Source organism: Diadema antillarum, unplaced genomic scaffold (assembly GCF_040938485.1).
Source record: "Diadema antillarum isolate AM-2024a unplaced genomic scaffold, OU_Dant_1.0 scf00000077, whole genome shotgun sequence".
NCBI lineage: Eukaryota > Metazoa > Echinodermata > Echinoidea > Diadematoida > Diadematidae > Diadema > Diadema antillarum.
Window position 1 is genome coordinate 251758 of NW_027270966.1, and position 72089 is coordinate 323846.

A 72089-nucleotide genomic window follows, 5' to 3' on the forward strand; every position below is an offset into this window, starting at 1 on the left:
CGTAACTTTTTGCGCCGGAAATTAGCTGTTAAATTTGTTCAAAGGATGGATGAAAAGGACTGAATGAGTGCCTGAGAGTGAGTGTTGCAAGTTTGTTGAAGTTTATTTATGAGTAGATATGTCCAACTTCTAATTCTTACTATCATAAATCTTAAATATTTGACTCATTTAAAAAAAGGACTTTTAATGTTTTTTATTGGGTTTTTTTTGGGACACCACATTTTTCTCTCGGGCCACCAAAAATTTGAAATTTAGGATGTTGGTGGCCCCATCGGGCCATCAAACAAAAAAGTTAGTGTCGAGCCATGGATTAGGTAATCTTAATCTCTATTCAATGGCAATCATTTTCCAGACATCTGTGCCAACTGGAGAAGAAAAAGCTCTAACATGTTGGCCAATCAGCAAACCCAGCACAGCAAGGGTTAAGCTCATTTCTATCTAGGCCTAGTTTCCTGGGATCAATATTATTGACGCTGATCCAAGAAATGCTGAAGATATCAAGGATGTTGGTGAAAAACCAACATTAAAAACAACAACCAAACAAAATTTTTTCCTTGTGCATTTTCCAACACCCTTATAAGACCTCCAGAAACCATTCCATATGCAAGTGTATTTTTTGACAGATGACATTACCACATAGCAAGAGCATTTGCTAGTGTGTGCTGGTTTGCTAAACATCCGTGTATTGCCACACTACATATTGCACTCATGGGAAACATGCTTTTCTGATGAGGTTATCTTTGAATAAGTTGGCAACTCAAGACTTCAACATGGTTTTCAGCAAAGAAATAATTAGCTTCTCTATGTCTATCTCTCTATCTGTGATGTGAAACGAGTCTGGCCAGCGACTTACAGAGGCCACAGAGTAAATGCAGCAATGGCTAGTACAGTACCAGGGTAGCTGCACTGCTTCATTCAATTGGGTAATTACTTTAGAGGTGGAATCAGGATAATTCCTAGCTGACTATGAATAGTCGGATACATTCAATCCATTCATATATTTTACACGTAATATTTAAGTGCTGTTCTCAGAATTTGAGTTTCTAAATTGCGACAGCACTGAACTCCTGCTGTCATGCCTGTCCTCACTATTAATTTCTGTGACAACTCTTCAGATTAAAAATACAAATGGGAATTATCAATGACAGTTTAGTCATTTTCCAGTATGAGACAGACACAACTGCTATAAAAATTAGTAATAACTAATATAAATACTAATTTTTAAGAATAGTTGAAGCTGTATACATGTATACAAAAAAGAAAAAAGAAAAAAACAAGACATGATAGTTATTCATATCTATGGAGTTCATGTAAAGTCTGTCATACTGCAACCCACTTTGCGCTATGTAGTTAGCTTGGGACTTGCTGGAAGGAGGTAGTTTTGCATGCAGTTGTCCATCAAACATTGATGGCAAATCTTCAGCGAATTTCCGGGTCACATTCCTATTCAAATTTGATGTCTGCATCAAGCTGATCATGAACACCACTCTGATATACTTTGGCTTGATAACAGCACTGATTTATTGCAGCCTGTGAGTAAACTTTTTGTTCAGGGAGAGACTTTGTAATTCGTGAAGATCAGAATGGCATACAAGTCCTTGTTGGCTAGTCTATTTTAGTAACTGAAACTTGTTATGGAGACCTCCTGCTGTCCTGTGTTGCCGAAATGCACAGAATGCTCCTGGAGTAGCAGCTTTGTTTACACAAGGAGCCCTGTTTAGCATTTTTTATCTTGCTTCATCACACCATCCATGCAAAAATCATTCCTTCAAGCATGTACACTGTAGAGTCACCGTCGGTCGCCAAAGTAAAACTCAATCTGGTGAAGCATGACCTCTAAGGGTATGATATGCCCTTAATACCCGATTAGTGATCCTACAACATTTAGTCAGACAAAGATTTGCCTCTGGATGATAGAAAAAAAAATGCAGCAACTGGTGTTACTTTGAGTAATCTAGAATTCAGAAAAAAGAAAAGGATTTGAAGAACTAATCTGTTCAGTTAGAATTCAGCAAAGGAGAAAGAGGAGTGTACTAGTTCCTAAATTCTTTCATTCAGATAATACTATTTAAACTTCAAATGGGTACCCTTTTGTTTCATTGTTTGCAATGATTTCAATTTAATAATTTCCTTACTCATCATTTAAAAGAAATTCAAAGCGGAAGCAATATTTGTCAATGATTGGACTTATTGTGCAGCCATGTCCTGAAAGAATATAAACAACATTTTACATTGAACATATAGTGACAATTTTGAGTTTAAACATTACATAGCTCACCATAGTGGGATAATAACAGGCTAGTCTCAAAATCTCTCCAATAGCGACACCAGTCGTCTTCACTGTTGAGATTGCAACGGTCCTCGTGGAGTGCAGTTTGATTCTTATGGTGTCAACACCTGCCCAACATATAGAATAGTACCTATCTTGACGCCATCTTGAGAGTTTTCTTGCATTTGTGGCTTCTTGTCATGAATAAAATGATAAAAAAATTGTTCAATGAACTCCTCATCGCAATGCACCGAGCCGCTTCTCCACTTGATATGATATGATGGTAGTGGTGAATCCACTTGTCAAGATTTATGCACGTCACAAATTCGCTGATACAGATATTCATGCTGCTGTCCCTCCAAATCAGTCCATCATTAGAGATGTCGGACAGATTTGCACCCTTTGCGCTCTGGTGTTAGGAAAGTGTAGCATCTTTGCTAGCGACATTCAATGCAGGTAATGTAACACAACTTTCATGCCCAATACACTGTTGTACCACGTTGGTGGAGACTGTCGATGGAACACAAAAAGGATGTGAGCCAACCGTATTCAATGCAACATTCCAGAGTAACCACGTCATGCCAAGACACTCCTGAAGGATAGTGCTCAAGTTTTGGGTCAAGGGTCAATGATCAAACAGCTCACAAACTCATTAGTAATAGCAAGTGGGTACTTTTGTGATAGTGGTTCCTGTTTATTTTGTGCTTCATTCAAAGTCAAAGTCTAATAAAGGCAAACATGATGTCCATGATCTTCCTTCTTCAAGCATATCTTAGGTATATCAAAGTCTGTGTATAATGCAGACATTGAGATAGAATTGTTGGCACTAGAGCACTAACACCCCCTTTTCTTTTTACCCCAAATCTAATCAGCACATCTATGCACCTCACATACCATCCCTTGGACAAACATCATGAAATATGTGTCAATGAGACCTGAGGAATATTAGTACAAATGAACAGAGGGACAAACACTCTTAAAACATAATGCCTCAAGCATCTTTCTGGGTGGAGGTTCATACATGGAGAAAGACAATGGCTGGCAAAAGAAACACGGGTCTGCAAAAACTATTAAATTCAACTTCAGTCCATCCTTTACATCTTCATGCTTGAAAGTATAGAAAACACACCACAATAGCTACTGAAACATGAAAACCAACATCTTGAAGACAGTTCTCTTGATGTACATGCTGCATATGACCAAAAAAAAAAAAAAAAAAATAGGAAAAGATAAAAAATCATCCATTGATGTGGTTTAGTTCATATGTCATGCTACATACCGGTAATATCCTCTTTTGAATCCTACAACAGAGACCGAGCTAACCATTTGTTATTAACATTAGTCTTGAAGAAGAAATCAAACTATAATGCTATCAAACTAATCTTGGGTGGTGAGATGTACACTATAGGATGACTCACAGTTTAGCATGTCAGTATCTATGGAAGGATGGGTGACTGCAAAAAGAGGTTTTGATTTAGTAGTATCTTATGGAGCAGCAGTACTTTCAAACCCAAATCACTGCAAAGTCACAGCGTCTCCAAACAGGGAACTTAACCATACTGCCTCCTTTCCTATTTAAGACACAGATGACGCAATAACAGCTATACATCATTTCTACAGTGGGAATTGTACCAGGGAAGAAATCTTAATCATGAGAATGCAAGGATGTCAGCATAGCTTTTACGAGAAAAAAGAAAAGGAAGAAAATCACTTTTTTGGTCTTCTTTAACACTTACAACGTCATCAGGTAATCTAACAATGGGTACTATAGCGCAGTCATTTGATTTGGTTTCTGTGACATTGCTTGGTTTTGGTATTAAAGTGACGTGAATATAATCAATGTCGTTCACCCTGAATAGCACATTTACGACATGACTCTCATGTTGTAGAACGAATTCCACAAACATACGGTGCAAAGAGAGTTGTAACTGAGTTGCTTTCATGTTACAAACATGAGAATCAATCAACAATATTGGCATGTAGATGTGTGAGATATTTTCCTTTCTTGTAAATCAAGCACCCACTCATTTTTGACATATTTTAGCTTTTAAAAGAAGGTATGCAGTGAGGCTACCTTGGTACTTAATTAAAGCCTGCTGGCCACAGAAATTGTACAGCACCAACATAAAAGAAATACAAACTTTTGTGAAGGAAATACCATCAGTTTGGAAGGAAAATGTCAACAATGGCATATCTTATCCAGTGACACAAAATTTACACATGGTGGACTAAGGATGATCAGGAAGATAATATGCACTGCTTTGATTTCCTAGTGATTATTAAATAAGCTGCAATTAATATCATCTATTGCTTGCCTTGAGTGCTGATTGGTACAGTAAACCCCATAGCATTGTGTGCACAGTTCAAAGTTCCTGGCACAGAAAAGGTTAACCAGTACAGTTCAGAAAAAAACATGTCGTAGAAATACGTCAGAGCTGTAATGCCGGCATTTATTATTTTGCAATTCATTAAATCAGCAAAAAATATAAAATATTGTAAATTTCAGATACTGTGAAACAGTTTCACATTCAAAACAGCTAACTATGTGCAGCTATTGCACATGCCAATAGATAATACATCATTCATAACTTTCATGTCTTGCTATCATTTTGCACATCCATGACCTTTCTCAAAAGTTTTATGACTAAAATGCATCACTCTGTGATAAATAAGCAAATGAAGTTGGTTTACCCATGGTATGAACCCATGAGTAAGTCAAAGCACTGTTTCTACCTGTATGCAGAAAAGAATGCTAGCACTGTCGTCAATGAACAGAGTAGTATATTCTTTCTCATCCCTATCTCCCTTTCTCTACACATACATATACACACACACATATGGATATGTACGAGTATGTACATACTGTATACTCCATTATTTTCGCGAGGGTTTAAATTTTTGTGAATTCTGGGAATGACTTGTTGTGCCGTGAATTTAATTACACTTGAAAATGTTGCCATGCGCTGGATTAATAGTGCACTCACGATAGTCTCCGAGTCAATTCACAAATTTAAAACAACATCTGTCATGTCCATGACTTCCTAATTCATGAAAATATCTGCACACGAAAATAACAGCTTATACAGCATATGTTTATACAGGGCTAAACATTAGTGGTAGCCCGGTGGACCGGGGCCACTCAGAATTTATGTCAGGCCACCAAATTTCCAAAAAGTTTATCTTTTGGTGGCCCAAACAGGCAAAAATTGAAACTGAATCATATACTACCTTTTATTTCAAGCCACTACATTTCTTTTTTTTTTGGCCACAAAAATTTCAAATATGAAGATCTTAGTGGCCTAAATGGGCCACCACAGAAAAAAAGTTAGTGTCAAGCCCTGGTTCATAAGAATTGAAATTCTCCCCTCCCCCAAACAAAGATTTAAGAAAAACAGACTTCATGTTTGATTTATATATGTCTGGTATTAAAATACAGGTTTTACAATTATATAATCTGTGAACTCTCAATCACCACAAATATTAATCAAAAGATACAAAGTAACAAAACATATTTCACGTAATTATGTAATGGAAAAAACAACAACAAACAAAGCCTATCCCTCTTTACATTGTATGTCTACTTAATTTGACCTCCCTGTTCTGTGTGATGTAACTAATCTGTATATTTCACTCAGTGAAGATCTGTTATATGTTAATCTCAAGCTCCCATCTCTGCTGAAATGTAGTATAACAACTTATTGCAGTACAGGGCACTCCTGTTATAATTAACACGGTTATAGCAAAATTCTCGTTACATCAAAGCACAAATTCAGGTCCAAAAATAATCATGTATATATCTTTATGCACTTTATTGTTTGGATATTATGAAATTTCGATATGAATAAAAAAAATAAAACTGCCGGTCCCAAGGACTTCATTTTAACGGGAGCTGCCTGTACCTTGTCAGACCATATTCTCGTAAATATCTTTTGAATCTATGACAGAACCATCTTAGAATGCTACCTTGAGACATGACCAGCCCAAATGATAGTAAGTAAACAAGCCTACCAATAATCAATTCATTTCTCTGTCACGGCCAAGCATGATCCAAGTCTGACTGCATTCTGCTGGAAGTGCTCTAGTCCTTAAGGCTACATTCAAACACTCACCGTATCTTTGAACTCATCAGAGCTCCCTCTCTAATTGTACAATAAATTGCAATTTAAATACATGTAATCTCAATTGCACTGTCTAGATAAGATTTTGTCAAATCCTCCAATCATTAGAAAAGCAGCAGTCTTCAAAATTTTAACTTGGTCTACACCACATATATATTCTGAAATCAAATAAGTATATTGCTTTTCTATAAATTACAAATACATGAATACAACATACATGATAACAAATACTATTAACTGTCTTGTAGAACGCACTTTCCAATAATATACTGATTAATGCGCTTTACACAATAAATTTGTCATACAAACAAACAAATCTTATTTACTTAACATACATAATCCGGGTGATAAGCAGAATTCCTCTGGCAGTGCATTCTAAACTGTGGGTCCACGAGACAAGGAACTACCGGTATTAAAATATTAACCTGCCTTCCTTTTTACATGGTACCCGAAGCACAAATTTGATATTTTTCCTATTTGAGCAAATGCATTTTCGTATTTGTTGCTTATAATGTAAAAAGCTGGCCTTCAGCGTCAATTCAGTACCTAACCTATGACCTATAGAACCCGCAAAACTCAGTCAGCCTAATTTTTGTACAGTTGTACACATACAAATTTCTACTCAAATTTCATCAAATTGATTATGATTAACACCAATTACACATAAATAGATTGACAACAAAATGCTAAACTAATAAACAGGACTAACATGTAACAGGATTAGGATGCCACTGCCAATTCTGAAATAGATGTTTTTGCATACTTTCATGAACCTTGGTAAATTTACAATCTTCAGCTGATGCACAATACCAGGTACATTATAAGAAATAACTAAACAAAACTGCTACATTTTTTAAAATGATTTTCCATGCATCGTGAACACCTCACATTCTTAAGCTTAGTCTTGCACACTATTGCTGATTGTATGTCAGGCAGCTAACGACAAGGAGATGTTATAAATTATTTACAAATTGACTCGCATGGTAGCAAGCTACGCTATGTGCCATTAATTCATCTTGCTACTATTATAGATTGCCATTCGGTAGCTATAGCGATCTGAGAAGCTCCGGTGTACCTTGTTGGAGTTGTCGCGCATCGCAGGTGGTGCCTCCTGTGGTGGATCTGCATGGCCGCTGGTGCCGGAAGTGCTAGTCGCATGAAGACTGGGTTTGGAGGGTACCGACTGCCCTTCAGACGGGGCTTCATGGGAGGCTGATGACGGGGCTGGTGATTGGAAGAACTTTCTTTTGTCTTGTAATGGCGACGGAGAGGATGATGATGGTGACGATGATGATGGTGATGATGGTGAAGGTGGTGAAGGTGATGATGATGATGATGATGATGATGGGGAAGAAGCAAATTTTGGGGGTGGAGTTGGAGTTGTCTTCTTTGCGGATTCTGATGGAGGAAGGTACGGGCTGTTGGAGGCAGTTCGTGGAGGGAGAGAAGACAAGGGCTGGGAACGGAGCAGATAGATGTAAGTCTTGAACCTAGTAACCTGCAGAGAAAAGAAAGGAACACATTTATAATTGAACATATTGTAGTTAACACAAAAGTTAAACAATCAAGCAAAAAAAAAAAATTGTGTTCTGTGTATCCTTCCAAAAATGATTTTGTTTACACTTGTATGTCATATATAGGACAAACCTCATAGTTCCTCAAGACTGCGGTTGAATTGGACATTTTTCAATGAAAAAATGTAACCTCGCTTTAATGGGAGTCCACTGTAGTAATGTTAGGAACACTCAAAGACCCCTGTTATGGTTCATTCACACAATAAACAGTACCCGACCAAACAGGTCTATAAATGCACATTATCTGACAGTGGATTGCAAAGTGAATGCAGTATAAAAACCATTCGATAAGCTTTCCACTGACTCTGAAACACAAACCTCAAATTCCAGGTATTCATCCTTGGCCTTGTAGTCCTTTACGATCTTTGCTTTAGTCTTCTTGTCAGGTGGGTAGTTCCGGTGATCTTCAAGTTCTCTCTCCAAAGATTCCACCTTGTCATCATGGCTCACAAGTTGCCGTGCCTGCCACGAAGACAAAGGTGATGAAACTAGCAAATGGCTTTTCCAGTTTTTCAAACCAACACATACAATATATAAAAGCTGTTAATATCCCATTTTAGGTCTCACAAAAAACAAGCTGAATATTTGATAGGGATTTTTGGCGGTGAAGAATCAGGGGAGCATTTCATGAAGCATTTTGTCAGATTTCTTTTTTTTTCTGACAAACTGTTATAAGCTACAGAAATCTTTGCATCTGACTGGCTGAGAGCAAATTAGTCTTGACAAAATTGTCCGACAAAATGCTTCATGAAATGCCCCCCCCCCCCCCCCCCCCATCATTGGCAAAGCTGTCTTTCTTTTCCTCAGACAGAATCACAACGGGAATCTGTGAAGCAGACTACCACATTTGCCTGAGTATTTTGATCACCCCTGAATTTTAGTTGCTCCTCTGAGTTCTGAATCACATATATGTTCTATTCACATAACCATTGCATAGGCCACAATTAAGTAAAATGATGATTAAATAAGGACTAAACCCCTCTCAATAAAAATAAACAAACACACAAAAATTGTAATTCTATCAAATCAGAATAAAAGTAAATTGGATCTTGCCCTGTGTTCTACCCAGTTGTCGTGATAAAAGCAGCATTACAAATGATATGATTTTATTCATCTTTATCTACTTTTGGGGGGGTTTGATAACCACTGACAAGCTTCACAGAGTCTCCTGATCAAAAGCTAATAGTTGCAATACGAAAAATGATGAATGAACGATTAAAGTTTTCACAATGAGTATGACTGACAATGTCACATGACATCGTCAATTGACACCTTCACAAGTTACTTCAAGCAAGCTACGTGTATCTTACAGAGTCAAGCTTGGTGGCAGAGCTTGGGAGTAGAGGTCTCTTGAAGCCGACCTGGGAGCCTACGGCAGCGGGAAGCGGTGGGGAGGAGTGGACCGCCGCTGCCAAGTTTACAGCATGCATCCATCTCTGCATGTCTTCGGCACTTCTGCGAAACAAAACAAGGACACATCATTAGGTGCATTCACTTCCGAATTGCTGTGGTTAACAGATACCACAGTAATTTGCTGACCCAATAGTACACCTCTCTGAGGGAAGCACTGCACATACGCTTATCTCCTACATTGGAAAGATAGGGAAGTGTGTCGGGTCATGTGAAAATACACCGCTGTACAGTGGGTGGTACTTTGTGCCAAGATTCACACTCAAATGTCACATGCAAATTTCATGCAAACTTTGAGTTACCGCCCTAAATACCACAGTATTTCTTGAGGCACTTAGCGTGGTATTTTGCCGTAAATGTGAACAGCCCTATTACATCTATCTTCTCCTCTCTTTTTTTCCCTATAAAAGGCTACAAAACCTCACCAACATACTAGTACACAATAATACACACATTCATATACATTGTACAGGTTCAAACACAAAAATCAACAGCATCACAAACTTTCTTTAAAAAAAAACAAACAAAAAACATGGAAACTTACAAACACTGGATGAGATAGTCCTGCCAGTTGGCCAGACGCAGACAGAAGACATTTGGCTTCTTGTCATACTGGTTAGATTTGCTGGCAAAGGCGTGATGTAGACTCATGATGTATTTGGGCTGGTGAAAGTTGGCTTCCTTGGCAACTTCCGACTTCATAATGGTAATAAAAAATATGACAGACACACCAACCTTTACAGTTAATTGCCACTTCTCTTTTTGAGGTGATTGTGATATAATACGGTTTTTGGTACCCTGGGGTACTAAATAGGAATCAAGCATTCTGTTGAACTATCAATCATTTTTTTATTTTTTTTTAGCTCTGTACTCTGGTTACCAAAAATGGCACTATACAACTCCGTAACCAAGGGTATGACAGCATCCTTGGTTTAATGCATCTTATACAGAATAAAATCTGAACAAAACAGTGGAAGCAATACAGAATAGAAAATTAAATGAAAAACATTGAAATTTAATTTGTATTTTATGAGTAATGGGAGGATAGAGAATTCAGCCATTGGCTGCGCATTAGCCATTGGCTGAATTTGCGTAATATGAGAGGCCGTTCCGCGCGCAATCGCCATCTTTAAAAGCTGATGACTACTGTGAAAAAATATTTCGAGATAAAATAGATCTTGTATAAGCCACATTTAAGGCTGTTCAGAGTAAGGGAGGGAGCGGAGGGTGCTGAATTCTCTATCCTCCCATTACTCATAAAATACAAATTAAATTTCAATGTTTTTCATTTAATTTTCTATTTTATCTCGTAATGTACGGTAGAGAATTCAGCCATTGGCTGCGCATTAGCCATTGGCTGAATTTGCGTAATATGAGACTTCAAAGATTTTCACAGTAGTCATTTTTCACAGAATATATTGTCAGAGAAAGTTTTTGGGCAACTTTACCTATGTTTACAGGACTGAATCTTGTCCCTTCCTAGAGGTCTGTTGTCCCAGAACTGCTTGTCCAAAAGATGTTGCCTGGGATGCCGGTTTCAGGTAAAAATTCCTGAACGTGGATTCATTTTTCCACCCAGCATGCTTGAGAATGTCTGCTATTGGAAAATGATTCATCTTGGCAGATGAGGTTGCCGCCGATCTCGTTGAATGTGCTTTGAAGAGATCGGTGTCGATACCTGATGCTCTCAACACAGTTTTTATCCATCGAGCGATGGTTTGCTTTGATGCCTTCCCATGGGGTTGCTTGTAGGTGACAAATAGTGCATTCACCTCCTTCCTCAATGTGCTTGTTCTGTTAATGTATTCTTTAACATAGTGTACAACACAGAGTTTCTTATCCTCGGGAAAGGCTTTCAGTGTTACTTTCACTCCCACATTCCCAGGTTGACTCTGCTTTATCAAATCAGCCACTGCTATTTCCACACAATCTTTGGACGCCTTCACATTGTCAAGGGTTAGGTATGAAAGTGTTTGCACTCTTTGGGCAGAAGTCAACGCTAGTAAAAAACATACTTTGTGTGTCAGTTGACACAGCGAAATCTTATGAGCTGGAGTTACTTGTCTGAGGTAGCTCAGCACCTTGCCCACATCCCATATGAAGCTGTATCTCGGAGTGGGTGGTCGGAGATTAAAAATGCCCCTGAAGTACCGGCAAATCCAAGGATGTGTAGAAATGGTGTATTTCTCGTCCCGTAGAAGAACAACTGATGCTAGTGCGCTCCTTGATGTATTCAAGGTGCTGTAGCTTGCTCCATTTTTGTACATAGAATTAAAAAACGCAAACAAATTTCCCACCTTCGTATGGGTCCAACATAAGTGACGCTCATGACAAAACCTTTGCCACTTCCTAATATACACCATATACTGCTCCTTGGTGGATTTCCTCCAAGACGCTGCCATTATATCAGCAGTCTCCTCCGTCAGTCCTTGAGCTATGAAATGTTTGCTCCAACCCTGCAACATAAGAGGGAGAGATGTGTAAGTGGATGGGGTCTACCTGTAATGGGTTGGGTTAACAACTGGTGTTTTCGCAATACCCAGGGCTCCTCCAATAGCATGTTACGTAGTACGGTATACCAGGGCTGTGTTGGCCAATTTGGCACTATCAAAATTCCCCTAGCACCATCTTGTCTGATTTTTTGGAGACACTTTGCAACCAAGCTAAATGGGGGAAACGCATAAAATACTAGGGGTCCCCAGTCAATAGTGAATGCGTCTACTGCCCATGCCCCTGGATCTGGTCTCCAGGAGACGTATGTTGGGAGCTGGGCATTCAGTCTGGTGGCAAAAAGGTCTACATCTGGTAACCCATACCTCTGCACTATCTCATTGAATATTGTCTTGTCTAGCATCCATTCTATATTGTCATTGAATTTCCTTGACATCGTATCAGCTTCTGTGTTCTTAGAGCCTGCTAAGTGAGATGCTGTTATCCAAATTTGTCGTCTACTGCACCAATCCCAAATTTGCAACGCCATTTCGTTACATGCTTCAGACTTGACGCCGCCCATGTTATTCAAGTATGTCACCGCTGTGGTGTTGTCTAATCTCAACAGTATATGTGCATCTCTGACATTTGAACAGAAGCTTTTGAGTCCCAAACCGGCTGCTAGCATTTCCAGATAGTTTATTTCATTACCTGCTGCTCTTGCTAATTCTTGAGCATTCCATCTACCCCCTGTCTTGGATTGCAGGTCTGTGGCACCCCAACCTTGTCCACTAGCATCTGTTCTTATTTCTTTTGATACTTTCCCTGGGTACAGGGGTTTAGACACGAGATGTGCATGGGATGACCACCAAACTAGTTCCGCCTTGGCTCTATTTGATGGGCTCATATGTCTATCGAAATGTCCTTTCTGTTTTCTCAGGGCTCTGATTTTTTCCTTTTCCAGCTGCCTGTAATGCAAGGGGCCGTACTGAGATGCTGGTAAGGCAGCCACAATCTTCCCAATGACTTTAGCTACCTCCCGGATACTAGGTTTGTTATTAGCAAGTAAGGATCGACATGCATCTTGAATGTCATTGCTTTTACTGGCTGGGAGGGTGATTCTCATTTCAGATGTATTTAAATGGAAACCCAGAAATTCAATCTCACGGGATGGTTCAAGTACCGATTTCTCTGAGTGAATAATGAACCCTAGACTAGTCAAAAGGTCAGTGGTGGCTTGCACTGCTGAGCGAGTGTCTGCTTTATTGTTCCCAATTATCAGTGTGTCGTCCAAGTACGACAAAACTGTGTGCCCCTGTTGTCTTAGTAAGGCAAGCACTGGTTTCAGTACTTTGGTGAACAGTCTTGGGGCGGAAGATAAGCCATTTGGCAAAGCTTTGAACTGCCACAATTGGTTTCTCCATACGAAGCGGAGATATTTACGAGAGTCTAAGTGAATGGGAATTGTGTAGTATGCATCACGGAGGTCTACTGAAGCCATATAACACCCTTTTGAGAGGAGTAGAATACCAGATTGAATATTATCCATTTTAAAGTGTTGGTACTGAACACTTTTGTTGAGTTCGGACAGGTCAAGAATTAATCGAACTCCTCCGTTCTTTTTTGGTCTCGTGAAAACCTCTGAAATAAATTCCCCTTCTTCATGGGCACATTTTTCAATGACCTGTTTTTCTTCCAGAACAAGAATCTCATGGTCAATCTTGGCTGTTTCTTCAGCATTCCGCTTGTAAGAACGCAGAGGTTTTTCTCGAGAAGGGGGAAATTTTTCTGGGTCAAATTCTATTGTATAGCCTTGAACTGCTTGAATAATGTGTGAGTCTCTCGTGATATTTTCCCAAGCAGGGAAAAATGGCTTCAGACGACCTCCGACGACAGCTGGTGTTGTAACTAGATCGTTGTCTATGTTGTGTTCATAGTCACCTACCTGTTCTATTTCCTCCCCTGGCTTTGGCTCTGCCTGTGGTAGGTTGGCTGCTTGTTGCCACCCTCCCTTGCTGCTGTCGGTGTGTAAGTGTGAGGAGGATCTCGAGGTCTCCCCCTCCAAGCCTTCCCTAAAAAAGGCTGTGCAGATGAATCGGCCATGGGGTTGGAATGTGATGTTCGGCGGTCATAACCCCTCCCCAACGGGCGGGTGAACCCAGTCGACGTGTATTGACGGCGAGATGTCACATCCGGTTTCTTGTACGGCTGGAACCGTGATTGCTCTCGTGTGAAGCGTGATTTCATCATGCCTGACATTGTTTTCCTTTGTTCTTGGATCTCTTTCACTTGGCGCCCCAGGTCATCTCCAAACAAGTACTTTGTCACTTTGTGAGAGGGCTTGCACAGGTGGTGGAAATTTGAGTTCATGTCAGGCTTTATGCTGTCCTTTCTCATGCAGTTGAGGGAGAAGTTTGCATCGCAGAGAAAAGCCATAGCATCCTGCTGAGCTTCAGACAAAGTTGCTGGAAGGGTACGAGCAAACGCGTTTATCCCTTTCAAGAGGGATGATTGGATCATTTGTAGTTTCAGATCCCTGTGTCTCGTCCCCGTCGAGATGTTCTCCCAGATAGTGCTGTTCACTTTAGGGGTTTCTAGACATGTGCAGTTAGATGGGCAGGGGTAGCGAGTTGCTGCTTCGTCGAGAGATTTCTGGTCAAGTTTTTGTCCCATCATATACACAATGGTGTCCGCGACATCCTCATCTAGTGGTTCCCCTATCCCGGACGGAGCCACGAATTTCTGAGCCATTCGTGGTATCTTGAATTCTGGCCGTTTGTCTTTATCTGCCTCCTGTAGGCCTACGTCCGAAAACAAGCTGACCGCGTCATCGCGGTTTGCCGATAGGAAATCAGCCACGCTGCGATTATCCGCCAATTCTATGACGGGTGGTGAGCTGCTTCCCCTTTGTGTGTCGCAGTCGCCATATTCACTAAAACAATCCCGCGGCGTGTTGGCATGTTCTCCATGATGAGGAGTGCTCAAAGTCTCGATCATTTTTTTGAACATTGACTCGAGTTTCCCAATGCGGGACATAACCTCCGTGCTATTTTCCGCTGTAGTCACAGTCGGGTTGGGAGCGGTAGCAGCTGGTGCGGGCGGGTTCGGCTGTGCCTTCCCCGAAGCCGCGGGGCGGGATGCCTTAGGCCTCCCGCCGCTAGACAGAGTTTTGCCTGCAGCCTTCTTCTTTGCTGCCGGAGCTGGGCTGGCCTTAGGCTCACACAGCTCGGTATCTTTTTTGGCTTTTGCCTTCTCCGATTTGTCAGCTGGTTCATCCATGCTGAGAACGATAATCACGCTTGTAAGAGAGCACGAATTCAGTTCCGTATTTCCGCAGATTTCGATGATATTTTCCGATTTTTCGGTCAGATAAAAATCGCTTCGCGATCGAACATTGCGCTGGAACGAAGATGGCGATTGCGCGCGGAACGGCCTCTCATATTACGCAAATTCAGCCAATGGCTAATGCGCAGCCAATGGCTGAATTCTCTACCGTACATTACGAGATAAAACAAGACATAAAGTTACGATGACTCAAATTTTTGCTCAATGTGATAGCGTTGTCATGCTCCAGTCTGGTCATGTCATATGGAATACAAGCAAACACTGTAAGGATAGGCCAGCACATTCACGGCAAATGCAAATAGAATACAAAGTTATCCGTGTAATGACGTCACTGTACGTGAGGATAATCCCCTCGCCAAGATGAAGGTGCTAAAACATACGCTCTGGATATTGGACGTCCATACAATTTCACAGAAACGGTCATAATTTTGATGTGGTAATTGTGGGAATTGTGCATTTTGCTCACCTTGTGTAAGAAGAGCAGAAGTCCCTTCAACGTAGCAAAGTACATCTTCCAGCCCCGCTTGCCTTTAGGAGCTGAAATATCACAGGAAAGCACAATGCAAACCATTATCATCAATATTAAAGCACATCAAAATCGTACTGAAGGTGCCCTAATTTGTGGATATGAATGACAAAATTACTTAAGTACTCTTGCTTGCAGCTAACTGCACCAGAAATTATATACGTAATGTACATATAATGTGGATGTTTGTATGTACTTCTGTTTGTGTGTCTATATGAACCAGGTACACAGTTTATTATAATTCTAGTTTGATCTGATTTGATTTGAAAATAATAAATATATTCAGGTTTGACACTTTTAGGTGGAAGTTACGTAGGGTTTGCTGCAGGAGAGGTAAACTAAATACAGTGGCATTTGAAAAAGTGATTATTTTAGGCCATTTTTGTATTTCTCAACATCTAGATTCTACCTCTCACTCTCTCAACATATCTGTATACGTTTATATTGTAAAGACACAGTCAAACCTGTCTATAGCGGCCACCCAAGGGAGACAATAAAACTGGCTGTTAAAAGACAGGTGGCCACTACAGACAGGGTCTTTAATATGGTTTTTCCATCGAGGGGGATTTTCTGTATCGGCCTCATACTGCAGGTGGCTGCTATGGCAGGCTTGACTGTAATACAATGTACACATCTTATCTGAACATGTGAAAGTATTTATGGATGAGTGACAAATGACGCACAATAGACAACAGAACATGGACAAAGGACAGAAAGTGATGGCAGTTATCAAAAATGATTTACTCCCATTCTCAGCACATCCTATTAATAATTGATATTCAATTTTGCTTCTCCTCTAGCAAAGGTCATCTGAACACATCTTATCAACGCTGATGAAGGACATGATCACCATTACCAGCATGCACATTTAGCTCTAAGTCTTGTGGCACTCAAGGAAAAAGAAAAAGCATGGAAGAAAAAGTTTATTGATTGACCTTGCATTTTTTTCAAACTGAGTTTAATGTCTCTGAAACTTTCAGAAAATGGGCACTGCTGGTGTCTCGTGACTCTGTAAAGTGAAGGATTGAAACAGTAAGCCCCAACTCCTAGTGAATAAACACGGATATTCTCCAATGCTTGCTCATAAGGTAGGCCTTGTCCGTGATACATGAAGTAAAATTCATGTTTCTGTAAAGCACAAGAGTCAGTCACAGCACTCACTTAAAACATTTTTATTGACTTCAAGAGGGCTTATAAATCTATCAACATTGCAGTCATGAGGAGTGTTAAGAACAGCAATGAATTATGATTTTATATAGCACTCTCATAAATCAAATACATGTCAACAGTCAATAGTGCCTATCTGTTCACATGACTTGATGGCACATTCACCTGTCGGGGACAAGTCCCAAGTAAACTTGGGCAAGTGTCTATGGGAAATGCGTGTTGTAGCACGATTAGCCCGTCCTCAATGGGTTAAGACAGCAGTTCACTTGGCTGTCACAAGTTTACAGCCGATACTTTACAGCTTGTCTACCACAAGCTCACACTCGTAAAACACCACTGACTGCTACCAAGATCCCATACTGTAAGTCTCTTATCCTAGGACAATACTAGGCATTGCCAAAATCACTTACTTTTCTTGCCTTCAGGGTCCATTATCACTTTTCGCATGATATAGCTCTGGATGTACACAGGTGCATTGGGGTCATTCTCAACCTAGACATAAGAAAACAAGTATAGCCAGTTTAATAACAAACAAATGGTATCAAAGCAGCTTGAGCAACATGGGCTGGTCTGATTACGACAATTAGACAATTTAATCGAGGAACCAATATTCCCAGCCATCAATAATCAGGTCATTTGACAGCTCCCTCTACTGTTGTGACTACCATTCCCTTTAATAGAATTCCACTTTTTGGTCTATGTATATAATGAGCTGCAATTGATGTATGCCATGCTATGTCTTCATCACGGCAAAGCTAGTTTTCTTAGGCTGCCGTATAAACAGGAGGTCAAAAGATTTGAGTAGAATCATGAAAATTTTAAATAATCAGGAAGAGTTCCTAGAGAAGGTTGATACGCCTGTAAAGATCTGAAAGCTTGACGGGCATCCCAAAGAAAAATATAAAGAGTATAGAAAGTCAAGATCACAAGAAATGGAAGGAGAACAAAGAGGAACAACTGCAACTGTAATGCCGATGCTCTGAACTTGGTCTTCTTGTGATCGACTTGCACACCAACAAATCACCAAGACTTCCATGTGGCCATACTACACACGTATGCACAAAGAAATTATACATAACTAGAGAAGCACTCTGAGAGCGCAGACCTCCGCCAAGCATGCAAATCATTTTCACCACTGATCTTGTTCATCCGTAGAGATATCAGTGATTTCCACCTACGTACTGCAATGTGTGCTGAAAGTTGCCAGATTTCCCAATATAGAAGCCTTTCTTACGTCATAAACCCTCAGCTGCACGGCGCGCCTCATCCCAGCAGAAAAACTAGAACACGCACTTTAGTGCGCGCAGGCAAACCTCAAATACGCGCAGCCTGAACTCCCAAGTTCATTGACCCTACCTGCCAAAATGTCAAAAATCCTTCATAAATTCCCAAAAAATTCTCGGATCACTGCCAAAAGTTAATCGTTTGGTACTTGTGTCATTCTCAACCTTTCCTGCAAGTTTCATCCCAATATGTTCACTACTTTTTGAGTTATTTTGCACACGGACACACGAACTAACGAACTAACGAACAAACCAACGGTAACGAAAACATGACCTCCTCCCTTGGCGGAGGTAATAACCTTGAGATATAATGTGGAGGATGATTCATTATCTAAGGCCGCATTCAAGATGCAAATAACCTTTACAGACAATGTGCGATAGTGATAGGTCGTTGTCTTGCTAGTGCCTGCATGATTTTTGTTTTTTTACTCTTCAGGTGCTGGAACTGAAGATTTTTTATTGGCCAGTGAGGAAGACCATGGAAGGAGGAAGTGGAATATGAGAAAGCAGAAATGCCTTAATACATTCCTCTTATAAGACACAGACTCACACCCACTGGCACTTTACACCTAAAATCACATTTCACTTTGGCAGTACCTCTGTGGTGACGAGCAGATATTGGTTTTAAAGGGATGCTATAGTTTTGGTTAAGATGGGACTTCAGTTTGTTTGTTTTTTAATTTGTTTTGGTGAGATAATGAGAAACAACTTATGATATAAGAAAGAGCATACAATTCCAAGAGGAAACCAAAGTTCACTTGATAAAAATTGGTTTTGAATCGGTCGAAATATCCCAAAACAAAGTGGTTGGGGCCCTAATTTATTAAAACTGCATTGTTTTTCGATATCTCAGCCTTTTCAACACCGATTTTCATCAAATAAACTTTGAATTCCTCTTAGAATTGTATGCTCTTTCATATTTCAAAAGTGGTTTCTCATTACCTTATGAAGAAGTTAAAAACTTGAAGCCCCACCTCAATCAAAACTATACCATCTCTTTAACCTTTGATTTAAGGTGACTGAGCACAGTCTATCAATCATGCAGTAAGTTTGTGTTTATGGGCAATTGAAAGCATACTTGAGGAACTTGGTAGCTAGCAAAGCTTTTCAGACCTTCAACCTCCCTCAGAAACACTCTCCCCCATGACCCAACATATTTTTCTGCACACATTGAGTGGTTTCATTCCCACCTGCAGTAATGGATTGCTTGCAAGAGTACCATTCCGGGAGAGTTTTTTTGACCCTCTTCCGATGCTTGATATATCACTCTTATCATCATCGTCGTCGTCCGTGTTAAACTCAAGTGGGCGTGACTTGATTGCATGGTAGAGTCCCTTCAGCATGTTGCGTTGAAAGTTTTTGCCGTCGTTCATGCCGTCGAGATTTGACACGAAAGCATTCAGGGACATCTTTTTACTGATATTCTACAGTATGCAAAAAAATAGAAATCAGAGGAATCAATTTAGCAAGATTGGCAAGGCTACTGCTGAGAAATAATCAATGCTCAACATGCTACTGCTCAGATTTTATATTTTCAATTTCACAATGGGAAGCAATACAGTATTGTTTTTATATTTCTTTAATGTCACTTTGGTGAAAGCTATAATAACCTTTCTGCAACCTCTTCATTCATACTTTGCTGTGACATCTTCCACATCTGAAATGATTTCTCATGTATCAAAGCACAATTTACCTATGCATTACATCCCACTTGGTGAAATGGGAATTTCCCCAAATATATACTGTAAGAGTGAAAATTTTCACATTTTGTGCAACCAGAAACTAAAAAGAAAATATATGGAAAAGCACACAAACATTTTTGCTTGTCATATGTCCAATCTGATGAAGTCTCATTTCCGCAAAATTAAAAACATGCGAAACTCATTTCATCCGGCCAAGCGCAAAAAAATTACTTGTTGACTGCGAAAATATCCACTTTCACAGTATGTAGATTCAGTGAATGCAGAATGAGAATGATGTTGGGGGAAATTAGTTCTAAGTGAAGAATTTCAAAGTCTTGGTGAAATCCATAAGCCATCATTGCTGGATACGAAGACTACAAGAATTCTTTATAATACAGCAGGGCAGCAATAATACAGAATATCTTAAGAGATAATGGTAGCATTATTCCCTCCATTCTGAAAGAAGCAAGTCAAGTGCTATTTCAGGATGCTCCAAAAATGAAACTTGCAGAAGATCAGCAAATTCTTTACATTCAAGTTCATTCAATTTTCATGTAAAGAAGTTTCCAAAAAATTTGAGTTTGCATACAATGCCACTGTCAGATAAATACCTGTCCATGAAGATCTGTGTTTAACAGCATCACAGCACACGTCAGGGAGTGAGCCGCATCAGAGGACTCTAGCACACCAGGGTTGCAGTCGAAGAAGCGCCTTGAGAAATGCGCCAGCACCCGCTCGCGCTCCTGCGACTCGCCGACTATCGTGACACACTGGAGGAAGTCTCGGAGCGCTTCGTCCAGCCTGTCTGCCGTGAAATCAAAATACTCCAGGTACTCCTTGGCGACAAGCTTGCAGAATTCATTCCTGGAAATCACAAAAAAAAACAACAACAACATTTTGAACGTAAGACTAAAAGTAGTGTATGTTCTCTACCATTTGTAAATGCTTTTAGAATACATATGTATATAGTTTTTTGCACCTGTCTTTTTCTTTTTCTTTTTTTGATACCACTCCATGGCACTGTTCTGACAGTTATGCATATTAAAGGTTAGCCTGCACATCTGCTGTTGAATGATGATGGCTCTTTGACATGTTCATCTGGCTAGCTGCTAGGGTAGAACAAGTGCGGCAAATGGAAAGGGTGGCTGCCAAGTGATAAATGCAATACATCTCACCAGATTAGTATAACAAAATGTGATCCACCTACAATGTATGTAACTAAAGAGAGAACCCCAGAGTGATCAAAGGGGTGAAAGTACAAGTATAGAGGAAGATCCGCAACTGAGCATTTGTGACCCTGCACCTCAAAACAAACAAAAAGTCGCCAGATATGAATTTTTAGTTAAGACAATATTCTGAAAGAGCAGACCTTAAGCTTTAAAATGATGTATAACTCAAATCAAATGGACTCTCCTAACCTATCTAAATATTGGAAAGAAAGCACAAACTCAGGAAAAGTGTGATCTGAGAAAAGAGGCTCTGAAGTACAGTGTCTATTCAAGCGCTTAATCTTTACCAAACCGTGCTGGCTGTGCGATGAATGGGACAAAAAAAACAGGAAGTAAACCACCAGAGTAACAGCAATGAAGGGATTATCAGATAAAACTGAAATTAAGCATGCCTCATTAACACATTCTGTCCATAATCAATGCCAACTTTCAAAGCAGTAGCACTATCTTTTCAAACGTTATTAGAGTTGAAAGTGAAGAGTGTGGACAAGGTTTTTCAGAAATGAAAAAGGGATTCTAAAGACACACCTAATCACACTATTCTACCAAAAATGTTCGAGATAAACTGCTAAAAAAACACACTTTCCTGCCTGTTTTATGATACCAAATTTTAGCATAATGTAAAAGAAGACCCGCTCTTTTAGAAAATATGAAAAAGTCAAGTTGGGCTAGGTTGACCCATTTCACTTATTTTCAGTCCTTGCGCAAAATCAGTGTGTGCGACTTTATGTTCGTTTTGAGGTGCACGGTCACATTTGATACTTTTAAACCTTGCAAACATAGCTCAGGTGAGATACTCCACCTCCACCAAGTACTCTATTTGGCACAATACGTGCTTCAAACAGTTCCACAATTATTTCTGAGCCTTCAGTTCTGTTTACATAGATCCCATCTGAGTTTCACTCTCTCTCCCTCTCTCCACCCTTTTTTTCCTTTTTTTTCTAAGGGGGGGGGGGGGAGACACATTAAGCATGTGACTTTATTTCTCAAACTTTTGCTCATACTCCATGTTCAGATTGATCTCATACATGTAGTTGGTGTAAAATCACACAACACAACAGAAGTTTCAAGAAAATCCAAATGAGATGACAAAAAAAAATAGAAGTTTTAGGAGTGTCAAATGATTTCCCACAACAGTATTATTGCTTAGTCACACAACTGTGCATATAGAGCAGTGATGCCATGATCTACAAATTCTCTCTCTGTTCTGTAAGTGAAATATCTGGACATAATCTGTTCTGTCAGTAATCCAGTGTCTACAATTTTGACAAGTCAGTCTCAGAGAAAGATTTGTAAGCAAGCGAATGGGAGGCTCATGAAGCCATGACCTCAACTTAATTTGCACAATCATGACTCTGCTAGTTTTGCGGATCTTCAAATCTTACGGGCAGCATGCAGTTTACCTTGTTTCTACATAGAGAAAGTGGTTCATCTAGCACAGAATAGTGAATACATTCTACTGTGCCTTACAACAAGTGTAAAGAAGAAATCATGGAGTAGAATACCATTCCATGAACTCCATGGCACCTATAGGTGTATGTGGTTGCCATAAAATACTGAATGGAAACTCCCATTAATTGTTTTTAGGCAAACAATCTCTCAACAACTTAAATAAAATCAAATAGCATGAAATTCTCAAATTTTTGTCTTACCTTTTACTTAAATGTATTGATACATCTTCACGTTTAAATCCATCAAGCTCATAGAGTCGCTTCGCAAGCCTCTTAGCTGATGGTAAGTCCAAGTTCTTAGGGTTTTCATGGAGGGCACTTTCCAAACTGTCCATGTCTGGAAATTCGGCATCGTCAGTGCTTGAGCTAGCTGTGGAATTGGTGAGTACTGCGGCAGTTGGGCTTTTGCTAGAGCCGAAACTATCGCTGATTGCACTTGAGTGACCACTGACAGGTGATTCTTCAACACCGTTTAAGTCCCCACTGCCTTTTCTGGGTTCCAAATCGGAAGGATTTGTTTGAATTCCTATTGCATTTGTGGATAGCTTGGGCTTCGACATCTCCTGCGTCTCTTTGCTACTTGTGACTGTCACTGCTGTAACAGTGCTCTTGATGGGTTCAATGTTTGATGTCGTTGCTGTTACTTTCACTACTGGAGTTGCTGACGAGAAGGCACTATCCGTGGATATAGAGTAGCTACTGGCACAGGTGTTTGCTGCATTTTCAAGTCTAGTCCGGACCTCTTGGCTGTGGTTGTGGGTGGTGGGGAACTGAGCGGTGGTTATTCGAACCAATTCTCTCTGGCCTACACCATTCATAATGACTTCTGGTTGCGTGAATTGCACTGAAGAATGTATATCATTGACAGTTTTTGGAGGGAAACCTTTGTCACATAGATCATGTTCATGTCTACTGGCCCCTACATCATTATCAGCATCATTGTGCCCCTTTTCCTCTGAGAGACGACTAGCCGCTAGCAGCGAGTCTTCACGATGGATGAGAGCTGTTGTTGTTAACTTTTGACCAACAAATGCTTCTAAAGTCATAGAATCTGTGCTGCAAGAATTGGAGATGGCTTCATTGGTGAGTTGCTCTCGTATTGTGGAAGCATCTACAGAATTTCCCTGCACGCTAGGACATGATGATCCCTGCTGTTCTTCCTGACTCTGACTAAGCTTGCCGGGATTGGAAATTTTGTTCTGAAGCACATGAGACTGGACCAACCTCGCCGATACAGGACTACTGTTCGCATTGACTGCATTGCTGCTTGTCGCACAAAAATGCTCACTGGGGTCTTGAGAAGAGTCTAATTTGGTAATGTCCTTGCTGGGTGAATCTGCAATGTCCTCATTTACTTCATTTGATGAGCCAACATAAGAATTGTTTCTCACTTTGCTGATCTCAAGCTTATCACTTTGTGGCTTTGTGCTAGTGACAGTTACTGATTTTTGACGCTGTTGATTGAATCCTGAAGTCATATCCAAGGGAGCCAAAAACCGCACAACTCGATTTCTAATGGCCGTATCTGAGAAAAAGTCAAGAGAAAAATAGACAGCAAATCAGACTTTGCATTCATCATAATGATTCAGGCTCAGCAAAAATATGAAACCACAAGTACAAACTGACAGGAAAATAAAATCAAAATGTATTTGATATTTACTTCTAATCAGATAATCACAATAAGCATGATACATGTATATTTGATGCTAAGGCAGGAAATGTGAAAATCTATGCTGAAACCCTCTGAATAGGCATCCCTGCAAGCTGAACTCGTGAAAGGGAAGTCAAAATTGCCACATCTTACTCACAGAGTGTACAATGCTGGTCACCCTGTATTGCATGTTTAAAATAGTTGACGATATTCTGCATGTACAACGTAAACAGTAAATCAGCCATGAGTAATTTAGCCTGACTGCTCTGATGGGCATGTGTTGACTGTTTTTCCTTGCATACAAAAATGTGGATCTGTGCACTCACAGGCTTATCTGATCTACAACAGTGTATTTTGAGATTTTTTTTTGTTCCTGTGATGGGGGAGAGGGGGATTGGAACAATTTTTCTCACATCATGGATTAACTATCTCCAGTTGATGACTCACATTCCGGCTTTAATATCTGATGGCCTTAGCCACTGTAGCCATTCACGTTGGACCATATTCGTTCATGAGTAATAATCATGGAAAACAGCTTGCAGACCATATGATCATGTATAGCCAAAGAAAATGTTATAGAATCACTCTTATTTCACAAAGGCCTTAAAAGACGATATAAGAATTATTTTTCATCATTATTATTTCTTTATTTCTTTATTTTTTTTTTTTTTTTGGGGGGGGGGGGGGGGGAGGGGGGTTGTATGGCATAATATGCCTGATTAATGCCATGTGCTAACTTTTGCTAGTAAGTCACCTTCAGTGAACCATTTATAGACTGTAATCATTTGGCCATTTTGCACGGTGTGGGTGGCATGGACTGTATCATCAAGTTTGCACCCTATATTTGGTGAGGAAATAGGATATTTGATGTGTGTAAGTTGTGGCTCATTCAGACCTCTTCTATTTCAATCATACCCTTTTAGAGAGGCAGTGTGTTTGCCCCCTACTGGAAAGGCCAGCATGATAGTACATAGCATTGCTGTAATGGGCTTGAACTCAAGCACTGTGACTGCAAAGCAGACATGCTATTAAAGGACAAGTCCACCTTCATAGACATGTGGATTGAGTTAATGCAGCAATATTAGTAAAACACATCATTGAGAGTTTGAGGAAAATCGGACAATCCGTTCAAAAGTTACGGATTTTTGAAATTTCTGCTCAGTCACTGCTGGATGAGAAGACTACTTCAGCTTGTGATGTCACATGTGTACAACGATATAAAAGAAAACATAAGGAATATTCAACATATTTTCACTTTTCTCGCATAATAAAAGAACGCTTGACTTGCCTCTTTCAGAAGGGAGGGAGAATAACATTACCCATAACATACATCAGTGACAGGTTGAAGAAATGTGCACTTTTTTCAAAAAGTTGAATTTTGTGAAATTCTCTTTATATTTTCCTTATATCGTTACATACGCATGTGACATCATACATTATAGTAGTCTTCTCATCCAGCAGTGACTGCACAGGTAATTAAAAAATCATAACTTTTGAACGGATCTTCCGATTTTCCCCAAACTTTCACTAATGTGTTCTAATATATGAAGGTGAACTTGTCCTTTAAACTGAAATCTGGTAATCTTTTGCCTAGAGTGTCCTGTTTCTGGGCTTCTGGTGAGAAAAACATACACAGTGAATAACTTGGTATCCTAAATCACAAAGAATACAATAATGAAATCTGATCATAAATTAAAAAAGTAAAAGATTAATAAAGCAGTGTTTGTTCCCATTAAACAATCCTACAGGCAGCATTAGCTAATGATCAATTACTTTTGACCTGGACTTGTGACCTTTTACCCTGTTACTTCACATGCAAATTATTATGTATTACTTAACAGTTATTCTTCCTTACATATCACACCACCAGTGGGCATTCCGAGCTAAATATTTGCTGGAAAATTGCATTGTAGCCAAAGTACAATGACAACTGGCTCAGACCACTCACCCAATCATTTCACACAGAACATCCATTTAACGTCTTATCATCTATTATCACATTACCATAGGACTTCCCTACCTGTTCAAAGTAACAGCTAGAAATGACATCATCAATAGCTAAAGCCATATCAATATCCTTACGGTAGCGATGCTGTCATCCCAACACACGATACACTGTAGATCCAATGGAGTCATCCCATGAGACTGACACCAACGAGTTTGACATTGAAAAAAACAAGAGACCCGCGGGTCTAGCGCTCACCTGAGTATCGCAAGTTCACCTTTCACGCAGTCACTAATCTAAATTATTCACAGCTCTACCAAAATTTGACCAGGCATTCTCAAGTAGAAGATGAAAATGTACAATAAGGGCCCAATTTTTTTAAGATTCCTTAATTTGGGGGGATTGGGGCCCCCTGGGGCCCTCTGGGTGGGGCATGGTGCCCATTTTGATAAATTGAGATCCTGACCCCCTAGGGATGCTACCTGCCAAGTTTGACAAATATCCATCATGAGGTTTTCAGGAAGAAGATGAAAATGTACATTTCAGGCCCTATAAGGCCATTTTTACAATCAGTGGTGTAAAACACAGTGTTGGCACTAATTGGTGTATAACTTTCTTATACACCGACAGATATGCATTATTTTTTCTCATAAACTTACCACCCACAGTGTCTACCTTGGGTACCTTAATGAACTTTCCTCTCTTTTTCTTTCAGATGTGGCAGGTACTTACATGCTTGAAATCCAACACTTTTGGTGTACTCACTCTGACATAGTATTTTTGTCAGAGCTAGCAAATTAAATTGTTTATTCCTTTTCATTATTTTTGTTGCTGTTGTGATAGACAGGTATCCTATATCAAGAACTATTATGTTTACCAGGTTCTGCTTTGTCTTCTTTAAATACTGAAATTGTCCAAACTTTATGTTTCGGAGGTGACATTTTCCGTTAACAATTAACCCCTCTTTTGAGTTGGCTCTTGTTCACAATTATAAAATTCAACTTTGCTAATTTCCATCAAAACAGAATAGTAATCAATCTGACTTAACTTTGATCCAAAAATTATTTAATTCAAATAACTTATCATTTTTTGGTGAGCGTTTATAAATTTATGTAACTTTTCCGTTAACATTTCTGTCACCTCCGAGACAACAGATTTATGTATTTGATTTTTTTATTCTTGACATCAGTTATACATTACATTTGCCAAAATGTAACATATCCCCTCACATTATCTCTGCAGGAAGGTAGTAGAAATATAGCCTGTTGTTTTCATTTCAGAGCAATTTACAATTTTCCGTTAACACTTGTCACCTCCGAAACAATTGTCACCTCCGAAACAACAAGCATATTATATTTGATAATTTCTCGAAGACAAAGCAATTTTGTTTGATTCTGTCCAATTGACAGGAATCTCTTTTGGATGACAATAGTAATATGGCAACAGGAAGTGAGAATTTTCTAGAGATTGATAAAAGATCCAATAAAAACTAAAAATTACTGTTTCGGAGGTGACAAAACACTGTTAACAAGATTTTTTGTTCATTTCTGTTGAAGAGAAACCATATCATGTACACCAATGGTTTCATTTATTTTAGTAACATAAGTCTCAAAGTGGAGAAATCAACTACAACACTCTCACTCTTTTTTTTTATCACTAGACTGTACGTTTTAGGGCAAATTTACATTTTTTCACTTTTTTTAACAATGAGAATGCACAAAATACACCCATCTGTTGTATATATAATATTGTAATCAAGATCAATTCTCCTGCTTTAGTTAAGTAAACATATAGATGCTTTCATCTTAGAAGCTTGATTTCCAACAAGCGATTTAGTTGTGAAGATTTACCAATCACAGCTTTCCATGTAGGTTGCTTTTTCTTGTGTTTCGGAGGTGACATTGTGTGTTAACACCATATTGTTATGTGATAGTGAAAGGCAAGACTTCAGTTCCTTTTCACTTTCTATTAACATTTTCTAATACATTTAATATCTACAAAATCATCACAACAGAAGTGACTTTTGTATACAGTACATAGCTCTCCAGAATTCCCTTGATACCAAAGTGATACATGTAGCAGTTCATGCATGCCCTAGTCCACAATCTTTAAAAAAAAATGTAAAAAAAAAATCATTAAATAATCAAACTCCACAAAAAGGCCACATGCCTATAGCTGGTGCACAACTTGTTCTTGAATTCTTAGTTGTTGTATTTCCATGTACAACGTGGTGATCATAAACAAAATTATGTGATTTTTTTTTTTAATATGACAATAATTATTACATTTTCCAAGTTGAACCAACTGTATATGACATTGTATTTTTTAAGATTATTGAAGTTATGTGACAACTAAAGTGAACAGAGGAACAAGTCCCCAGGACTGGAAAGGGAAAGATCAAAAAACAAGACTTGTAGTTCTATTTAAGTATAATTTTGATGAGGTGTTTACCTTGTTGTGTAATTATGTTTTGTCTTAGAATTTGGCTTTAAGTACTGGAATTTCAAGGAAAAGAAAATAGTTTCTTAAAGGACAAGTCCACTGTCATATACATGTGGATTGAGTGAATGCAACAACATTGTACCTGTAGAACACATCATTGAAAGTTTGGGGGAAATTGGACAATCCATTCAAAAGTTATGGGTTTTTTAAGTATCTGCGCAATCACTGCTGGATGAGACGACTACGACAGTGTATGATGTCACATGCAATCAACGATATAAGGAAAATATAAGTGAATTTCACAAAACTTTACTTTTTGAAAAAAGTGCACATTTCTTCAACTTGCTACTGATGTATTTAGGGCAATATTATTTACTCTGCCTTCCAAAAGAGAGAAGTCATGTGTTCTTTTGTTATGCAAGAAAAGTAAAAATACAGTACCGGTATGTTGAATTTTCTTGATACTTTCTCTATATCCTTGTACACATGTGACATCACAAGCTATAGAAGTCTTCTCATTCAGCTTTGACTGAGCAGAAACTTAAAAAATCCATAACTCTGGAACGGATTGCCTTTACTTTCCTCAAACTCTCACTGATGTGTTTTATTAACATTGCTGTATCTACTCAACCCTCATGTCTACTGAGGTGAACTTGTCCTTTTCCAGTTTCGGTCCCTTATAGGTTTACATGTATTTGAGACCAGTTTGTGTTCGGGACCTTCTGTGAAGTTGATGGAGAAAATTATTGTAACAAAACAAATTTTCCCCTCAAGTTCACAGAAAGGCATTATGCTGCTCTCTTCAGCTGGGAAACACAAACTGTTCTCTTAACCCAACTGTAAAAACCTGTTAAAGATTAGTATGAATTACAATCTCAAACAAAATATGAGCTGGTATCCATTATCATGAAAGAGAATAACCAAACAAAATAACAAGTAAGAACTGAAAGAAAGAGCTTATATTTGAAAATTAAAGCCATGAGGAAAGACATGAATGTTCACTAAATAGTTAACACCTGAGAAGTTGGGTTGTCTCTGTGTCGTGTTACCTCAAAAACAATAAAATGGTTTTTCTTATCTTATACTTTTTATTCTCAAAAGTGACTGTTAGATGTGCATGATTTGCAGGTAATTTTCAATCAATTCAGAATGATACGTTAAATATATTTTAGTAATGTCAACAGTTTAAATGAATCTGGTGTATAGAAAATTTATCCCAGATGAACCAAACACCTTTCACCAGTATTATAACATTTGTATGGTGGCTATCAAGGATGATGAAGAATTCATGAACATCCTTGAATTAATCTATAAAACTATGTGCAAACACAAACGTACACAAGTCAAATAAGAATTTTTGCTTTTGGTATTCATACTATTTTATGTCCCCGCCAAAAAATTACAGTGGTACCCTCCGCAATGATAACTTTAAAGATAGTGAATCAATCTAAAGATACCAATTTGAGGGATTGAAACTATAACTCATTGCCCACACCTTACAGAAAACCCCATTCAATTTGCTTCAGAGGTCAAAGAGAATTGAGGATTTTTGTAGCAGAGCCTTTGAGGAATCCCTTCCCTCCAAGTTCTGCATGTGTTTACACATTAATATGCAGTTCCAAGAGCATCCAAGTGCTGAACTTGGAAAAATCAGACTCCTGACATCCTTTATAACAATCCACATTTCTTTGAGATCACTTAACCAATTTGACTGGGGCTTTCTGCAAAATAGAGCTAAGATGTTATAACTTAAGACCCCAAAGTAGAATTTAGCTGATTTAATCATATTGGGTGCTATCAATGCAAAAGTCTAATAGTAAATTTTTTGGGGGGACATACTATATGAATACTTGAACACAATGTTAACATTGAATGTCACCTCCGAAACAAAGTTATTCTTCCCTGGTGTTGTGGAATAAAATGTTGTGAGAGCAAAGAAACATTACTAAAATGATCTCACACCCTCATTTCAATTTAAGGTAGAAAATGGAATGCCATGTTTCTTCAGGTTACAATATCTAGCTTACAATGTATGTCCGTCATATTCTTACTGTACAATGTAAATGAATATTTGAACACAATGTTAACATTGAATGTCACCTCTGAAACGAGGTGATTCTTCCCTGGTGTTGTGGAATAAAATGTTCTGAGAGCAAAGAAACATTACTAAAATGATCTCACACCTTCATCTCAAGTTAAGGTAGAAAATGGAATGCCATGTTTCTTCAGATTACAATATTTAGCTTACATCCTTCGTCCAAATGGAAGGCAAACTACCGGTACCCATGCTAATTAATGAAGTGTAAAAAAACACTTGTTCTGTGTGGTTTATCTGCTTGAAACAGGAGTTAATTTCTTGTTCTCGAGTTATAATTATTAAAAACATTGATAAAAAGAAGAAGTTTTTGTGTTATTGTCACTTATTCTCAAAAAAAAGTGAGTGTTAATATTAATGTCACCTCCGAAACATTCTAATATGTTAACTGTCACCTCCGAAACATCCATGTATGAAAAATCCAAGTTTTAAAGAAATGATTGGAATTTCATTTAACCTACATAGGAAGGTAGCCCTTCTTGAAGACTTGTTATAGTAAGAGTTTGACCTGGCCTGCCCTCCAATAAATAGTTAAAATCTTAAAAATTACATGTCAATTGGTATTTTTAGCAAAAATTTATAAATCTCATGTATTTTCTAAAAAATTCACTTCATATTCAACCCCCAAATAGTTTTGATTCACAAACTATATATTGTTGTTAACCATATACACTTTGCATGGTGAAGTTTGAATACAGAGTTTTGTCAATATGGTGCAATTCATGAAAGCAAAATTTTGCTTGAATTTACTTCAGGTGCCAGGGTTTTCCTCAAATTACACCAATAACCCTTCAGCTTTAAGGTCTGAAATGTTATTTTTTCAAAAATTTGAATACTTTCAAACAAGAATCAAACAGAATAATGAAAAAATATTTTGTTTGAAATTTTGACCCTCTGAGTACAAAAGTTACACCACTGATCGTAAAAAAGGCCATAACTTCTCTCTATAACTTCTGATTCTAGAGAAGATTTATAAAGATTCCTTCATTTGGGGGGTTTGGGACCCCTGGGGGCCCCCTGGGTGGGGCATGGTGCCCATTTTAACAAATTGAGATCCTAACCCCCTAGGGATGCTACCTGCCAAGTTTGGTGAAAATGGGTCATGGGGTTCTCAAGAAGAAGATGAAAATGTACAATTTAGGCCCCATTAGAACCCTTCCCCACCCCCCTCCCCTGGGTCCCAAGGGGGGCACCCCTGATTCTGCCATGAACAAACTTGAAACTACAGTCATCAATGTACTAACTCATAGTATTAACTTAGCTCTATCACTTCTGGTTCTAGAGAAGAAGATTTTTGTGGATTCCTTAATTTTGGGGGGTTTGGGCCCCCCTGGGGGCCCCCTGGGTGGGGCATGGTGCCCATTTTAACAAATTGAGTTCCTAACCCCCTAGGGATGCTACCTGCCAAGTTTGATGAAAATCGGTCTTGGGGTTTTCAAGAAGAAGATGAAAATGTAAAAAGTTTACGCACGACGCACGACGGACGACGGACGACGGACGACGCACGACGGACGCCGGACGAAGGGCGATCGCAATAGCTCACTTGAGCCTTTGGCTCAGGTGAGCTAAAAAGGCCCATGTATCATACAGCCCATGAGTTCTACACTAGGCAAAGAAGGCCCATGAGCTTGACACTACGTAAAAACAGCCCATGAGTTCGAAATTACAATGCTGGGCTTAATGTGTCATGTTGTGGGCCTTGTTTGCTTGGTGTCGAACTCATGGGCGATATAACTCCCATGGGTTGTATGACTCCTGGGCTGTATGACTCGTGGGTGTCGGTCTCATGACGTGCACCCAATCCAACATCCAATACACTGACCATCCTACTCCTCATCAATGGATAAATCCCTGTTGATCAACATAGATTTACAAACGATCGCCAGCGTGAGAACTGGTACGACACCTCACTTGGGTCAGTGGCATGCAGTGTCTAGTGGCATCTTTTATATTTTTGCAGCCGATACCCTTATTAGAACATTACAATGCAACAGAGTCATCCAATGCTATGGTACTCACAACATGTGAAATTCTCACCCTGCTCCGTCACCCTGCAATGGCATAAATAATGGCCTGCTTTTTCACTTTTGATCTATGAATGGATGAGTTATTAAAGAATGCCTCTCCAGCCAGTGGCTGACTAATCGTTAGGCATGCTACATACCAAACTTTAAAGCAAAGGACATGCAAAGCACTTGAATGTTCTTTTTTTTTCTTCAAAATCACACCCATCTAGGATTACTCCTTCGCGTTGTAACTACACTTGCAACTGCCATGTTCTAAAGTTCTATGAAATAGATGACTACTTATACTGTAGGTATCTATTTTTGATTGGCTATAGAGATAAACACTCACCTTCTCTAACTCTCAGTATCAGGTCATCAGGTGATTTCATCAAAGCAGTGACAACTGGAAGAGAAGAAGGAAAACAAATACACTAATATAGTCCGTGTGGGAGTGTGGCCATTTCTATTGAATGTTATATTCACATCGCAAACGATAACATGCTTTACTGCTCTTAACAGCTCATAATAACTAGTTTATCCAGGCAGGAAGACCAAGATTTACTTTTGCAAAAAAAAAACTACTGTACTTATCCCCATACACTATTGTACTTAACCCATTGAGGACGAGTCCTGAGCATACTTGGGCAGGTGTCTACAATTGCATGGGAAATGTGTTTGTAGCAAAATCAGCCCGTCCTCAATGGGTTGAAAAGAGGGAATGTTCTGGTAAGGGATTGTACTTGGTAAATAATTTGCAGAATATAAAATAGATGACACTGTGCCTGGGATTGATTATATCGGCACACCTTATGGTCATTTTTGGCAAAAAATGTTGAAACAAACAAGAAAGTAAACTATTAGCTCACATATCTTGCTATAAAATATATTCCAACAGACTGTTTCTGTAATCTATTACAATTACTGGATTTTTCCCCCCTACAGCCAAGTAACGAAGCATTTCATTCACCTGCTCCCTCCCCTAAGTTCCATAGGCAGGCATTCGCTTTAGTTGTTGCTAGGTAGGGCGAGCCCTCAGCAATTCACATGAACAAAGTATGCATAAAGTCAAGAAGAAGATGAAAATGTACAATTTAGTCCCCAATTTGGTTTGTTTCCTACACATTTCACTTTCTTTCTTTCTTGTCTACCTTTCTTGTCATATCCCATCATGTAATATTGATTGAGTTTTCTTCTCAGAGCCTGTTGTGATGGAAACCCAGGGATGTCTCTCACCTCCTAGCCTTTTGACAAGGTCTTGTGGCCTAGGAATGAGACTAACTTGCCATACCGAGCACTGCAAGAAACAAGTGAATGCAAGACTGATTGGCGCAGCCACGAAGCTTTTTTAAACCTGGGTTTTTTCCTGCTGCCTTGTGAGGTACATGAGTATGAATTATTAATGTATTGATCATGAGTCAAACCGCAGTTGTAATAATGATGACGTTTCAACGCTGGCAATGCAGGCAGCTACTACGGGCAGCACAGGCTCGATACTGATGAGCAAGCAGCTGACATGCATACATTGTACTTATGCATATTCATTAGATGCGACATCACTGCGAGCAATGCACCTGCTGATTGGCCGCTACCTTTTTGGTAGCAGAATCAGTGAAAAACAATGTTTATGATAACAAATTCATGTCAGGTGTAAAAAGGCTTCCTACTGTAGCTGCACCACTCGGCCTAGCGTTCCGTGTTCCCTCGCAGTTAGTCTCTTTTTCAGCCACGAGGCCTTGTCAAAAGGCTACCCACCTCCCTGCTCCACCACTCTCTATCCCCATACCTCTGTTGTTATGTACACAAATAGAGCATCCCAATATATGACAACATCCCGCCTAAAGGTCAGCTGCAACACAAACATATTACACAACTTTCCCACATACTTTCTCATCCCCATACCATGTGGTACACATCAATCGTGCGTCTGGAATATTAAAATGCAGTCTGATACCCCTTTCAGTAACTCATGCATTTCTGGCCAGCTCCTGGCCCGAGCTAATTTGGCCCGTGCCAAGCAGTAAAAATTGCTTTCAGTAACTACAGCAGAGCCGCGCTACTTTTACGATGACCCATTCACGAACTCGGCCACATAAGGGATAACTGCCATGGTAACTGAACACGTCATGGACAGAGCGGAAGTGTATTTTTGCGCGATATTTGATGTGCATGCCGCGTGCTCATGAGCTGAATAGCGTAAGCTGTGACCTTTGACCATGAAAGGAATTTTGGCCCGCGCCTGGCGCTGCTATCATTCATAAACTCTTCGATCAGTGCCAGGCCCGTGCCTGGTGCTAGCTGCAGCAGCGCCAAAATAGCCTGCTCCTGGCCAGCTCCTGGGTCGGGCCACTTTGGCCCGACCCATTCATAAACTCAAAATTTTACGACTTAGCTCGGGCCTGGCGCTAGCCAGGGGAGTTACTGAAAGGGGTATAAAACACTGAAGTCCGAGCAAGTGGAACTCAAACAGTAGAGGGAGCTATCTAAAGTAGCTAATTAAAATCTGGCTTACGAAAGAAAGCACCTGACTTTAAACATGGTGGCGTGTCCTATTTTTTGATAACTAAGCCATTTAAAAACTAATTTTGCTAAAAAGCAAATTTTGTTTTGCCTCTTATTTGCAAACATTTTCATGTTCATTATCTTGTGAAGTGCCCTCCAACCAACCTGAACAGTTAGTTCTACATTCACACGACTTTCCTAAACTTAAATATTAGCTCGAAGTGTCAGTCTTTGATGATTTGATCGTAGTTTAGCCCCATGTAGATGGAGCTACTTGAAAGTTAGCAATCTGAAAGATTAGTTGATGACACGATAATCGGAAAAAAAAAACTTGAAAGTTAGTGTCACCTCTCCATGAACCCTATTTCCCTCTCAGCTTCCAGGTCAATTTCTCCAGTGCATGTTGTACAATCCTGTATCGTTGCACATTATCCGGTTTATCGCTAGCTGCATGTACATTCATTTCTTCTGGTTCTGTGGTTTCATCACTGAGTGGGATTCTCGCGTGAAAGTTAAATCTCTAAGACCCCGTTTACAGTGCAGGGCTGGGCCGAGCCCAGGCTGAGCTCAGGCTGAGCCCGGCCTCAATTGCGGTACTCGGCCACGCAACTTTGTCCATTTACAGTGGAGGGCTCGGCCTGGGCTTTTAATTCAAACCTTTCAATATTTTGTCGTAGTGGCGCTCTGCTTGTAAACAAACGATTATTATTGGGAGCACGCCGGTCACAATTTGGTACCACATTTGGCCAAGTTTGCGTTTACAGTGAGAAAAGGCCGGGCTGAGACTACACTTGTACATGTACCTCCAGAGCTTGGCCAAATGCATGGTCGTTTTTGGTACCGGGCAAGTCCAAGAACGCGCGCGTTTCGTATGGGACATTCAGAGACTTTTATGACCTGAAAAATAGTGTTAATGGCCTTTGATCATATTGAACTTTATCATGGTGATTGATATCTAGGAGAAGTATAATCATATTAAAAATGGAGAAAAATGACCTCGACAATTATATTCTAGAAGAGAAAATATGTGCCGTTACGTATGGGACCAGAAAAACTTTTTTTTTTTTAAAAACTTTTTTTTAACCTCAAAACTCTCTGAAAGTATTTCATTCTACAACTTGTAACTCGCTGTGATGAAAGTCACAACACTCAAGATTATCACAGGTAAGTTTCATGTCATGAGGCAAAAAGCTCTAATTACAGGTTCTAATTAAAGACAGACATGACGTGTTACGTATGGGACAGTTACGTATGGGACACTTTGTCCCCCATTTGTTTAGTGTGTGGAGAACCATGTCAATTGGTATTTTGCATAATTATTGAAGTAAAATCAGTTGAAACTACTCAATACTGATCCAGATTGTCAAGGGAACAATATTCCCCAGATATTTACCATCATGATCATATTCAATCATATTTTATAATTTTTATGACCAACCTGAGTATGCATGCCCTTTGTCCCCCATTCGTTTAGTGTGTGGAGAACCATATTTATGGGTATTTCGCATAATTTTTGTAGTAGAATTTGTTGAAATTACTCAAATAATGATCCAGATTGTCAAGGGAATCAACATCATCCAAATATTTACCATCATAATCATATTTAACCTTATTCTATATTTTTATGACCAACCTGAATATGCATGCCCTGTATTTTTTATCAGGATAGTTACTTTGAATAGTTTGTAAGTGTTTACTTACATTGATGAAGGGCAGTTTGCCATTCAGTTTCAATAAAAAACAAGAAATATCAATTTTAATAAATGCAATACCTGCTGCGTGGAACCCTAGTGATGGAGTAGATAAACAATATGATGTCTGTCTGGCAATTAGGTTGTTTATATGAGTCCCTCCTCAGTATGTATACCCATGATTTTTGTTGTGGCTTCTCCTAAAAACTGAATAACTGAGATATCCAGAAACATGGTGTCCTAATAAAATAATTTTTCATTAGGACCACTTCATTTTACTTTGTATTTGTTCGTTTTTTGATATCTCATCCATTGCAAATTGGATCTTCATCAAATAGACTTTGAATTTCTCTAGTCTTAGAATTGTATGCTCTTTGATAATTCATATAAGGAGCTCCCAATCATCTTGTAAAACATTGAAACTGAATCCCCATTTCTACGAAAACTATACTATCCCTTTAATGCTGATCTTCATGGTGTATTTTGGCATCTCCCCCTCCCCCTTTCTGAAAATTGTTTAGTCAAGTACTAGTATTGTTTGAATTCAAAAGTAGCTGCAAAGTTGGGATGCTTTCTGCAGGATGATGAACGATTTGTGTACTGAGAGACCTTCCCAGCTAGCTACATGCATTCACATGCAATATGTATGAGGATGTCACATACGTAACGCATTTTTCCCATACGTAACATTATTTAATTGCTTGATAAAAAATATATCTTTTACAATTTTTCTTCTTTCTGTGGTATTTAACTTCTTTAAACAATAAATTAGAACTTCCTAGAAGGGCATTCAAATAACCTTAGAAATGTCAGAAAAAACCTAAAAAAATGACCTCAATTTGTTACGTATGGGACATGTCATGATAGGACACGAGCTAATTTGCATAATCATTTGCATAATCCCTAAATTTTCATACCAAGTTAAACTATTTGATGAACTTCTTATGTCCAAATATTAATCAAATATAATTTGCTTTCCTTTGAATACATATGAATTTTTATAAATGTCCCATACGTAATGCTGTATTTCACATTTATGCAAATGAAGCCCTTGAAATATTATCATATTTTCCTCCCTGGAAATCAAAACTTCAACTCATAAGCTTCAAAATGATACCAAACATGTCAATATTCAGCAAAGATGAAATTTTGCCTTCTGAGGGGACCTTATCTTGGACTTGCCCTACCACATTTGGCCTTTTGAGCGTTTACAGTGAAAGGAAGGTGTGGCTCAGCCTGGCCTGAGCCTGGCCTTTTCACTTACTGTAAATGGGTCTTAGATTAGGTGTCATGTGGACATGTAAAGTTGAAGTTCAACATTTATATTGTACAAGCTAATCACTGATGAAGTTTACAATTTCGAAGATTACAAACATCCAGTGTGAAAGTAACTACTGTAAAACAAGAAATTTTCGCGAGCATTTTAATTTCGCGAATTTCGCGAACGCCAAAATTCGCAAAATTAAAATGCACGCGAAAGTTTTTGTCTACACTACATGCATTGAACGCCAGTGGCAATTCGCGAAAATTTCATGCCGCGAAAAAGGCTGTCAGCTCCAATTCGCGAAATTTCATGCCGCGAATATATCACGTTTTACAGTACCATGGTAGTAAATGGAGCACATTTATTCATTGACCTAAATTTTGTGTTGCCTTTACAGAATCACTGACAGTGAAATCTCCCTACTAAAAGTGATCAGATTACAGTACAAGTTTTAAACTTATTACTATCCATTGTTCATTGCATGAGAAATAAAATAGATATGATTTGCCTGACTATGATTCATTTTCCCCGAAATTATAATCATCGTGTAGTGATCACTGAGTCAAATTTGAAAAATGTCAGTATGGTCAACCCTTTTGCATTCTGAATTCAATATCTGACCAGTAACAGGACAGGATGGTTGAACAACCCTTGTTGACTATTAAATCACCATAATGATCACAAGTCATGATCAGAAAATGTTTTGTATGTGGGTTTGGATTCTTACAACAGTGTACATATGTAGACCAATCACAATAAGTGTCTAAAAAGTATTACATGGGGATTCACATCTTTGACCTAATCAAAGAAATAGACAATCTTATCAAACAAACCTAAGCTAGAGATTAACATACAAACATACTGTAGAAATACAGGTGAGCCCTTTTATAATGTGATATTTGACACTGCAGCATTTTTCCATACTATGACAGATATCGATAGATTAGATATTCTAATACACTTGTAGGTCCACAGACTGCAGCAACTTGTGGGTGAAAAGATAGTGCTGCTTTAAAAACAAACATTTTTTTCATTTGTGTCAAAAGGATGGAAAATGTCAATTTTGTAAAAATGGGTGTTTGTCTGTCATGTTTACATTAACCCACCTTTGTGGGTGTGCAAGTATAAATATCGTGAGGAAAAAGAGAGAGAGTGAGAGATGGAGGGGGGGGGGGGAAGACAGAGACTGTTCTACTCGCTTCAAATGACAAGCTTTCTATGGCTCGCTACCTGCCATACAGGAGTGGACGCATCTGCTAGTAGCAGCCAAAATACCCTCCGACCATGTCCACTAATTGGCAGATAGTTCACTGTACTGTGTGCTACAGAAGTGATACCTCAGCCTTAATTCAGTACACGGCACAGGGTGTGTTATCTATTTGATTCTTGTGTGTCGTCTAATGAGCATGCGAGACATGCCACATGTTTGTTTGTGTAATGTGTAGATATGCCCCTGGTTGTGAAACCGCCACGCCTCTTCGTTCAGTTTGTTGTGGTGAACAAACCAAGAATTGGAAATAATGAGTGTTAAAAAAATCTTCTCGTACCGACAAATCTTGTTACGTGTTTCCAAAATTAGCTTGCTAATGCTACATTCTGTACACTTGTACACGTGTATACTGAGTAGGTTATGCCATAGACATGCCTGTTAAACAAATTCAAATTTGGAAAACCTCCTCTCAATGCAATGGAATCTTGTTGTATTGGAGTAACTTATGATGGGTACACCTGTATTAAGAATAGCTTGATTCCCTCTTCTTGATCTGGAGAACAAGCATTTTCTAGGTCTTTGGATGAAAACTCTTCTATAATTTTGAAAATATTCTTTTTCACTTTCATATACAATCACACAGGGTGACAGTGCATCTTTGCTGCTCTCATTTCGTGAATTGACAATTTGGAGCACTTCAAAATCTCATTCAAGACTTGCCAGGCATTCAATTGCTAACTCTTTCGGAGGAGTCTGCACCTTCGATTTTTTTTTTCTTTCTTTCTTTTAAATGGCGCCATGTATTGTACAAATGCTGTGAATCATTTATCATTCTCTCTTTGTCCTCTGTCGGTATGAATGTGTGCTGTGAATCATGGGTATGAATATGGATTCTGGTGTATGAATAAGATGTGAAAGACACTGATTATTCTTGAACTGAATATTACGAAAATTGTGTAGGGAATTATAATACGATTTTGCACCATGGTAAAAGATTTTTGTAGAGGGGTTAACTTGAAGTATGTTTTCTAAATGTCAGAGTGAATATTTCAATGCATAAATTTCAGGACTTTGTGAATAACAAGCCAGGGTGTTATGTTTGCTTGAAATTGAATTCTCTGAATACGGAATTCAGAGTAACAAAAAATAAGGGTCCGGTAGTACAATACACTCTCCTACAACTTCTCCTACAAGTTACACTGTCCACAAAATTGATTATGGATGGAAAGACAGACAGATGGAAGAACGGTACAATGGATGGATGGACGGATGGATAATGAACACACTATCCCAAAACATTATGCCTCCGGCGACATCTCATGGCTGAGGCATAATCAATGGTGGATCATTCATTAAACATTCAACACCAGTCTTCTGAGTGAACACAATGATACAATGATACAACAAATTCATGACAACTGTGAGATTTAGTAAGTGGGATTATGTACATGTTTGTAATCTCCATGAAAGTCATCACTTTACATGCAACACATAACTCAACAGTTTACATCAAACACACACAACTCACTTTTAGTCATTTTAAATGGCTTTAAACAATATGGAACATGGGTACAGAAAATCAATCTAACACAACAGTTTCTGTGAAAGAGTAGAGTCAACTAAAATAACATTTTCTTTCTTACTTCATCAGCTTGCTTCCTAATTGTACACTTTTAAGTGTTAGCAGTGAAATGATGACCACATCTCCTTTGGCCCTTTCTCTAAACTCTGAAAAGGAAATTAGATCAACTCACAGGGACTTTACCCACTGTGGACTTCCTACTCCTGTAAGTGCTTACAGTTTTGCCTGCAGGAAAGTGTATGAGTGTTATCAAACACAGTCACCTATACTGCATGAATTCACTTTGTGCCACATTTTAGTTGGTTAGAGGAGGAAAACAATAGACAAAGACCATCAGGCCATTTATTTGAGAGTCAGGTTATTTAGAAAATGAGCCACTTTGGAATTCAGCCATTTTGAGCGTCAGCCATGGCAGCTCTTGCCAGTACTTGAGATGGTGGAGATAGCTTGCCCTTCATGTTTGGCAGCATTTATGCTGACTTCATCCAAGAAAATCTGATATTTGCAGATTTCTCAGTCAGCCTGCCTACATGCTCACCTTAACTCATGCATGCTTTGCTATTCAAACAGGAAAAGTACCAGTACACGGAAATCTAGACTGAACGAATGGATGACATAATTTATGAATTCGATGAGTAGCAGATGAATATTTAGTTGTAGACTGGAAAGCATTAGACCAATCAATACATGCACTAATCAACTGTACATACGCAAAGTGAGAATAGGTCATGCGGGTTAAAGACTACACATCATGCTGAATGGAAAGTGACCTAAATGGAAAATGAACGAAGTGGTGGAAACCAAACGACATCTACGTCGTAGACCAAACTGCCAACTAACAAAATGATGGTTTAGCAGCCAAACAGATCAGTAGGGGAATTACTAAATATGTGACACATTCCTTTGGGTGGTACAATGTATTTTCACAAATTTTCTGAGTTGATTGCTACGTATTGTAATCATGAAATTAATGACTCATAAAGATATCACCTCCCACAACACAAATGGACAGTATAATGTTTCAAAGGTGGATGTTATCTCCTGAAAAGGGATTTATACAGCACCATGCACACTACCCAAACTCATTGGTATGAATATGTGTTAACTACAGTACAACAAATGTAGTTTTAAATGGGTAATGACAGCAAAGAGTTTTTATGAAGCACAATTCACATACATGCATAAAAGTAGGCCAAGTGAACTTCCTGGATATCAAAACATTATTGATTGATAACAGCACAGCCGTGATTTGATTTGATTGTTGACATAATCAGGGATGAGTGACAACAACTCCTGTTCATTTGTCACTGAATAAAGGGTTGAACCTTGCCACGTTGCTACCTAAACACAAAGAACAATAGGAACCTACAAAAACCAACAACACACCTCAATACCAAGTTGTTGAAAATGACTAACAACCCAAATACTACGGTTGTAAGCAGTCTTACAAATATACTGTATGTGTGTCTAGTCAGAGTGATCTTTGACCTTGACGAAGATGGATCAATCAGGGCAGCACCAATAAATTCTGATGTCCTCTCCTACCCATTATAAACCTCTCCAATTTTTTAATCTTTTCTTTTTTTTGGGGGGGGGAGGGGGGGGGGTTCATCCAATAATGTAGATAGTAGAGCACACACAAATGGATCTTTTAATAGTTACGTTCAGACGGCAGGCCCTAACCTCGAGGTTTAGCTCTTGCCCCCTAACTACGACGTGTGTCCACACGACGAATCGTAACCTCGAGGTTACGAAACCTCGAGGTTAAGCTTCTGCCCCCCCGTAACTACGAGTGGGTCCCACTCGATGTTAAAACCACAAAACCGGAAGTTTCAGCCCACACTGCTAACAAGGCGTCTATTTATTCTTTAGTCCAACCCTGTCGGACTCGCTTACAGGTACTCTTTTTCTCTGTCATGGTATGCACAGATAGCACTGCACTGATGACTTTATGCCTTTATGAAGATATTCGTCGAAAACATTATTTAGCGTCGGAGAAGAATATAGAATACAGTACCGAGTTCGACGTGTTCAGTTTCAGAGATCAAGCGCATGGGAAGAAAAGATGATGTTGTTGTGTCGTGCGTCATAGGTTTTTCACGTGTAGTGTATTTGTGGTGTACGTTTGGGAGGTTAACCCGGAAGCAGAGGGAAATTGTGGGGGCTGGAGTTTACGGCGAGGTCACTCTTAACTTCGAGTTCGTTGTTTTTTGTGTCCACACGATGCTTAACTACGAGTGGGGACCCCCCGCGGCTCGTGGTTAGAGCGCTAACCATAAGATTTCTCGTGGCTCGAAACATCGAGCAAACCTCGAGGTTTGCTAACTACGAGTGCGTCTTCACGGTCCCTAACTACAAGCTCTAACCTCGAAGTTTCCTAACTTCGAGGTTAAGGGCTCCCGTCTGAACGTAACTATTATTCTTTACCTAAGATAAAAATCGGAAAACAGTGGAAATTCTCACAAAGATAACAGACAGATAACACCTTCAAGGCAGCCATAAATTAAATCTGTCTAGAAATGTGGATAGTACAGCGCACACAAGAATCGTTAATGCCTCTGAAGCCAAAGTATTCTCACGAGGATAGAATGAGTATCACCCTGCCAAGCTCTAAAGACCAAAAATCATACTACACTTGTATATGTACAATGAAAAAAAGAAATCTGATGAAGGCAAAATTTTCATTTCAAAACCATACTTTCATTTCATGAAAGGAGAAATGAAAAGTGAAAATTTGGATTTTCAGTTTTTCATACTACTAGTACTTGGCAGCTCTGCATTACAGTGTATGTGTTAGCCTCCATCATCCAAGGATGGTGTACAGCTGTACCTTCCAAGCATCAATCATGCCAGTCCTCATGAAATCATGAAAACTTTGATTTTTACAAATTGCCCTCTCAACAACATACATTGTATCACCCCAACGCTCTTCCAATTGGCTGCCCGTGCCAAAGGTGTACACAACTTACTTATTTCAATCCTGAATGTGTCACTCAGGCAGCATCAAAATGTCAAGGTAATTTGCACTGCTCAGGCATGGGCAAGCTGATTGCCAAGTTGTTTGTTACTGCGATGTTTGATAGTGTATCATACAATACATTAATTTACAACTTATAGGATAAGGATAAGCTTGTTTCAATTAGTCAGAGTAGGGTGCCCTCATATGACACTCATTTGTCTTTGTTGCAACTCCATTTCTACACATTATATCATTTTACCATACAATATTCCAAGGAGTTTTTGGTCACCATATGGAAAAAAAAACAAAAACACAACCTGATGCTGTATGCACCATATAGCCTGTCTAATTCGGGACTTCCCAACAATTTATAAATTCGCAATAATGGAGTACAGTATTAAATGCAGAAATATGGTTACTCCCATTATAACAAACACGGTAATTTCGCATACAACATGTAAAATGAAGTCAGGGCCAAAATAGCCCATGTAGATATCTTTATACACTTTAAGTTGTCAGAAACAATGAAATTTTAGTATCAACAAAAGAAAACTGCCGGTCCCAAGGACCTTGTTGTAACAGAGGTTGCCTGAACACTTCAAATATGGCACATGACCTCTCTACTTCATGACCTTTCTCTTCTTATAACACGAATGATGCACATCAATACACCTTCATTTCTGATACCTCCTTGAGTATTACATTTTAATACAAAAGAGCCATAGATTATTTGTTAGGAGATGACATTCCCTTATATTTAGTCAGCTGCAATAGAAATTGTAGTACCTTTTCATGAAATCAAGTAGTCCTTGCCCACATCACACTCACTCACACACACACACACACACACACACACACACAAGAGCCCTCATGGCACTGTGAGGGGTGAGAGGCAACAATGATATCAACTAAACTGTTAAACAATTTAAGTTACTCATTCACTGGATTGGATCACTGCATTTTTATGCTAACCAAATGTTTCCCATGAGATGTCTGAATTTCCTATGGAATCACTCTGATTTCAATGCTTACCTTCTTTAGTGGTCTTGTTTTCCATGGCCTCATTGTTGATTTCAAGTATCACATCCCCAACTTGCATCTGTATTATTAAGAAAGGGAACAAGACCCACAGAAAAGCATAAACAGAAAAGCATGTAAAGAGAAAAAATGAACAAGCAAGTAAAGAGCAAAATTACTTCTGTATCAATATCATTCTTTGTCTTTGCCACGTCATTAAAAAATGACCCAAAACATACATGGGGGGGGGGGGGGGGGGGGGGGGGGGCTATACTGCAGTGATACAGCATTGGAAGGCTACCCATACAAATTTAATTTCTAGTAAGAATAAAAATCAGTATGGGTTAACTGCACTTGTGAATACAGCAGGTCATGTCGGACCAGTAAATTTGGCAATTCCTGAAAAGTTACTGGCCGGACAATAATTTTTAAAATAATTCAAAACCCTGCTAGGACTTCCTCGTTCCACAGCCAACGAATCTGTGCACATATTGACCAGGCTTCCCAATGTTTCTGACAAAATTGCCATACTCCGGCTCAGGCTGCTCGGGAAGATGATCACACTATTAACACCCAACAGGGTCGAGTACCGTCTCTTCCAGCACATGCTGTGCGATCACCCAGGCTCCAAAACAACCAGAGCCTTCAAGACCCTTCTTCAACAGTACAACCTTCCACCCTTAGAAGATATCATGTACATGCCCACCACTTTCCAGCAGTGGAAGAAGATCACCAATGCGGCAGTCCTGTGTCACAGAGAAAACAAATCCAAAGAGGCAATGGCCACCAAGTCCACACTTTACCTCCTCAGTTCCTTGGACCCCGCTCAGGTATCTACCCTCCTCCCCACCAGACTGGACTCGCATTCTCTTCGACAGGCAGTACCAGTTAAATGTCAGCTGCTTTGTGAAGTCTATCCCACTAACACCCGTCCAACTTTGGTTGGGAAGCTACAGAACACTAGATGCCCCTGTCAGATGCTCAAAGATGAGACCATCACTCATCTCCTTGGGGAGTGTGAGCTGTACGCCAAGGAGAGGAAGATCTATATCTCTTACCTACCAGAAAGATTGCGGAAATTGCTCTCCCAGACGCCCCAAGATAAGCAAGCCACATTCACTGCCAGCCTAATACTCACCGGAACAAGTGACCCCAATATTTCCCAGGAAGAAGCTGCAATTCTGCACATCAACTCCCTTCGCTTCCTACATTGTAGCTGCTATGCATGTGATCCGCTCAACCATGACATTATAACCTCTTCATACTTGCCGCTTAATATGTTGCTTCATCTTGTCTTCCTCATCTCTCCTGCTCTTTGCTGTTATTTATTGTGTTGACTCTTGTCTGCTGTCTCTGGCTTGACCCATGACCACATTAGTATGGTAGGTGTTCAACACACCGACCGGGTCCATATCAACCAACCGCGCACTATAATGGCATTGCGCTTACAGAAAGAAACTGTACGCATGGGACTATGCGCAACGGTGTTCGATTCTTCACTGGGCTACGCTACCGAGTAAAATGAGGCGAAAAAAAATAAGTGTTCCCTCAAAATTAACGAAATTTAGCAAAATTGAATAAGATTTATCGTGTAACTACATATAACTAGGCATACCTTTGCTGACTCGTTGTTAGATGTAGAGTATCCTTCCGTAATAAATTTGATGATTTTGACCGCAAAATTGTCACCGCCGCTTGTACGATCGTGCACACACGTTACACATACACATGACAGAATTATTTTGTCGCCCGCTACGATACGACCGTACAAGTTGAAGCAGAAACGAGAAATGAATGTGAAAAAACAAACCGACTCATCTAATTTATTTCAATTACGATGAAATGTTTCCTAATGAAAATCAATTCATATTCATCAAACAGTCCTTCAAAAGTAATATCGAAGGATTCAAAATATATTCAAATATTATTGGGGAAAAAATGACGGCTAGAAAAAAACAGCGGCCTATCCAAAAAAATGCATTTAAGTGCCCTTTCTACGTATTGTCAGGGTGGTCGGTTGAAATGAACAGGGGTCAGGGCAACTAAGTGCGGAAAAAATGACACCACACGCGTTTGAAGCCGCCATCTAGAGGCTCGAGCGCGTACCTCAGATCACATTTTCAGTGCGCGCTTGTGAATCCGGAGTATTTTCTCCACACGCGAGTAAAATTTCAGGCAAATTGTGAGATTTTTCACGTTTCTATTGATAGAAAAACGTTAGGTGGCCGGTATAACACCCAACCTAGTTCTAGTGGACTATAGTAACGTAACTGCGACAGCCGCCACACACAGTGTGGCGGCTGCGCCGTGCTCCCATAAAAGATCTTCATGTTGAACAAACGGGTGCCTTTGCGGCGCTATATTTCCTTAATTTTTCAACAGAAACTACTAGGAATACTTACATGGGTCGATGAAACCTAAATGACTATCATCGGCGACTGTTTGATGCATTTCATTGCTTGTGATGCACAAAATGATGTCTTATAAGCAGCTCACCGATGTTCACAGAATTCACAATCACTTGCACAAGCGCACAGAATACTTGAACTATAACATAAGCGAAACTGCGGGGAAGCCGCCAGGACCGCGCCTGGCGGCGCGGTCTCCGGGGCTAATAGTAACGCTACATTGCAACCAGGCATTGTATTAAAATTGTAATTTGTATTACTAAAATCTTCTGCGAATCTAACGCAGTTCTCCAGGACTGGAGGAAGTCAACAAAAGAAGAAGAAGATTACTGAATACTGAGACTCCCAAGTTGTAGACTGAGATGAATTAGAATTGTAATTTTGACCCATCCCCATCTAAACGTATTCGCAGTATCGCGGTACCGAACTGTGCCTTCAGCAGTGGGTAGCAAAACATACGGTATGCATAAGAACGTAGAACCGTACTACGGAGCTGTGAGGGGATATCGGTGGGAGGGATGTCCTGCACTGGCTGTAGCTAGCTGTCTGTGCGCTTTCACTTGCGACTCGCAATTGTCAATGTGCGTTTAACACACCCTCGATTGGTTGCAAGACATAGAACTAGTCTATATTACGACTTTTCACACTTACTCCATCACACTCAGAGGCAGGAGAATCGCTCAGAATATCACATATCACCGGTGGAAATCCAGTGCCCCTGCCTCCCATTAGTGAGAAGCCAAATCCACCTGAAAGGGCCCGTTGAAGTTGAAGTATTTTTTGGTTTGGCCCACAGTGTCCTCCTCCAGCCCCGTCCATCACGAAGAAATCAACACCGTAGTACAGCCCATGATTCGCTGCTGCTTTCGGTATGACTGCCCAACAACAATAAAATAGGACACGGCGACAGTTTGGGTGTAGCGAATTGAAAACGGGACACACGCATCAATCTACGAGCTTCCTAATTCCACTGGCTAGCTTCCAGACAGTGCAGTGGCCGATACGCCTGTGTTTTGCCAGAGTTGGCATAATTTTCTGGCATAATCTTTGAGCATCTTCAGCATTTAGCAAAGATGCTACGCGTAATTTGGCCTTATCTGTTTTGTTTGCTTAGTTGGGTTTTAGGTTTTTTTTTTCCTAAAGCATAATTGACACAGAAAGATATTTTTTTTTCAGAAAGGTTCTTCTCTCTAAGATTTTTTCTTCTTCTGATAATCAGAACAAAAGCCGATTTGCTGATATTGTATACTGCGTAGCTATATAGAAAACAATGTAAATCCTCTTTTCTTTGTGTGTGTGTGTGCGTGTGTGTTTTTTCCTGTTTGTTAGCAGTTTTGTCGAGAGAATTAAAGAAATGGCAGCAAAAGAAAAGGTGCAGATTTTATTGTGTGTGTGTGTGTGTTTTGTTTTTGTTAGTGGGATTTAGGGGTATTTGTTTTTGTCTATTTTTTGCTTGTTAGCCGATTTGGGGAGAGAAAAGGCCTACTATTGCAGCATCCCATACATACGGTCCTTTTTTTTCTTTTTGCTTGTTTGATATGATGTAGCATAATAATATTTCATTGCAATTGAGCTTTATACACTTATACACTTTATATAAAAGACCATGGAATTCTTACGTAATACCCGTGTAGAAAAGCCGGCTTGCATTATTCATTGTCCATCAGTCTTCTTTAAAACGTCAGTCCTCGACCATATACACTGTATTGGAGAAATTTCTTTACAGCAACGGGTATATAGGGTCTACCAACAGGTGTATTGAAACTGCTATCACTTTTCACGGCCTATTGTATTTATGAAATCGCTGAAACTCTATGATTGGGGATTAATTCTTTATTTTGTAGAGTTCATTGTGTATGCTGGGTAGTGACGTGATGAGGACAATGTAGGGTTTATACTAATGTTTGGTCCTTCCTTACAGTCTTTTTCCCATCACCCATAGTATACTGTGGCTGTGCTGTTTTAGGTGCTGTGCTTTCTAAAAAAGCCCACGGAGGTGCATCTATACCTGGAAAGACTCGGCTACTCGATGAGCATTCATCTAGAACACCTATAGGAGCTTTGTCAACAAAAAGATGCAAAAATGATGTTTAATAGATGCAACCCCCGGATCAGGGCTTCATATCCACTCTGAAAGTGAGGAATATAAATATTTATTCCAAATACAGCCTATACATAGAACTTACTCTTAAAAGTTATTTGTATCGCAGGCGGGACGAGAATATATGCCTACTCAATAGATGAAGAGTATATCAATAGAACCCCTAACCAACCCAAACCCTGACTCGAACCTAACCCTAACCCCAAGTCCTTGGAGAAAATAAGACCGGCCAGAGCATCAGTCGGAGGAGAATAATGTCGTGTCACCCCTGTGTAGACTTCCAAACGGAAAACTGTGATGTTATAGGATGATGATAAGTGGCACCAGGCATCCACTAATATCTATTAGTTTTGAAAGTATAGGCCTACTATAAAGGCCCTTATAGTGTATAATTTAACCACCTGCAATACATTTTTTTTTTCGGCCAGAAAAACGTATCCTATAGCCGGAGACTTACACGGGAAACTGAAGGAGCGCCATCACACGACGATGGAAAGTACAGGGGACTGTACTTACAATAATGAACAGTGAGTCTGCAATCAAATCTTCTATTATACCCGTTTCTCCCAGACCACACGCCGTTGAAACCCAAACAGCAACAACAACAACTTGTCCGCATCAAGACCACAGACCCTGCTGACCGGACTCGACGAGGCAATTCCAGCCTAACAACAAGTCCAGTGTAAAAAGCCAAAGGAAATAAATGAACAAAAAGCCAGTTAAACCAGTATCTAGAGTGGGCTTAAATAGTCATGTTTGACTGACAAAAGCCAAAAACTCAACAACAACGAGAGGTGGGGGGAATTCTCCCTGGTGGTCGCCGTGAGCAGGACGCTCAGAAAAGCACCTCACGCAACCTTGGACACACCCGTCGCCACACGAACAAATACACGCACCACCATTTTCACCACCATCCAAACTCGCTCCCAGCAGGGAGGTGAGACTTACCTCCCTGCTCCCAGCAACCCCGCACCACAAACCACCACCACCACAATCCCGAACAAACAGCGAGACTGCTGGAGTGTGACCAGCATCTGAAATACAAGTACAGCTGACACAGTATACATTCTTCTCCATCTTAATAATGAAATTCAATGTACATTCTTCAACATTCATACATTTTGCTATCAGTACAGCCAAATAAATGAAAACCAAAACCCAAAGAGAGCTGTGGATTGAGTGAAAGCAGTAACATAAGTAGAACACATCAGTGAAAGTTTGAGGAAAATCGGACAATCGATGCATTTTCAAAGTTTTGGTGTTGGAACCGCTGGATGAGGAGACTACTAGAGTTCATGACGTCATATACGTGTGGACAACAATATAAAGCAAATACAATAGAAATTTCATAACAATTCATGTGTCATAAAAATTACACATTCCATCAACTTGATCTGACATAGGTAAAGGTAGTAAATATTCCTTTTGCTTTCTGAAAGCAGTTAGTCAAGTGCTCTTTGATTATGCTAAAAAAGTGAAATCATTTTTCTTTGTATATTTTTCTTTGTATATTTTTCTTTGTATATTTTGTTGTCCACACAATCATGTCATAAACTCCTGTATTTTCCTTTTAATTATTTTGATTCTTCTCAGCCGATAAGCATGTCTATAGAGAATTATGTATAAGTGTAAGATTTACAGTTCCTCAAGCCTTACGGAACATGGTAAACAAATTTATTGCACCGCTTCCTCCCACGAAAATGTGAATGAGGTATGCTATAACCAAGGAGGTTACAAGGAGTTCCAACTGGCTGTAATTATTCAAACAGTTGTCAGATTTCTATTGATGTACAAAAGAATTTCACAGGTGCACTTGATGATCGATGTTCGACGCCACCGTCTTGCTGAGCAATCTGAAGATTCATTTTGAACGTTATGATAATGTTGGCCATATTTTTCTTATTTAATTATCAAATGAATTGAAACTTCGCTTAATGATAAAGCATGTACAACAAAAGTCAATTCCGCCCAGAAATTTGCGCAAAAGTGTAAATCAGAGCTGTATCAAGTGAAAATGTTTAAAGGGGATGGCTAGTAACAGATTTGTGGGGATCAGTGGGAATGCTGGGGGATGATTGTTCCAATCCTCGTAGGATTCATTTAAGAGTACATATTTATATATCTATTGTTGTGTGAAAATCATTTGCTTCAGAATGGTCTCATATTCAAGCAGGGAGGTGTAAGAAAAGGAGATACAACTCCTCTCCTTTGAAGGATGCGCGACACCGCCGAGAAGTTATGTGCTTAACTACAGGTGGAAATCAGGTGCTTTGACAAAAGAGAGCATCAATAATCGGGACTAGCGCTCTCATATCTAGAATACTTGACCCTACTGCATTTCGCTCTCTCTTTCAATGTGATGGCAACAATGAATTTGTGTACCTTGAATTGGAGCAGCGAATCAAAATGCAGTGTAAAACTGACAATTTTAACAGCAAATAGTTTCAAAGCACGCTTTAGCGGAGTACTTTATTTGAAAGATCAAAATATCCCAGATTAAAGGATAGAAAACTAACATGCGGAAATGTGCGCATTATAGAAAAATATTAGGTTTTTAAGAGGGCCTAATTTTCATTTCATTTCGATTTGCGCATTACGAAGAAACTAGAAATACATGTTTATAGTAATGAATTCTTTCCTATACTACTATTAATCAATTCGAGTATTTCATTTAAAATTTTACGGGGGAATAAAGCTTGTAATTCAACGAAAGGTGAAATGCGTTCCTCGTCTCCGAACTTCGCCTTGCAACTAGAGCGGTGCAGAGCATGACTTCAAAGCGTATAGTAGAAAGATAGACATCCCATTGTAACGCTTAGAAACCAAACATGTGTATGCATGAATAACGAGCGAGTTGTCTCTCCTTTTCTTACACCTCCTTGATTCAACTAATGCCCCATCACTGTACAGGCATGCTAACCTGGAAACATCCATCGTGTCTGTACCACCTACCTTTTATAAGAAGGGATGGCGAAAAGTAATTACCACCACAAAGACATAGTCTAATCTTCCTTTGAAAGTGGCTGGTGATTATGCGATGAGACACGAGTCAATTGTCTTTGTATCTGCGCGGCAGATCCAGTTTGGCACATGCTTCAAATATTTTTGAGCGGCGGCTTCGAACATCTATCAAAGGAAACAAGACGGTTGTGACTTCATTCTCTAGAACCAAGGAGGTTCAAGAGAATGGAGTCACAACTGTCGTATTTCCTTTGAAGTCACGTTCGATGCCGCCACTCGAAAGTATTTGAAGCATGTGGCAAACTGGATCTGCCACGCAGATAGGAAGACAATTGACTCATGTCTCATTGCATAATCATCAGCCACTTTCTAACGAAAATATTATGTCTTTGTGATGGTAATTACTTTTCGCCATCCCTATACTTATAAAAGATAGGTGGCACTATAATGGTAAAGACACGGGGATGCGCAAATAGAAAAATGATGAAATGAAAATGAAAATTACTCGACTGGCCGTGCCCGGCCACTAATCTGATATATCTGTTAATGTAGAATTATACTCGAAGATTATTCCATATCAGTTTTATTTGGAGGAATTAAGTGGAAAAGTGATAAAACCGGCTTTCCGGGAGGGTACAGTTTTAAACATTTTCATATGATACAGCTCTGGTTTACACTAATGGTCTTATGCACATATTTCTTGAAGGGATTGACCTTTGTTTAATGAGCTTTATCATTAAGTGAGATTTCGTTTCATTTAATAGATAAACAAGCAAAATATAGCCCACATTAGGTTAACGTTCAAAATGAATCTTCAGATTGCTCAGCAAGACGGCGGCATCAAACCCCGTCACCAAAGGCACAGATGCACCTGTGGAATTCTTGTACATCAATAGAACAGTGAAAACTGTTTGAATAATTACAGCCAGTTGGAACTCCATCTCTTAAACCTCCTTGCTAGAACCTCCTTGGTACTATAACATACGGAAACATTTTCGTAACGCACACGTCTGTCATTCTTACTTTTAGTGTGGCATGAGATATGAAACGACAAAAAAATGTCCTGAAGATCTGTGACTGGGACGGGGCAGCTGGGTTGTGTGAAATAATAAAAAGAGAACATGACATTACATTTTTCTTGCTTCAGAGGTACGTTTTATATTGACGTTTTCCAATGATAAATGTCACATCTTTATAATCTACACTCAGCGAAAAAAGAAAGTAAACACTTTTTGAGGTCATAGAAAAAAATCAATGTATCATATACCATATTAAAGGTAATTTAATTGGCTATTAAGCTTATGGGTTAATTAAAAAGAAAACTCTACGCATGAGTGAGCAAATTCGTTTTTGTCCTCCAAGGCATAAAATTAAAAAAAAAATTGCAAAAATTGACATGTTCTCTTTCATTTGCAAATGGCCTTCATGATAACATTGACAACAAAAGATCAGTTTAACACAAGGACATGAATGAAAGAGAAAAAATAAGTTTTCGTTCTCTTTATCTCGTTATAGCCTCTAAGAAAAGCAACAAGGGAAGCTAAAGGGGGAAATAAGAATTTTCTATCAAGTCAAACTTCAAATGACATAGGGAATAACAAGCATAAAGATGATTAAATGAGCAGAATTTCTTTATTCATTTCTTTTAATACACTGATTTCAGAATTCATAAGACAAATTCAAGAACCAAACCTTATTTACAATTTCCTAATTTGAAAAAAAGCTCAAATTTCTACCATTTTTGTTAATTATCATTTCTTCTCTTATTTCATTTGAATTCAGACTTGACATAAGATTCTTTATTTTCCTCCATTGTTTTTAGCCTTCATAGATCATTTGGGCTTTAAAGATATCATAGAGATCAAAGGTTTATTTTTGCAACTTGATTAATGTTTCGTTTTGAGTGAAATTTGTTGTTTGTTCTTATTGTTCTATGGGAGAGCACATACGCATGAATGACAACTTGCTCAGTTTTGCAAGTTTTACTTTTGTGCCCTGGAAGAGAAAAACAAAGGTGTTCACTCATGCATAAAGTTTCCTCTTATTTTGTTGACCACCAGGTTGAGAGCCAATTAAATTACATTTGATATGGTATATAATACGTTAGTTTTCAGTCAAATATCCTATGAGAAATATAAACTTGAAGAAGCATTTACTCTTTTTTTTGGCTGAGTGCGGTTTTGTACTGCATCATTCAGATCAAATACTTGTTCAGCAGATATAAAAGAGTGATCTTTGTCACTCTGACAGGCTACAACCGCGTCATATTCATAGCAGTTCGTGTGAACACTCATTCCACATTATATACAGTGAATCATATATTATATACTATATATCATGCATTATTTTTTGTATTGATATTGTATATTATATACTATATATTATATATCATACATTATATATTATATTATCCTATCTCTACACAAGTCATCCCTCCCTCCTATTTTTTCTATGTGCATTATGTACGAGGGCTGCATGCAAATCAAGCTGTACAGAAAGCTGTAGCCCTATAATACTGTATTATTCATTGTACGGTTGTATTGCTGATACGTTAAATTTCTGCTGTACATTATGTAAAGGCAATGAAGAAATAAGATCTTGTTAAACAACTGACGTTTAGGTTTATGTATAGCTCCAACAATGTATGCATGAATATAATCATATACATAACATGTACAATGATAATACAATGTACAGGAATCAATAAATCAAATCAAATTATATGACATCAAAGTGTCACGAAATTGTGGTACTTGTAACTTATGTGTAATAATGACCTCATTTAATGAGCAGGTTTCGGGGGATATTACAACCAACTCTGGTCACGAATGAGAAAACAAGTTATTGATTCTTTGATATAAAACGCATCACACATTATCATTGTAAATTATATGTTTATTATTCAAGACTGAACACATCACAGTTATAAACAATCACACATAATTGTTTATAACTGGTAGGAAAGATGTAACACAATAAAATCAAAGCTCATACGTGTATTCTACACACGTTGCAGCTACCAATCTACAGACTTGAACCTTAGCTCAAGTGGAGACTCTCTTTGTCATAAAGATGGTAAAAACATGGCAGGAATCTTTTGCCCTAATTTTCATCAGGGATTACTTGTGTTCCAATTATCTTGAAGAGCTCTTCATGAATCAAGATGGAGGTATACTAGACTTTGAATTATTTAAATTTGCCATGTTCATGGCATATAGAATGCATTACTTATTTCAACTAAACTAAAGTCTTTGCAATGCAGCGATTTATTGTCAAACCAGTATTGATAAAGAAAATACTCATGCAGGCAACATGTATTTGAAAGTAATGGTATATACGTATGTACCATTTCATTGCTGCATGAGGCCTCTTCCCAGACACTGATTATTTTATCTACATTAAAATTACCGTTGTTCCAACTGCACATGATCAGATTTTCATACATTTTCGCGTTTGGAGTCATCAAGAGAGATCAATTACTCGATGTAAATGTGGACTTTAATTTCCTTCTGCACACAGTGTCATAAATGCACTATATTTTGCAATGTCTTAACCTGCACGTGCCCTATGAATGAAACACGTATTGCTATATTATATCGGTATAGGTCCTGCAGTTTCTAAACCAAAAGTAGAGATACATTCATGGCAAATCAACGGAATAAAGATGTTTTTTATGCTAAATTTCCCCATAGGTTTCAAGGTTCGTCTGTATACTGAAGGTCATCAGTTCCACCAGTCAACGAAATTCACATACATGTAGTTAGTTTTTGACATTCTGCCTTTTTATTTATACTCCTTTGGTATTCGATATAATTCTAATCTCATATAGGTTGAAGCCAGGCACTTTGCACGACATTACTACGAAGTTTATAACAGCGTAGAATAAACCGAATAAACCCTTACAAATGACAAAACGTGAGAGCTACGTCCCTCATAATATCTCGTCTCTATACTTTTCCTGCGATTGACGAAATCCTCTTTGATAATATTGTGTCCATAATACAGAAGAATAAAAAGTATATTCATTACGTTTTATACAAACAACGAAAATGTGCGTTAACTCTTTTTAAACCTGTATGGTCATAATGGTTTTCACGGCAGCATAATTAATATTTATATCTAATTTGTATCGATATTTTTAGCGGAAAATTGAGCACAGAAAATGGGATTCGCTAAGCAAGCAGAACGGATTGTGAGATAAATTTATAGACTATGCAGATAATTTTATCAACATTTTGTCGGCACATTGCATTACATGTTCTTCAATATATATTGTTTCTCATACTTGACTTTTGCAAAGACAATCACAATCAAAATGGAAATCATAACAATTTTCACCGAAAGATCAGAAGATTAAGGCATGATCCTAGCTGCTGCCATCTCGTTATAGTATGCGGATGTGGCGTCAATCGCCTTTATGACGTCAGGTGTCATTTCATCACGTGAGATCTTCGGTTTGGACGGCTTGAAAGCAGAGCTATTGAACGCGTTCTGGTGGGTAACTGCTACCATGTTATCAGCGGGAGAGCCAGTCAAGGGGAAAATACACCGCCAAGACTTAGTTACCTCCGGACTGGCGTCCCATTGTAGATACTTCTCATCCCAGGTCATTCCGCAAGCCTCGAAGTACTTCGGCAGCATGGTGGCAGGGTTGGACAGCAATTCATCAATGTCGATAATCACTGGGTTGGGGTCGAGATTTTCCTTGACGAACTTCCACAGGTCGTACTGGCATTTGTAGGTGTAGCCAGGCATCATGAATGGCGGGTCTTCCGTCATGTCGAAGGTCTCGGGTTTGATTTCCTTCTGACCGGGCATGGGCATCTGCTTCAGCTGAGCCATCAGTAGGTTCCGCCACGACGGGAACATCCGCTCTGGGTCTCTTATCAAGAATGTGTGTCTGAAACCAGAGTCTTTGCTTGGAAGAAGATCATGGTGGTTGGAGATCCCATACGCCATGTCCTTGATAAAGACGGACTTGTCGGCTGGTAGGGAGTCTAGTTGCTTCCTTATGCTGTCTCGTCTGGCAATGTAATGAAAAATGAGTAGAGTTATGATGTACACCTATATATAATTTGTCATTCAAAGAGAAAAAAATTGCAATTTTGCATGAAACTGACCTGACTGTGAAGTGAGTATATACTCCACGGGGATATTGGGAAGCTTGGCACTGTGATGCGTCATTTGCATCCAGATTGCCAGACAATATCGCGTGTACACAAAAAATAAAAAACAAGTTATTTTTTTTCCTGCATTGATATGTGTTAATCAAAATCCTTTGTCTTAAAGAACAATGTACATGATGACATTCTCAATGTCAGTCTTGTTGTGTGTATTATCTATAATAGAAGTGAATAAACTATATTTTTCACGAATTTTTGTGTTTTGATGAAGATCATACGGACAGAAACATCATGTTCACAGCAGGTGACCTATCGCACGTAATGACCCTTATGATGTGCTCAGTGGAATCCATGTTAGCTTCACATCATCATTATGTCGTCATACTATATCATCGTTTTGTTTGTGTTTCTTTGTTTTTTGCTTGTCAGCCAATTTGAGGAGAGAACTGGCAGGGAAAAAAAGCACCTAAAAACTGTGGAGATTTGTCGAGAGACTTTTGTTTCTTTTTTCTTGTTTGAAATTATGTGGTATGATTTCATGGCCATTGGGTAAACAAGATTATTTTGGGCCACATGCAGCACAATCCTTTTTTTTTCAAGCTGGCCACACTTCGATGGTCAACCCCTCTCCCCCTTATATTATAGCAAAAAGCTTGATCCGTCCCTACAGGATGAGGAGTACCATGCCTTCCTAATACTGTTATGTGCAATAAAGAACACTGCGCATACCTAGATTTCTTCCAATTATGACAAAAGCAATGACAAATATAATCATACTAAAAGTGATGGAAATGTTGGCTCTAAAAATATTGATGTTAATGAAAGTACAACACATGCCCCTTGCAAACATTTATAGGAAAATGCTCAAGGATATAAAAAGATATTTGTCAGAGCAAAAATAAATATCAATGATAATGACTGGGAATATGATTATCTTTTGTTAATAATGATTAAAAACTTTTGATATCAGGCGTCTTCAACATTGACAGTCACAGTACAATATTAAGCTCATTCTTTTTTAAAGAAAGAATTCTCTCTAGATGTATAGCGATTGCACAAAGGGGGGAAATAATAACCGCAAGCTGTAAATTGTTAAAATTTTGTTCAAAGGGTTTCTGCAGGGCACGCATTTTGTTTTTGGTTTATGACAGATATGTTCATAAACGATGATAGCAGTAATAACTATGAAATAATGAACTATATAAAATACAAACACGTATCATAACTATTTTCATCTGCATAACTTCTGTTGAACTTACATCAATGCTTGGGGAATTCATGCACATCGCTGAGGACTATAAAGAGAAGGGTCTAATAGCTCTGAATTATGTTGTAATATTTGTCTATTTTTCAGTGTTCGAGCAAAAGATGGACGATTTGATGTCAGAAATTTGATGACTAGATATACAATACCAACAATGAAACTGTGTAAGAGGATGTCACTTGGTACATATACTTACAAGAACAAAGACATATCGATCATGCTTGGTGAAAACATTCCTTCCATTGGCGTCCCCTTCAACATCACCGCAACTTTTTCGAAAACCTGTTGAGAATCAAAATCTTCGGCACGCTTTGGAAGTTGAAGTCCCATCATCCCCATTTGAAAATCTTGGAAGAAGGCGAGGCAGTACGGCTCAAACCATACCTGCATAACAGTCAAGAGCATGTTCATTAGGTTAACAAAACAATTATGTTTTCACTTCAATTGTTTTTGTTCTCAATAACATGATATGTATGAATTGCTTAACATTTACTGCATGGTCAACATCGGAGATAATCACGCTCCTCGACCATGTATTTTGTGCCCATCAAACAAGAATGGATGTTTATTTAAGAAGTGACGGGCCTATTATTAGGAAGTAATATTCCAGCATGACTCGAAGTGTCTTATCATACTCCATAATATGCAGGGAAGCACCCACCAAGCGAGACTGACAGGAAATGCAAACAACATTCAAATAGTGCAAAATTATCCCACTACCATCAGACTTCATTGTAAATTACCACATCGCATCAATTTGAGTGTTAAGTGTTCTCACTTAGTATCATGATTGCTTGTTTAAAGGGATGGTACAGTTTTTGTTGAGATGGTGCTACATGCTTCCAACTTTTTTGATGATTTTTTTAATGAGATAATGAGAAACCTCTTATGACATATGAAAGGGCACACGATTCTAAGAGGAATTCAAGGTTTATTTGATGAAGATTGGTTTGAAATGGCTGAGATATCCAAAACAAAGCAATCCTAATAAATGGTGGGACCCATCTTCATTAGAACCGATCTGTTTTATTTTTTTTTTTTTGGATATCTCGACCATTTCAAAACCAATTTCCATTAAATTAAACTTTGAATTCCTCTTAGAACTTGTATGCTCTTTAACATTTCATAAAGTGGTTTCTACATAAGTACGATGTTTATCATACAAAGTTATAGGCTGAATCCTCACCTCAACCAATATCATACCATCACTTTAACTTATAATAATGTATGATTGATGTATAAATCCTCCGTGTTCATCAGAATTTACTCGATCTGTAAACTAGAAAACCGTTTAACAACGGGGACATACGGCTCTACAAAATGGGTAAGTGCAACTGACTATAAAGGCCGCAGACATGTCTTAATAATTCTATCGTAGGGGAGGGGAGGGGGTGCTGCCGACCGATTTTTTCTTTAAGAGCCAGTGTGCAGGAACTGCAGCCCCACTCTATTGCAGGCTCCCCCTCTTTCCGCTGCCCTGCTCACATCATAATATGTGGCGCCGCTGCAATTCAACGGCCTTTCCACAAAGACGATGAAACCGATTTGACAAAATGCCGATGACAAAAATTGAGGCTCATGGTTATCTAGCTGCAACATCTTGCATAGATTTTGTAATGGAAGCGAGACAACGTGACAGGAGGTGGAAGAGAAGATCCACCTCTCTGCTGGGAGTAAACTGACGCCAACCTGCGTATTGTCGATGAAGCTGAAGCACTTCGCAATAGCCGTTGAAACTGATCTCGGCACGCACCACATGAGTACTCGAAAGTTTTTGCGGTCCGACATGGCTGCTTGAGTAGGGGAATTCCTGGAGGATGTGGGAAGAAAAGAGATACAGAGACTGTCAAGATTTCATGGTATTGCATCTATTAACCTTTCTATGTTATCAGAAGTCCAGTCAAATATAAGTTAGTCTGATTCGAAAGAGTAAAATATTACGAGTTCAACTGTAAAACTTCGATCAAAATCGGGTGAAAATAAGGAAGTTATGACATTTTGAAGTTTCGCTAATTTTTGAGGAAACAGTTCTTGAACGGTCAATATGAATATGCAAATGGAAAAGCGAACATGTCACTCCCTCACAACTTGCCATTATAGCTTGTACATAAAATTTTGAAATTTCCAGTTTTTCATTCAAACGCAATCATATGCCCAAGGCTTAAATCCTGATATAATTTTATAATTATAACTGGTCACTATTCTGAAGTTATTCAACCACGAATAACATCATGTTTCAGACTTCAATGACAGAAACATTGAATTTTCGTCATTTTTTTAGTACATGATTAATGGAAAATTGTGAGGTTATGACATGGTCAGCTCACTCATTGCATAATTATTCATATCCACTGTACCAGAACTGTTTTGCAGAAATTAGCAAAACTTCAAAATGTCATAACTTCCTTATTTTCATCCTTTTTCCGTTTATTTTTTCATCCCATCATTGAACACATAAGATTGTACTCTTTTTTATCAGAATAACATATTTTTGGACTGGATTTTCCCTTTAAAGCCACTATTTACCATTTTATTAACAGATGAAAAAAAAAGCGAAAAGACACACTAAACTTTCAAAATAGTTCTGTAGTGTGAGTACGTGATAGAAGCAACCAAGTAAAAAAAAAAAATCAGTATAGTGAATTAAACAAACTGGCTCCGACATGCAATATTTCAAACTTTGAAAGGAGCATTTCAAAGAACATCGTGTCCTAGTATTTCGAGTTCGTTTACATATCAATGATTCTAAATAAGTCTGTATTAGATTATTTTGTATTTTAAGAACAAGAACACAAGTATTGAAGATTTACGTTGCTAAACTGATTGCCATTTTAGCGTAACAAGGAAGTTTGAGATGTATGATAATCTTCATTCAAAATCATCCTGGCTCATCCATTTTTCAGTTTTTGTATCTTACTCCTATGGACTTTTGCACAGCTTCTCCAAGAAGTACTTTACAATAGTCAAAAGGTAAAATCATACCAAAATACAGATTCTTCCATTACTTTGAATGAAAGCAAATGTTGAATCCTCTGTTCTTTACAACCTATTGCCTAGGAGATTGTACAAGCAATTGCTATACATGTTCACACCACCTCAAACTGGACTCAAGCATAAACCCAAATATTTGCTCTTCTTAACATTTTCTTCAGGTGAATTTCTGAATTCTATCTCATCATAACCCTAACAGCCAGCCCGGACAAAAACAAGACGGCGCTTTGAGAAAGGCTAAAAACTATAGACATGCGCATAAGGGTGACACGACAGTTTGCTCAGATCATTTTCTCCAAGGACTTAGGGTTAGGGTTAGGGTTGTGATAGGATTTTAGGTTTAGTTTGATGTGAGGATTAGGATTAGGGTTAGGGTAATGCTTGTGGGTGGAATTGACGTGCAGATATTTCATGGGAGCATTGTCACAGGAGCAAATGTCATGGAACCGCACATAATAACTCTCTTAAATCAAGAAAAAGGCATGCGCAGTTATATAGGAGGAAATAATCGTTTAAGCATGCAATTTCATTTGTGAGCACGTACGTTACAAGACAAAGCACATATTTTGGCAAGTTAAGTGATTATTAATTGTGACCTGTAATCTACTTTCCCCCATTTTTATGTTTCAGAGTAAACAGGGACAATAACCGTAAATGACAAGCATAGAAACAGTAATGCATGTTCTCAAGTGTCCACTTCAGAATAGATACCAATTTGTGACTCAACTGTTATCATATTTTCAGGTTTGCTGCTCTCCATCTTTAGTCTTTATTCAAAGGCAGTTGAGTCTGAAAAGGCACCTCAGCCAAATAAGAAAGACATGAGGGGAAACGGTCTTCTTATCAGTGACGATCGATGCACGATTACACAATTGTCATTGTCGAAACATCTGAACGTATTCATCAAGATTCACGTCATAATCAGGTGGTGGTCTGGTGATGATGGGATCAAAAACAGGCCTCCGTTCTCCAGTTCATCTATTATGTGTACTATAGGTCCATGATTAGACTGTACCAATTAAAGATGATTTTCCAGACTTTTACATTTGGACAACTATATGAACTATAGTTATACTTGGTACAGAGATTCATAATTTATAGTGATTGGGGTTAGGAATGAGAATGTTTTCAAAATTTATAACAAATCACAATGAAAAAGGATGACGAAGTGGCAGCCTCACCATAAGAATGCATGAGTTGGGGCTCAAGGAAGCAGAACAAAAGAAGAAGGCACGCATAGATTCTACACAGGAGAGCTCGGTTGTTACGCAAGCGGTATTGTAATGGGATTACACTGCTATACATTTCTGAAATAGGTGAGGCTCTATGTCATAAACATTGTATAGTATAAGATCTTCCAAAGTATTGGTTTCTCTTCGCAAGGACCACAATAAATTCGGTACACAAAGGTAATCTATACGTGGAGCTGTCGATGATGTACTACAATGATGTGAAATTATAAAAATCGTCTGGAATACCCATTTAAACACTCGCCTGCTCTATTCGATCAACCCGCACCTTGACGTGCGTAGTTCAATGTGGTTTACAACTCTCACAAGTAGGGACCGCCATCATTATGGTCCTATCCAAGGGCGTGAAACCATCGACAGGTCAAAGACGGGTATGACCCTGACTGTAATACCGAATATACTTGAGTCATACTTTCTGACTACGGAGAACTTGACATGGGAGCACAACGTGCCTAGGAAACCGAAAGATGTGTGTGAAGATTGAAATCTTGTCATCAAGTAAATAGGGCCTACATGCGAGCGATACAGATCGATATTCGTATCAAGTAAATTTACAACAGCTGTCAATATTATTGTCAAATGTTAAGAGAGCATAATATACACAAACATCGAATTTAAGACATAAACGACATAAGACACTATGCACTGCGCAACATTAAAGGAGTGAACCTGAAAGTCGTGGTAGAGCCTTGAGCACTTGCACAAAAGAGGGCCAGAGATACACGCAGAGCCAACGAGATTGTAGAGAGCCTAAAAAGTGACAGTAAGAGTTGTCTTGAATACCTGTTTTCTTCTTTGACACGCTTGGCTTGACAACGCCCTAACTGGAGCGTCTTGTAGTAGGAGTCCCTGGCACGCCTCTAGAGTAGACAGCTCTATAGGATTTGATCTGCTTGTTCACGTAGGCCCGCTGAACGTGTAGTTAAAACGCCAACTCTTGTATGGACTTTGACCTGCAAATACCTCCTGTCTGGATAGTAGGACCCTAGCGTTTTATCTAAACAGCAAAGTAACTTTAAACAAGGTTGCCTATAGGAACTGTGCTGATGTCTTGAATGTCTGTGGCTGCCTAGGCATTATTAGCTTAACAATCTTAGGAGTATACTGTACACCTGAGAGTTTAGAAAGTAACTAATGCACTAAATGCCAAGACATCGTCAGGTGGCAAAATGTGTAGAGGTTGTTGCCAGTAAATAGTTTCTTTAGCAATTATGGTAGCTAGGTGCAACCATTTACCTTGTCTTGAAGTGCAATGAAATCTTGTTAGCAAATGCATAGACACACGTCTTTTCCTGTACAATTTACACCACAATTACTCTCATTCTTTTTCCATTAAAAAACTTTTTAAAACAACTTCTAATTAAAAAAGAAAAACACCCGTCACTATTCAAAAAGATTTGAGTTTCAGATGAGTTTATTTCTCATACAGGTGGTCACATTAAAAGAATCAGACTAAAATTACTGTGGATAGGCCCAACCTGATTTGACAAACGCATGACTCCTCAAAATAGCCTGAGAAAATAATATGATGATTTCACACAGTGTAATATTCGCGCATGCTTGTGTTGGCACGAGGCACACATCGAACTACAATGTAAACGATATCTTACACTAAGTTACAGAAAACTTTATCAGACTTGATAAAAATGTGACTGATTAAAGAGACTGAGTCACACGGAATAAAAAACCAAAAATTGAAGTTCTAGGCCCCATTTCATAAAAGATATTAGGATGGCAACTCTTGCTGGAATAGCAACTTCCAATAGCAACAGCCAATCAGGAAGCTGGATTCTTGTCGTTGGTACTATGACAATTGCCATTCCAGCAAGGGTTGTTATCATATCAACTTTTCATGAAATGGGGCCCTGGTTACCTCTTACCTCTTGTGCTCTTTTTAATTCAAATATAACGGTACGAAGAGATTGATTTGCATGCCTTTCACTTTACATTCGCAGAGCGTTGATTTAACCCCGTCTTTGGAACTCCACCAGCATTTACTGACCACTTTACTTCCGGATGCCGAGGATTCGAGCACGAGCTAGTCAACTTCCTTTGGGGTATAATGTGATGTTTACACCTGGTTTAGTGCTTGTAAAATCACATGGTTTGTTGATTACAAGCGTCTCAAGTTGTGTGTCTTTTTTTGTGGGAGGGGGGAGGGGGGAGGGTGGTCTTATGAGGTGTTTATAATGCATTTTTATGTAAATCTATTTTACAGAAGCTAAGTATATTTCGCTTTGCACAAGTTTGCTTTGCTCTTTGTCTTTATTTAACTTCTTTTGTGCACACTTGTTCGGGGGGGGGGGGCGTTTCATCAACGAGTTCGTCGGAGGTTTTCACCGACAAATTTGCTATCAGCCAATCAGACGCAAGGATTTCAGTAGCTTTTAACAGTTGTCTGTGTAAATCACTGACAAAAAGTTTCATGAAAAGGTCCCCTGTTCTTATCCGGATTTGTATGTATAATGAGGCATCTGATTGAAAGCGTGTCTCATCTCGTTCTATTCTGTGAAATATTCATTCAGAATGCGTCATTCAAACTCACCTAACCCATAAAGATAAAAATATTTGCTCTAAATTCAAAACACCTTCCCGCCCTAATGAAATATGATATATGTTTCTGCGAGACGAGAAATGGTATGTGTATGCATGTGGTGTGAAGGTAAACGCAATTCCATTATACGCATGTATTAAACCCTAAATTTAGCAGGCAGCAACAAGCTAGGATTAAAATGGGAAAGCTATGAAATCCTAAACGTGTATCTGCATGCTTTCATGAAACACTGATATTGGCGACAGTCATTATATGCTGATATTAAAAGTGTTTTGTAGTGATGTAATTGTGTTACATGTTTCCCATTGGATCTTACGTAAAAAATTTTCTTACAGTAGTTTTCTTTCTAATGCCCCTTTTAAGTCATCAAAACTGAGGACTAACTTCAGGTTCGATAAGTAATCTCCACCCATCCGGGAAATGAATTACGTGAGTACTATAGTAATGACGGGATGGGACTATCACCTCATCAGTCTCATGTTTAATGAAAGGGTAACGACCAATTTTATTGCTTTCTATATTAAGACATGTATTAGACTTTCTCATTTTGTGTAAAAACCTATTCTTATGAACGTTTTCAACATTCTGTCTGTGCGAAGTAAATCTGATTATGTCAGTCATCCAACAACTATAAACAACTGAGGACACCAATACCGTCAGAGAAAATAAATGGAAATTTATCCTGTGAAAACTAACCGTTGTTCGAGGTTTTAAGAGTTATTTCAGCCCTTAAACATGCCAAATGAAATGTATTGGTTTACCGTTTTCCTTAGTGGTTTCTTTGTTTGTTGTTCTGTTTGTTTGTTTGTTTGTTTGTTTCAATTACCAGATAGATGGAAAGAGTGAAATTCCTTTAAACCTTTGATAGGATGTTTTATCTTCTTGCGGAACACTGAATGTGGATTGGGTGAAGACAGCAATATTAGTAGAACACATCACATGACTTATCTCATTCAGAAAGCAGGGGAATAATATTACCCTTAACGTATCACTATGTCAGTAACAAGTCGATGGAATGAGTACTTTTCATTGAAAATAAAATTTTGTGTAATTCTTATACTTCTTTATAATGTTGTCCATACAAGTCATGACGTCTTGAACTGTAGTAGTCTTCTTATCCAGCGATGACGGCACAAAAACTTTAAAGATTTGTAATTTCTGAATGGATTGACCGATTTCCCCCGAGGATTCTCCTCAAACTTTCACTGATGTGTTCTACAATAAATAACCAATATTTCTGCTTTTACTCAATTTACATTTATATATAGCTTACAGTTGGGTTTTGGTTTCTTTTAAGGTTTCTCTCCTCTCGGTACTGTCTCGCGTCTTTCAGTGTATACGTGTGGGTAATCGAATGTGTGTACGAACGTGTTGTCCTTGTCATATTTTTCCCGGTACACGTGGTTCAGTGAGCAGTGTCCGGGCACTAGCATTGGTATTCTATATTTTTTCCCAACCGGTGTATCTCAAACTAATTACATGTATATTGTTATAGAATAGTATATAATTTACTCATTATTTGTTTAGCGATCCACGTCTGACAAGCTATGCTTTTTAGTGGATCATTATTTTCCATAATCGAATTTATTTTCCGCTCGCCCACGAAGTATTTATACAGTGTTTTCCTAAATATTGTACATGTTATATGTTGTTCTATAATTTGTCTCGTATATATATTACATGAATCTTTTGCAAACGTTTGAACGATATTTCATCACATGTATACTTTGTACTATGTTTTTTTATTTTCGATGATTGGAAATAAACTATGATTGAATTGAAACTATGATTGAATTGATTGAATTGAAGGTATCGGGTCCGGTGATGTTGGTTATTCTAAAGGTTCGTTGATCCGATAATTAAATTAGGTTAATCATTCCGAAACACACAGATTCCCTATATCGATACCTAGATCTTTGTTAATCCAAATATAAGGTGAACAAAAAGAATTAAGGTGCGTATAAACGAACATTCGGAATTACAAACCTTATTTTGTATTTGGATTAACGAACTTTTGGAATAACGAACTTTATTTCATTTCGGATTAACGAACCTTCGGAATAGGGAACCTTATTTCATTTTCGGATTAACGAACCTTCGGAATAACGAACTGCAACCATAGAGTTCAATACCAGTTCAAAGTTCTTTTGATCAATGTTCAAGTGTAATTGATTTTTTTTGAAGCATCATAATGGGTGGTGATAGACAAGTAAATACATGGTAATATAAAAGCAAACATTGACACTGTCCGCGATCACATTTCTTCAATGATGTACGTGTACCCCTTATCAGTTTATGTGGATAAGGTTGGTCTGAAACGACAATGCGAGCTCCTTTACAGTGCATGTTGCAATGTCTGACACAAGAAGTATAATAGTTGATATGGAAAACAGGAAAGGGTAATAAATGCACAGATCAGGATACGGTTGTAACTTGTAATTGTCGGTTCAATAATGTTTTATCTCTCAGATTGCGAGAGATAAAGTCACTTCCGGAAAACAAAAATATTTCAATGTTTTGTAAGATTCTTGCCTCTTGTACATTTTTTTTCTTTTCGTGTACATTCAAATCGGAAACTCTCAGCACTTTACTTTTTTTTTTCTTTTGACCATTGTCAGTTCCTGCATATATATGATTTTGTATTATTACCAATGATAACAATAGCAGTAAAAAGGAAAAATTCACGTGCCTAATCTAGGCTGCTGTATTCTATTCATGATGCACAGCTAGCAGGAACATCTATTATAATTATCATCATTAAAATCTATGGCTAATTGATTGATTAAATCGTTTCGAGCAGTACTGAAACTAATTGATACCACATACTGCATTGTTGATAATAATTATACCCTTACTTTTTTTTTTCAACCCAGTCGGTGCATGGTTACCCAGTCTACACGAACAAGGAGGATTGGTTGGTTTGATTACTACGACCAAACTATAACATACCCACACACTCTTATTGAACATTGCAAAAGTAAGTCTTTGCTGAACAAAGTCACAGTTGGGGAGGGGTCCTGGGCTGGGGCCCGTTGCATAAAAGTTACAATTATGGTAACTTTGCCATCCAATGGTAACTACCATGGCAACAATACTCAACAGCCAATCAAAATCAAGAATTCCATGGAATTTACCATTGGATGGCAAAGTTAATGATTGTAACTTTTATGCAACGGGCCCCTGGTTTCCGAAACAAACCTCCCCGCGCGCGCGCGCACACACACACACACACACACACACACACACACACACGACTACTAGGTGTTGCAAAAAACATTTCCCACTTTTGATGCTTAATAGTTCGAAAACTATATATATATATATATATCAGATAAAACTGTCATTGGTATGAGTAATAGCTGAATAGTGTACAATTTAGTTGGAGGTGATTTGAAATATGAAAACCTTTATCAGGTTCATGAAATTCATGATTATTTCAAAAGTTAGGTTCCAGGTGTTGGTCAAATTTTAACCCTCTGTACAAAACCTGAACTTCACACAGGAACAAACGATGTGATGTGAGTCTGTGCTTACTATGACCCTGAACAATGGACATGTATACCACCTGTTCAGAGCTCTGCTCCAAGGCACATGAATGCTTTATCAGTTATTCACGACGAATTGCCCCAGGCACTGCTGTAGTCTGAGTTCATGGCAAGGGATGAAATGCATGCACACGAAAAAAATTAAGAAAGCACATGTTTCCATGTGCTTGCATACACCACATTTCACTATGAATAAAGACTAGCTGTGACGGTGGAATTCCTCATGCATAAATAATGGCACATTCCATCCTGGTCATTGTTCAGTAATTGTCTGGGTGCCAACTATACACACTCCCATACACACCAAATTACTTCTGTGCAAAGTTAAAGTTTTATACAGAGGGTTGAAAATAGAGCACAATCTGAAACCTAACTGAAAAATTAATGTTTAATTTGATGAAACTGAATTATGTTGTCATTGTAAAATTGTCTCCAACAAAATTTTACACTATTCAGCTATTGCTCATAATAATCAATGTCATTGTTATCTGATCTATAGTTTTTGAACTATTAATGATCAAAAGTAGGAAATGTTTTCTTGTAACACCTAGTACATAACAGAAAGTGTTTATATTGCCCCTACTAAGATGAAAAGGGTAAGTTTTCACTGGTGTTGGCTGATTTGTTTGCTTATCTGTTTGTCTGTTTGTCACTATTAAAGCGCAAGGACTGTAGGCTAGATTTGAACAGAATGTTCAAAATAGATCATAAATGGGCTTAATTAACATCCAACATCGTTTGGATAATGAGCTCAATTTAAGCATTTCCCTGAGTAAAGCTCCTATCAAAAATATGCATTCGTGTTGCACTCAGATAATCTTTGAGCGACTTAAGAACAAATGAACAATATACGATAATAACATAAATAATAATAGTAATAACAATAAGTAAACAAAAAAGTCAGTTTCAGCCTGAAATGGCGCTCTTTCGCTCAATACAGTATCATTTCAGCACATTTTCATTGATCCAAATAAAATCTTTATTTTCTCTTGAAATCGAATGCAATATGCAAGCTTCTGCATCAGCTACATTATATCTAAGTCTCACTTTGACCTTAACCGTTACCTCTAACGCTTGGTAGATGAAAAACTTGGTGTGTGTGTTACAAAACTTATTCAATCTTTATATTCCAGACCAACCCCGTACTGTCATCCATATAGATTCTACTTGGTCATCGACTATTTTGAATCAATCCCTCTATATCGCTTTTAGAAAAGATGAAACATAATGTATTGTGTGAGAAAATGCACATTAAACAAAATGATGCTCTAAAAAAAAAATCAGAATTCTAACGAAATGATTGAAATAGCGTTACAAAATTCATTTTTCCCGAATAGAGTTTTTTTTTCTTTTAGTTTGGTAAAATTCAATAGCTTGGCTGATTTAGAGACTATTCGGATTATTGTAATAACATCGTAACGGTACTCTCATTTGCTTGACATGACCAACTTCAAAACGTGGAGAACAGTTCCAAAGCGGAGCAACATATGGCAGGAAGCCAAGTCATGGCCTTTGAAAGTTAAAGAGGAAAGCCACCCCAAAAATAAATGAACTTTAACAGAGAGAGAAGAATATTCCCTTGTCATTTTTGTATCATTCTGTACGAAATGTTTTGTTTTTCTCTTTTTTTCTTGGGGGGGGGGGGAGTTTATTCGTTTTTGGAGTGGATTTCTTCTTTGCGTGCTTTGAGTGCGTATATTGGCACATAGAACATATTAGATATCAATTGCACATAATATCCAAAGTCCCTGACACAAAAAGGGATAAGAACCTCACCCAGCCCAAACAGACCAGGGGAAGATAAGTGAGAAGAGATGAGAAGAAAGAAAGAGAGAGGGATAAAATTGGGAGATGGTTTATGGGCAGCATTAAAGGTCTTGTTTACCTTTGGGAACAGTGATTTTTTTAAAAATGTTCAAGATATCACTTTTGATGCATATGTGTAGGTCTGTTCATGGAGCTACAAACGCTGTTGTATCACAAAATATCCTATATATATATATATTTTTTTTTTTTGCAATAAAGCCTAAGATATAAGGAGATATCAGTATTTTTCCCATTAAACCGCAACTGTAGACGGTTTAGTGTGGAAACATTTTTATTATAACTATTCTTCACATTTTGTATACTTAACGATGCTTAAGATTGATTACTTACGGATTCAAATTTTTACAGTGTTTCTATCCCTCACTCACATTTGAGAATTATTTGAAAGCACTAATGCTGGGTTTTTTGTTTCTTCCGCAAACGGTAAATTTTTCCTTTAGTAATGGACGTTCTACAAGCCATTTCGTAATTAGCAAACGCGCGCATGTCGAAAAATGACATTTTATCTCACTCACAGTTGGTTAAACACTTCAGTCGTTTTCAAGGCGACGTAATGCATTAGCTTGCCCGATGTAACGATACCGTAATTTGTGTTCAAGCGAAGAATGAACATGCGTGGAGCAGCTTACCAGTAAGGCCTGCCAATATAGTTTTTTTAATTCATTTTTCACACTTTTTTTCCTTCAATTTGATAGATTTGTAGTTCCAGAAATCTGGAATAAATACGCCAACCCTAATTTTAAATTCGTCTTTTGTCGAACATTTTCGAACAAAGTCTATTGAATTTAGTAATCTGTCACATATTTTCCTCAATTACAATTACAATTCTTCCATTTCAGTAACTAACTGGAACACACATTAAAGTACACACATTAAAGTACACACACACGCATGAACACAAAGTATACAGCGTAACTTTCTTTTATTGATTTTAAGATATGATGTTGTTATGTTGCTGAAGTATTTTTTTTTTACCTTTGTTACATTCAATGACGTCAAACTTCGACGTTCAGTATCATTCTGTTATTTGGCTTTTTCTGAAATGAGAGAATAATCAATTATGAAATTTTGTAAAGAAATAAGTAATGTGACTATCATGGCATTTCCTTTATGTCAAGGTGTGAGGACAATAACTAGGCTACATGAAAAGTTGTATGCGCTTTTCATTAAATTTCGTACAAGGAGCAATCATACGAAAATCAATAAGAAAGTCGAACTAT

The 72089-nt window shown here is 38.5% G+C and overlaps 5 protein-coding genes across 5 annotated transcripts in view; all 5 read right to left on the reverse strand.

Moving 5' to 3' along the window:
• Positions 1-6961: 6961 nt before the first annotated feature.
• LOC139717591 (uncharacterized) lies at positions 6962-48072 on the reverse strand. The gene is made up of 12 exons (XM_071629101.1): positions 47905-48072; positions 44861-44927; positions 32973-33026; positions 22686-24009; positions 20416-20668; positions 19313-19546; positions 17250-17331; positions 15613-15683; positions 9916-10067; positions 9272-9416; positions 8280-8423; positions 6962-7885 (listed from the first exon to the last, which is right to left on the reverse strand). Exons 1-12 carry the CDS (start codon positions 48070-48072, stop codon positions 7394-7396), a joined length of 3186 nt encoding a protein of 1061 aa, XP_071485202.1. The 3' UTR covers positions 6962-7393.
• On the reverse strand, positions 10481-11983 carry LOC139717590 (uncharacterized). Its single transcript, XM_071629099.1, has one exon. It carries the CDS (start codon positions 11834-11836, stop codon positions 10826-10828), a length of 1011 nt encoding a protein of 336 aa, XP_071485200.1. The 5' UTR covers positions 11837-11983; the 3' UTR covers positions 10481-10825.
• LOC139717589 (uncharacterized) lies at positions 11692-15080 on the reverse strand. The gene is made up of 2 exons (XM_071629098.1): positions 13747-15080; positions 11692-11827 (listed from the first exon to the last, which is right to left on the reverse strand). The coding sequence occupies exon 1, from the start codon at positions 15078-15080 to the stop codon at positions 13752-13754; it is 1329 nt and encodes a 442-aa protein (XP_071485199.1). The 3' UTR covers positions 11692-11827; positions 13747-13751.
• Positions 48073-55857: 7785 nt separating the features above from the next.
• On the reverse strand, positions 55858-60509 carry LOC139717580 (uncharacterized). Its single transcript, XM_071629086.1, has 3 exons — positions 60392-60509; positions 58899-59086; positions 55858-57338 (listed from the first exon to the last, which is right to left on the reverse strand). The coding sequence occupies exons 1-3, from the start codon at positions 60488-60490 to the stop codon at positions 56669-56671; spliced, it is 957 nt and encodes a 318-aa protein (XP_071485187.1). The 5' UTR covers positions 60491-60509; the 3' UTR covers positions 55858-56668.
• Positions 60510-71821: 11312 nt separating this feature from the next.
• Positions 71822-72089, reverse strand: part of LOC139717581 (uncharacterized) — a 5410-nt gene continuing 5142 nt past the window's right edge. The window contains exon 4 of the mRNA XM_071629087.1: positions 71822-72089. This exon is cut by the window's right edge and continues 2240 nt beyond it. The gene's annotated coding sequence lies outside the window, so the exon portion shown is untranslated.

Coding starts and splice junctions, on each gene's coding strand:
- LOC139717590 (XM_071629099.1), bottom strand. CDS start 11,836: ATGTTGCAGGGTTGGAGCAAACATTTCATAGCTCAAGGACTGACGGAG.
- LOC139717589 (XM_071629098.1), bottom strand. CDS start 15,080: ATGGATGAACCAGCTGACAAATCGGAGAAGGCAAAAGCCAAAAAAGAT.
- LOC139717591 (XM_071629101.1), bottom strand. CDS start 48,072: ATGGACGGGGCTGGAGGAGGACACTGTGGGCCAAACCAAAAAATACTT. Junction 8,424..9,271: donor CTGCCACCAAGCTTGACTCT/GTAAGATACACG, acceptor TCTTCGTGGCAG/GCACGGCAACTTGTGAGCCA. Junction 7,886..8,279: donor ATGAATACCTGGAATTTGAG/GTTTGTGTTTCA, acceptor TTTTCTCTGCAG/GTTACTAGGTTCAAGACTTA.
- LOC139717580 (XM_071629086.1), bottom strand. CDS start 60,490: ATGTCGGACCGCAAAAACTTTCGAGTACTCATGTGGTGCGTGCCGAGA. Junction 59,087..60,391: donor GCTTCATCGACAATACGCAG/GTTGGCGTCAGT, acceptor ACTGTTATGCAG/GTATGGTTTGAGCCGTACTG. Junction 57,339..58,898: donor ATCGATATGTCTTTGTTCTT/GTAAGTATATGT, acceptor TTACATTGCCAG/ACGAGACAGCATAAGGAAGC.